This window comes from Staurois parvus, unplaced genomic scaffold (genome assembly GCF_062004578.1).
Source record: "Staurois parvus isolate SC_StPar_1 unplaced genomic scaffold, SC_StPar_1.0 ptg001352l, whole genome shotgun sequence".
NCBI lineage: Eukaryota > Metazoa > Chordata > Amphibia > Anura > Ranidae > Staurois > Staurois parvus.
This window is the reverse complement of record NW_028319148.1, coordinates 198,545-270,633: the sequence shown is the minus strand read 5'-3', so window position 1 is coordinate 270,633 and position 72,089 is coordinate 198,545. Positions and strand designations below refer to the sequence as shown.

The 72,089-nt window shown below is 41.9% G+C and overlaps 1 protein-coding gene and 4 non-coding genes across 5 annotated transcripts; 2 read left to right on the top strand and 3 right to left on the bottom strand.

Annotated features, from left to right (window-relative positions):
• Nucleotides 1-3,552: 3,552 nt before the first annotated feature.
• On the bottom strand, nucleotides 3,553-3,634 carry TRNAS-CGA (transfer RNA serine (anticodon CGA)). The gene has a single exon. It is a non-coding gene; the product is annotated as a tRNA-Ser (tRNA).
• A 9,056-nt stretch (nucleotides 3,635-12,690) lies between these two features.
• Nucleotides 12,691-16,578, bottom strand: LOC149436462 (transcription factor HES-7.1-B-like). Its single transcript, XM_089661600.1, has 2 exons — nucleotides 16,552-16,578; nucleotides 12,691-13,183 (listed from the first exon to the last, which is right to left on the bottom strand). The coding sequence occupies exons 1-2, from the start codon at nucleotides 16,561-16,563 to the stop codon at nucleotides 12,767-12,769; spliced, it is 429 nt and encodes a 142-aa protein (XP_089517726.1). The 5' UTR covers nucleotides 16,564-16,578; the 3' UTR covers nucleotides 12,691-12,766.
• A 15,543-nt stretch (nucleotides 16,579-32,121) lies between these two features.
• Nucleotides 32,122-32,192, top strand: TRNAG-GCC (transfer RNA glycine (anticodon GCC)). Its single transcript has one exon. It is a non-coding gene; the product is annotated as a tRNA-Gly (tRNA).
• Nucleotides 32,193-43,852: 11,660 nt separating this feature from the next.
• On the top strand, nucleotides 43,853-43,934 carry TRNAL-AAG (transfer RNA leucine (anticodon AAG)). Its single transcript has one exon. It is a non-coding gene; the product is annotated as a tRNA-Leu (tRNA).
• A 10,182-nt stretch (nucleotides 43,935-54,116) lies between these two features.
• TRNAS-UGA (transfer RNA serine (anticodon UGA)) lies at nucleotides 54,117-54,198 on the bottom strand. Its single transcript has one exon. It is a non-coding gene; the product is annotated as a tRNA-Ser (tRNA).
• Between the last annotated feature and the right edge of the window lie 17,891 nt (nucleotides 54,199-72,089).

Here is a 72,089-nt window from a genome sequence, read left to right as displayed (position 1 = left end):
TTATTAAGGAGGAGGGGGTGGTCAACTGTGTCGAAGGCCGCAGAGATGTCCAGGAGAAGGAGGACAGAGTAGTCGCCCTTGGCTTTGGCATTTAGTAGGTCGTTAGTGATTTTGAGGAGGGCAGTTTCAGTGGAGTGTAGGGGACGGAAGCCGGACTGTAGAGGGTCAAGGAGGTTATTGTCTATAAGGTGGGAGCTTAGGCGATCGTAGACTATGCGTTCAAGGAGCTTGGAGGTGAGTGGCAGCAGGGAGATGGGTCTGAGGTTGTTGGGGTCCGCGGGATCCAGGGAGGGCTTTTTGAGGATGGGGGTGATATGTGCGTGCTTTAGGGGGGAGGGGAATACGCCAGTAGAGAGGGAGAGATTGAAGATGTGGGTGAGGGAGCGGATGAGGGAGGCGGGGGGTGACCGGAGGAGCTGAGAGGGGATAGGGTCCAGGGGGCAGGTAGTGAGGCGGGCTTCTGAGAGGACTTTGGCGACTTCCTCAGTAGTGACAGGGCTGAGGGAGTGCAGTGCGGGGGGGGTTATGGTGGGCGGGGCATTGGGAGAGGTGGGGGGCAGTGCGGTTGTGAGGGCAGAGGAGGGGGGAGATGAGGGGGTGACGGGGGTGAGGAGGTTAGGTGGGGAGGTAGATTGCAAGTTGACGATGTTCTTACGGATAGCGTCAATCTTGTTGTGGAAATGGGTGGCAATCTCGTGGGCGGTGAGAGAGGTACTGAGTGGAGGAGGGGGGGGAGAGAGCAGGGAGTTGAAGGTGGAGAAGAGTCGGCGGGCGCAGGAGGAGAGGGTGTTTATTAGGTTAACAAAGTAGGCCTGCTTGGCGGCGTGGAGGGAGGAGGTGTAGATAAGAAATGCAGATTTGTAGAGGGAGAAAGCATGAGGGGACCTGATTTTGCGCCACAGTCTCTCCAGTGCGCGACTGCGACGTTTGAGGCGTTTAGTGCTGTCGGTCTGCCAGGGTTGAAGCGGTCTGGGTTTGATGATGCGTGTGGTTAGGGGTGCCAGAGAGTTTAGGGCAGCTGACAGTGAGTCATTGTACAAGGTGGTGGCTATGCCAGGACATGACAGTGAGAGGATGCTGTCGTGTAGGCGGTCGGCGGCAGAGTGGAGGGGGGCCGGGTTCAGGTTGCGGAGGTTGCGGCTGGTGATGGTTTGGCGTTTTTGAGGGGGGGAGTTGGGGGAAGGGGAGATGGAGAAGGTGATGAGGTGGTGGTCGGAGAGAGGGAAGGGGGTGTTAGAGAACTGGTTGAGGGTACAGAGGTGGGAGAAGACAAGGTCCAGGGTGTTCCCTCCGAAGTGGGTGGAGGATTGAGTGTGCTGTGTGAGCGCGAAGGAGGAGGTTAGGTGGAGGAATTGGGAAGTGGCCGGGTTGTTGTCGTTGATGGGGATGTTGAAGTCCCCGAGGATGATGGTCGGTAGCTCAGAGGAGAGGAAGAAGGGGAGCCAGGCGGCGAAGTTGTCCAGGAAGCGGGGTATGGATCCGGGAGACCTGTAGATCACTGCGATCCTTAGGGGGGTGGGTGAGAAGAGTCGGATGCAGTGCGCCTCAAAGGAGGGGAAGGAAAGAGAGGGTGGGTTAGGGAGGACTTGGAAGGTGCTAAGCAGTGCTAGGAGCAAGCCGACACCACCACCTTTGCGATCGCTCAGTCTTGGTGAGTGGGTCCAGATGAGACCTCCATGAGTGAGTGCCGCAGGGGAAGTGGAGTCGGTGGCCTGTACCCAGGTTTCGGTGACTGCTAGGAGGTTGAGGGAGCGGGAGATGAAGAGGTCATGGATGGCGGTAAGCTTATTGCAAACCGAACGGGCATTCAGGAGTGCAACCGAGAGAGGGGGGATAGATATGGGGAGGAGGGGTACATGTATGAGGTTGAGGGGGTCGCGTCGGCTGGCGTGAGCAGGGGGGGCTCTGGGGGGGGGGGTGAGGTGGTGAGGGGCCAGGGTTCGGGGAGATGTCTCCAGCTGATATGAGAAGGAGGAGGGTGAGGAAGGTGGCCTGGGAACGGGAGGTGTAGGAGCGCTTGGGTCTGAAAGAGGTGGCAAGTGGGTCAGCGGGGAAGTGGAGTAGCAGGAGGAGGTGGTGGGTGCCGTAGTGGGGAGAGGGGAGAAGTGAGGGGGCGATATAGAGCTGCTTAGCGGGGGTGGGTGGGTAGAGGAAGGCGGTTTTAGGGATGGAGGAGAGGAGGACGAGGAGGAGGAGCGCAGGCGGCATGTTGGGGTGAGCGGGGTGCAGGAACGGTCGGGGTGGGTGAGGGGGTGCTGGTCAGGGATGGCGAAGCAGTGTCCGAAACGCCGTGGGAGGTGGCTGGTAGTCCCAGGTGGGGTGGAGGGCAGGGGATCCCTGGTGGGATGGTGGCCGTGCTATCCCTGGTGGGGTAGTAGCGATCCCTGGAGGGATAATGGTTAAGGGTCCCTGGTGGTTCGGGTTTCCGGTGGATGGTGGGATCCCTGAGTGTGTCCCTGGTGGCTGGCGGTGGGATGGTGGTTGGGCTCCCTGATGGGTAGTGGGTGCCCCTGGTGGAGTACCTGGTGTCCTGGGTCCTGGAGCGTCGGGGTGGAGGTGGATCCCTCCTATGTTAGGAGGACCGTTGGTGGTGGTGGTAGCTTCCCCGGAGGAGCGAAGGCGTCCCGCTGCGATTCCAGCCACGGCCAGCAGGAAACACTGCGGCTTTGGGTGCCGTGGTAGGCCTCAAGCCGCTTCGGACCGCCGGAGCTCCGCTGGAGAGACGGAGTGTCTGTGGCCCCTTCAGGGTGTTGGTGGGGACATCGTCAGCAGGCTCAGGGGCCCGGATGGCAGCGGATGGGGCGCGGGGGCACCGGAGCTGACGAGCACGTGGCTGCTCCGGGCGAGCTGGTACCCGGTGGTCGGGATGGACCCAGGGTCAGTGAGGGGGGCCCTGGGGAGGCTGGCTGATCGGGGACCGGGAAACAGAGCATCAGCAGCCTGGGCTGATGCCCGGCGATCCGGGTCGGCCACGCCAAAAATCGAGGCCGCGGCTTCGGGTGCCGGGTAGGCCGCAAGTCCCGGAGGTCCGGGAAAAAGGTCCAGTGGCCTTACCTGGCTGACGAGCAGGGACCGAAGGATCGTGGGGCCCCCGTCAGGGTCCGCTGCTGCCCAGATGGCAGCGGATTGGGGCCAGGGGAGCAGGAGCTCGCCGACGCACGTCCTTCTCGCCGGACGTCCCAGATGGGGGTCCCTTGACCCTTGACGTGGGAATTGTGGCTTACGCATGTATTTGCAAATGTGTGCAAACAAAACGCATACTGCTAGACAGCGCCACATTGGTTGTTTCACAAGCTGTCTGGTAAGTGTTGCTGGGAAATCTGTTGTTTGTCTTGTGGGTTGGTACATTAGCCTGGCCAAAGGGGAGAGGGAAAGGGAGATAGAAACACATACTCTAGTGACATGTTTTAAATGTTTTATTTTTTTTTATGTCATGCTTTATAAAATATAAAAAAAATAAAAAATTACTATGACATAAGCTTAGTGCTAGTATTAGTTACATTTTCACCATCCTAGTATTTTTTAATAACCTGATGCTGTTTAAAATTCACTCGCTGTGAGCAGGATTTGAACCTGCGCAGGGAAACCCTATTGGATTTCGAGTCCAACGCCTTAACCACTCGGCCATCACAGCTGTACACACTAAGCCACATTTTTACACTTTCTAAAGCTTACGCTGAGCTAATTATTCCTTCTCCATCCCCCATTTGATAGTTTCCTGAGCAGCCAATCCTAAAGCACCAGTAATGTCACATGATAGGATTCAGAGTGAGTCACAGGTTCTGCCATAACAGTGTGGTGTAGTCATAATGAGCACAGGAAAACTGAACTATATTCTCAACAACAAAATATGTGCTATTTGTTATTTCTTTAGCCTGCTTATCATCCCCAGTCTCCTCTAGTTTGTAAAGCCTAGTACACACAATCGGAAAATCGTACGAAAAAATACCGCTTTCGAAGCGATGGTACGATAATCTGATTGTTAGTACATAGTTTTCGAGAGCCGTTCATCTGAAATTTTCCAAAGGAACAAACATGAAAAGTTTTCTTGTACAATACCAGATTGTACGATTTATGTTTAATCAGTACAGTTTTCATCCTGAAACTACAATACAAAACAGTACAGGCGTACCTCGGTTTGCAAATTTAATGCGTTCTGCAGGACTTTTCGTATTGCGAAAAATTCATAAACTGAAATGCGGTTTCCCGTAGGAATGCATTGAAAAACAATCGGTTCAGGTCAGAAAAAAAGTCAAAAAAAGTCTTTTATCTGTAGAAAACTCTTTAAAAAGTGCACTTTAAAAGCATAAATACTGTACAGGGACATGATTAAAAAAAAAAATTTGTAAATGCATTGAAAACCAATTAAACCATTCTGCAGGTCAGAAAAAAAAAAAAAAAAAGTCTTATCTGTTCAGAACTCTTTATATAGTGCACTTTAAAGGCATAAATACTGTACAGGGACATGATTAAAAAAAAAAAAAATTGTAAATGCATTGAAAACCAATTAATATGTTCCAGAGGACAGAAAAAAGTGAAAAAATAGTCTTTTATCTATTCAAAACTCTTTATAAAGTGCACTTTAAAGGCACTTTAAAGGCATAAATACTGTACAAGGACATGATTAAAAATTAATTCGTAAATGCATTGAAAACCAATTAATTTGTTCCAGAGGTCAGCAAAAAGTGGAAAAAAAAGTATTTTATCTGTTCAAAACTCTTTATAAAGTGCACTTAAAAGGCATAAATACTGTACAGGGACATGATTAAAAAAAAAAATTGCACAAAGAAATGATTAAATGAAAAATTTGTACAAAGAAACGATTAAATGAAAAATTTGTACAAAGAAATGATTAAATATTAATTTGTAAATGCATTGAAAATCAATTAATCCATTCTGGAGGTCAGAAAAAAGTAAAAAAAAGTCTTATCTGTTCAAAACTCTTTATAAAGTGCACTTTAAAGGCATAAATACTGTACAGGGACATGATTTTAAAAAAAAAAAAATTGTAAATGCATAGAAAACCAATGAATCCGTTCCGGAGGTCAGAAAAAAGTAAAAAAAAAAGTCTAATCTGTTCAAAACTCTTTTTTATTATTATTATTATTATTATTATTAATATTATTATACAGGATTTATATAGTGCCAACAGTTTGCTCAGCGCTTTATAAAGTGCACTTTAAAGGCATAAATACTGTACAGGGACATGATTAAAAAAAAAAATTCGTAAATGCATTGAAAACCAATGAATCCGTTCGTATTGTGAAAAAAATTTGTAAACAGAGCCATTATTTTCAATAGATTTTCATTCGTAAACTGAAAATTACATTAACTGAGGCGTTCGTAAACCGCGGTGCGCCTGTACTTCCGAAGTTGTACTCTGTCGTAGAAGAATTTTGGTAAGTTGAGGAACCTCTTCATTTTCGATATGGAGACTAGCATGGAAAAAAAAAAAAAGCTAATTTTTGCGATATTCTCACCGCATGTACGAGGCTTAACTCCTCCATCTCTACCCGTACCTCCCTTCGTAACCTTTTATGTAGCATCTGGAGAAGGAGTAAAGGGGGATATTTACGGAGTTTCACTTGAGTGATAGCTCTGAGTCTGCCAGGGCTACTAAAATCACTCTGAAGATGGTGGGATCAGGCAGCAGTCTCAGGACTTATGGATGTCTACACAAGGGAGGCTTTTACAGGTAGAACTAGGGGTGTATTTACCGCAAGGCAAACAAGGCATTTGCCTAGGGCGGCATTTTTCAGGGGGGGTAGCACTGCCCCTTGGAAGAAGGGATGGAAGAAGGGACACACGTGGCATGGGGACCTGGTGGGTTCCGAGAGAGGCTGTGGGTTTCATGACAGTGTATGCACAACCCAACTCTCGTTCCTGGGGATGTCCGGAGCTGTGAAGGTGAGTGTCTTTCTCTCTCTCGCCATGGCTAGTGTATAGGGGGCAGTGGTAGTGGAAGGCTTGGGTGGAGGGCAGGGGTGTTCTTGGTCAATGTAAGGCTCTTTCTGCAGGGGGCACCAATTCTTGGGTTGCCTATGGCCGCACAAAACCTAAATACACCACTGGGTAGAACACAAATGCGCATGCAACCTAATGAGAAGAATGTGATCTTATAATACGTCTTCTATTCTAGGGCAGGGGCGGACTGACAACGCGTGGGGTCCCCAAGCTATGGGGGATCATGGGGCCCCTGTGTCCTCGTCCACACTCAAACAACACCCAAAAAAGCTTATGAAAGGTACCAGGGGAATCTCATGGGGCCCCCTGCTGACCCCGGGCCCTCAGGCAGTGCCCGAATTCCCAAATGGTCAGTCCGCCCCTGTTCTAGGGCTTCATTCATCACTTGATCTCCGGAAGGTTTTACCCCCTTCATGACCAGGACATTTTTTGCTATTCAGCGGTGTGCTAATTTAACTAGTTGCCGACTGCAGATAGCCGAATGATGGCTGCACTGCGGCCGGCCAGTTCTGAGTGGACGTCGTATGACGTCCTCCCAGAACGTGCTCTCCTGCGCGCCCCCCGGGGCGCGCACCCGGCGATCTCCGTGATCGCTGTGTCCTACAGACACAGCTGATCACGTGACGTGGTAAAAGGCCAATCACAGCGGCCTTTTACCACGTGATCAGCCGTGTCCAATGACACGCTGATCACCGGGAAAATGCAAATGCCGGTTCTAGGCTGCACTTTCCTCACACTGTCAGATCGTGAGGAAAGTACTGCCAAAAACCGGCAGTTGTCAGAGCAGGGATCGGCACCGATCATCAGGGTCACTGATCACCAGTGCCCTGATGATCGGTGCCCAGCAGTGCCACACACAAGTTCCGCCCACCTGTGCCCAGCAATGCACCCACCTGTGCCACCCAGCAGTGTCACCACCTGTGCCCAGAAGTGCCACCTACCTGTGCCCAGTAGTGCCACCCACCTTTGCCCACCCACCTGTGCCCACCAGTGCCACCCACCAGTGCCAATCAGTGCAGCCCAGCAGTGCTGCCAGTCAGTGCCACCAGTCAGTGCCCAGCGGTTGTGCCAGGCAGTGCCCAGCAGTGCCGCCAGTCAGTGCCCAGCAGTGATGTCAGTCAGTGCTACCTATCAGTGCTGTCTATCAGTACCCATTATCAGTGTTGCCTATCAGTGCCACCAATCAGTGCCGCATATCAGTGCCACCTATCCGTGACACCTCATTAGTGCCACCTATCAGTGCCGCCTATCAGTGCCCTTGAGTGCTGCTTATCAGTGCCCATCAGTGCCACCTATCAGTGCCCATCAGTGCCACCTATCAGTGCCCATCAGTGCCACCTATCAGTGCCCATCAGTGCCACCTATCAGTGCCCATCAGTGCTGCCTCATCAACGCACATCAGTGAAGGAGAAAAATTACCTGTTTGAAAAATTTTATAATAGAAACAAAAAAAGTTTTGTTTTTTTTTTCAAAATTTTTTGCACTTTTGTTGCTTATAGCACAAAAAGTAAAGTGCCCAGCAGCGATTACCACCAAAAGAAAGCTCTATTTGTGAGAAAAAAATGATAAAAATTTCATATGGGTACAATCTTGCATGACCGCGCAATTGTCAATCAAATTGCGACAGCGCTGAAAGCTGAAAATTGGCCTGGTAAATAAGGGGGTATAAGTGCCCGGTAGGCAAGTGGTTAACTGGCAATTGCTTGGTCAAGCAATGGTGTACACAAATGAAATTTATAAAAAAACATTTCACAGAAATAGAGCTTTCTTTTTGTATTTTTTGATCACCACTTGTTTTTTTATTTTATATTATATAAAAAAAAATACTTTCTACTTTCTGTTATAAAACATATCCAATCAAAAAAAAATCGATTTTCTTCATAAATTTAGGCCAAAATGTACTCTACGTGTCTTTAGTACAAAAAAAAATCCTAATAAGTGTATATTCATTGGTTTGTGAGAAAGATATAACATCTACAGACTTTGGTATAACTACTGAAATCGATGCAGCTTTGATGCTATACTAGTAATGGCCGTGACCAGCAACTTATTCTGGGACTGTGAGGCCTGGTTCACACCAATGCAAGGGCGGACTGACCATTCAGACACTCGGGCACTGCCCGAGGGCCTGGGGTCAGTAGGTGGCCCCATGAGATGCCCCTGGTACCTTTCATAGGCTTTTTTGGGAGTGGTTTGAGTAAGGGCGAGGACACAGGGGCCCCATGATCCCCTATTGTCCGGGGGCCCCATGACTTGTCAGTCCGCCCCTGCACCAGTGCGTTTTTTAGTGCTTTTTGCAGAAACACACTGCAGTCCATCCAACATGGTGTTCACATCTATGCATTTTTGAATTGCTGCATTTTTGGCAAAGGTCAGGGACTTTTTTTTTATGTTTTTGCTACAATAGAGTTCAATGGAGAAGGTGGTGAAACACATGTACAGGTGTACATCGATTTACGAACGCCTAGATTAACGTAATTTTCGGTTTACGAATGAAAATCCATTGAAAAACAATGCCTCGGAATGCACCTGTAGTGTGGTTTTGCATTTTTATTCTGCCCAGCAACAAAAAAAATTCCCTTTTTAACAAAAAAAAATCTGAAAAAAAATTCAAAGTGCAGTAAAAGTGCAGTACTAATTTTTTAAAAAATAAATTTGCGAAACAAACTGTATGTTGGTGCCGATTTTTAAATGCAATTGCCAGCTTTTTTTTTTCTTCACTATAGCTCACAGAATTAGCTGTCACTTTCCCCGGAGCTAAAGGATACTTTGTTTCTTTTATCTCGGGAAAACAAACTAAAAGAAAACATTGTTTCTTTCAACTCGGGGGAAACAAACTAAAGGGATACTTTGTTTCTTTTAGCTGGGGGGAAAGTGACAGCTGATTTCACTATAGTGAAGAAAAAAAAGCCAGTAATTAAATTTAAAAACTGGCACTGACCTATAGTGACAGTGACTTTTCTTTTTAGTTTTTTTCTGACCTCCAGAACAGATTGATTGTTTTTCAATGCATTCCTATGGGAAACCGTGTTTCGATTTACAAATTTTTTGCAATACAAAACGTCCCAGAGAACACATTAAATTTGTAAACCGAGGTACACCTATAGTGTGGTTTTGCATTTTTATTCTGCCCAGCAACAAAAATATTTCCCTTTTTAATGAAAAAAAATCTGAAAAAAAATTCAAAGTGCAGTAAAAACACAGTGAAAACGTGGCACAAATACACAAAAATACATACGTGGCAAAAAAAAAATACAAAGCACTGAAAAACGGACACAAAGCACAGTGCATTGGTGTGAACCAGGTCTCATAGTGTGGAGGGCAATCTGGTACTAACTGACACTGGCTGAGAGGTACACTAGCTGACTAACTGACTCTGGCATCAATAGTGACCCTAATACAGTGATCAGTGCTAATACTGTACAACATCTGAGGGTCAGCAAAGGGTTAAGTGTGTGCCTAACAATGTGTAATATGTACTGCTTTTACTAATAGTTTTGGCTGTTTTTTCTCCCTGCTTTTCAGGAGGAAGAAACAGCCAGATCTCTGCTCTGTGTGAAGAGCCCTGTGTGTTTTTTAAGCACAGGGCTCTATGCTGTGATTGGACACAGCCGATCAGCAGGTCTCAGCCATAAATCATTAGCCCAGACCTGCTGACAAAAACGCACCACAGCGCAGGTCAGCAGTGGGCACGTGCATACCCACTGGCCCAGAAGCAAACTTGTAACCTTTATTTATGTCGCTTAGACTGCAGCTGCCACCCAGTCACAAAATACATTGCAAGGGAAATAACACCGGAACCCCAACATGATTTGACTATGCAACCTTCTGATTTGGAGTGAGATGCACTACTGTTGCTCCACTAGGCCATTGAGGGACATATTCCTTCTCTGCATCAATACACTATGAGTGAGGACAGTCTAGTTTGAGCACTAATCAGTTTATTTTCTTGGTTTCCTTAGGATTTGGTTAAGCCTTCAAGTTGTGTAGAAGTCATATGACTATATGAAGGTGATTGTCCATGGAGTGTGAGATATTGGTGGTCCAATGATGAAGACGACTCAGGCTGGTCTAATAATAACTGTTGTAAGAGGAAGTTCTTGCTTACATATGACAGCTGCTGTGTTGATGTTCCCTAAAGAGCAGGCCAATATGTTGATGTTCCCTAAAGAGAAGGCCCATGTGTTGGTGTTCCCTAAAGAGCAGACCCATGTGTTGATGTTCCTTAATGAGCATGGCCCATGTGTTGATGTTCCTTAATGAGTATGGCCCATGTGTTGATGTTCCCTAAAGAGCAGGCCCATGTGTTGATGTTCCCTAAAGAGCAGGCCCATGTGTTGATGCTCCCTAAAGAGCAGGCCCATGTGTTGATGTTCCCTAAAGAGCAGGCTCATGTGTTGATGTTCCCTAAGGAGCAGGCCCATGTGTTGATGTTCCCTAAAGAGCAGGCTCATGTGTTGATGTTCCCTAAAGTGCAGGCTCATGTGTTGATGTTCCCTAAAGAGCAGGCTCATGTGTTGATGTTCCCTAAAGAGCAGGCCCATGTGTTGATGTTCCCTAAAGAGCAGGCTCATGTGTTGATGTTCCCTAAAGAGCAGGCCCATGTGTTGATGTTCAATAAAGAGCAGGTCCATGTGTTGATGTTCCCTAATGAGTATGGCCCATGTGTTGATGTTTCAAAAAGAGCAGGCTCATGTGTTGATGTTTCCTAAAGAGCAGGCCCATGTGTTGATGTTCAATAAAGAGCAGGTCCATGTTTTGATGTTCCCTAATGAGTATGGCCCATGTGTTGATGTTTCCTAAAGAGCAGGTCCATGTGTTGATGTTCCATAATGAGTATGGCCCATGTGTTGATGTTCCCTAAAGAGCAGGCCCATGTGTTGATGTTCCCTAAAGAGCAGGCTCATGTGTTGATGTTTCCTAATGAGCAGGCCCATGTGTTGATGTTCCCTAAAGAGCAGGTCCATGTGTTGATGTTCCCTAATGAGTATGGCCCATGTGTTGATGTTTCCTAAAGTGCAGGCCCATGTGTTGATGTTCCCTAAAGAGCAGGCCCATGTGTTGATGTTCCCTAAAGAGCAGGCCCATGTGTTGATGTTTCCTAAAGAGCAAGCCCATGTGTTGATATTCCCTAAAGAGCAGGTCCATGTGTAGATGTTCCCTAATGAGTATGGCCCATGTGTTGATGTTCCCTAAAGAGCAGGCCCATGTGTTGATGTTCCCTACAGTGCAGGCCCATGTGTTGATGTTCCCTAAAGAGCAGGCCCATGTGTTGTTCCCTAAAGAGCAGGCCCATGTGTTGATGTTCCCTAAAGAGCAGGATCATGTGTTGATGTTTCCTAAAGAGCAGGCCCATGTGTTGATGTTCCCTAAAGAGCAGGCCCATGTGTTGATGTTCCCTAAAGAGCAGGCCCATGTGTTGATGTTCCCTAAAGAGCAGGCCCATGTGTTGATGTTCCCTAAAGAGCAGGCCCTACACACACAGAATTTCTTCAGTCTTCCAGACTGAAGATTCGCACCCTCATTCAACCTGGAAGACAGAGGATACCTAGTGGTTGAACAGAAGTACAGTGGGAGACTGAGCTATTCTAGCCACAGTTTTTTTAACCAACTAAGGAACAATGTAAAAAAAAACAGTCTGAAGTTAGGCATTAAGTTTATTTTTTTTTATTAATTAATGAACATAGAAAATTTTGTTATAAATATAGTTAACTACATTTTACAAGTCAGACAATTGCTTCACTTTAAAGTCAAGTGACTAAAGCCAATAGCCTAGGATGGGAAAAATATTGATCCCATGATTGCCAGATTCTGGAATTAATATATGAAGGTTTTTCAGTGCTGCTTCTTCAATTTTTTACAAATTGTGAATGAAGTGAATCATCATTTGAAGCGCCTGTCAACTGGCAACAAAGGCCATTCAAGGAATACAGCACCCAGTACCTAGCTGTGGCAGTTAGTTGGTAAAATAATATTTTGTTTTGAGATACTAATGACGCTGAAACAAGAAACTGCTCAGCAAAATGACTCTCAAAACCGAAAAAACACCAACATGTTTTTTCAAGAATCACAAATAAAGGTGACCAAGAGAAGCAGACCACCTCATCTTAATTTATTAGGGTATCGCAGTAAGGTCCACCCAACAGTTCTCTTAGACCCATGGTCTCCATGAACTCAACTTTTGATCAGAAGATAGTCCAGTTTGAGCACTAATCAGTTTATTTTCTTGGTTTCCTTGGGATTTGGTTATGCAGTCAAGTTGTGTAGAAGTCATATGACTATATGAAGGTGATTGTCCATGGAGTGTGAGATATTGTTGGACCAATGATGAAGACGACTCAGGGTGGTTTAATAATAACTGTTGTAAGAGGAAGTTCTTGCTTACATATGACAGCTGCTGTGTTGATGTTCCATAAAGAGCAGGCCCATGTGTTGATGTTCCCTAAAGAGCAGGCCCATGTGTTGTTGTGCCCTAAAAAGCAGGCCCATGTGTTGATGTGCCCTAAAGAGCAGGCCCATGTGTTGATGTTCCCTAAAGAGCAGACCCTACACACATAGAATTTCTTCAGTCTTCCAGACTGAAAATTCTTACCTTCATTCAACCTGAAAGACAGAGAATACCTAGTGGTGGAACAGAAGTACATTGGGAGACTGAGCTATTATAGCCACAGTTGTTTTTAACCAACTAAGGAGCAATGTAAAAAAAAACAGTCAAGAATCGCAAAGAAAGGTGACCAAGAGAAGCAGACCACCTCATCTTAATTTATTAGACTATCGCAGTAAGGTCCACCTAACAGTTCTCTTAGACCCATGGTCTCCATGAACATGACTTTTGATCAGAAGATAGTCCAGTTTGAGTACTAATCAGTTTATTTTCTTGGTTTCCTTGGGATTTGGTTATGCAGTCAAGTTGTGTAGAAGTCATATGACTACATGAAGGTGATTGTCCATGGAGTGTGAGATATTGGTGGTCCATTGATGAGGACACATCAGGGTGGTTTAACAATAACTGTTGTAAGAGGAAGTTCTTGCTTACATATGACAGCTTCTGGCTGGAGTTTATTAAGTGCAAGGTGGTTTGAAGGCAATGCTGGAAGCCAAACTGGTATTCCTGACTGAAGTTATCTTGTGGCATCTCAGAGGGCTTCATTGTGGACTGGAGAAACTGAACTGTGTATTCCAAGATCTCTGCTTTCTCAATTTTTGGATTCTGTAATTTCTGCCATTAAAAAGGATACATGGATTGACAGTTACAGGGACACTGTTACCCAACATTGTGAAATGTATACAACTTGATAAACCAAAGGTGCGTATGTCAGCATTACATATCTAAAGTCTAAACATTTTTATTGATCTGGACAGAGTGAGGAAGAATTAGAACCCTTGCAAGGTCTTTATTGCTCTATTTATCCTTGCAGGGGAGATTCTGACTATAGCTATATTCCCATGACACACATTCTTGGAAGTATGGCTCATTAATAGAGGGTCCTGTAGTGACTACCAGCTGGGACTGGAAATATCATAGGCAAACGTACATATTTGCCAACACACTACGGATCTCGATATGGTCCAAAAAGGTTTTTATCCCAAAAAGATCACATCACAAAGGAAAGTGCAATGTTTCTGAGCTACTAAGGGGTCCTGCGTGGTTCCGAAACGTTGCACTTTTCTTTGTGATGCAATCTTTTTGGAGTAAAAACCTTTTTGGACCATATCAAGATCCTTGGTGTGCTGGCGAATATGTAAATTTGCTAAGGATATTCATCCATTCTTTTTGTGATGGCATGGGATGGGACAGCCAACGTTACAGTTACTAATAGAACAAGAACAAAGGTAAATTCTTTCAATGGGGTCACCTGTTTCAATGGCAGCTGTCTATGAGAAAATATCCCCTCAATTTGGAGAGATTTCATCTAAGTTCCTGTTGTGTCTTCAGGACTGGAAGTATTAGTGAAGGGTTCCTAATTCATTCAAAACGAAACTCTCTGAATTTTAGATAGCGTGGGACAAAATAGCTTTGATATTTGGTCACAAGACTGGCTGACCTTCAGGCACAGATCTGGCTGCCTTGAAATCCCAGGACCACAGATTATGTGGAGTAAAAGCAAACCTTTCATGCAGTCTGTCACCTTTCAGCAGGATGGTAAGGGGCTTATTCAGAATATATGTGAAATTTGACAGTGCTCCCATTACAAAAAAAAATAAAAAGTGTAACTGAATGTATAGAGGTGATAAAGAAAAATAATTATTATGTGCTTTACTGATGATTATACAACATCATTAAGCGCTTGTATGCTAATGTTAGGTTCTTTATATAATAACAGGTTCACTGGCTACTATGATCCTGCAGAAAGATGTTTGTGGAACAAATTGCTGATCTTTGGAATGTCTTGTTGGAGAACATAGAGAAAGTAAGGCTTCTTGTTCCACATTAAGGTATATGAGAGTCTAGAGGTCAATCAAGTTGACAAAGTGTTCCACAATAACAGAAATTACTGTCTCTTGGAATAAATTATATGCTGCTTGTGAAAATTCTCAAGTGAATGATTACATATACAAAATGTTTGTCTGTTTGTTAGGGAGGGTCTTACAAGGTGGTATCAAAATGATTTGATACTATTTTTGTAACATGCCAGTAGATAGCAGCACAAGCCTGCATGCACAGTCACAGGGAGAACCAACCTTCATAAGTCGGTGTTTCAAAAGACACTGTCCTTTGTACATCGGGAGCTGTGCAAATGGTGCTATTCTAACCATGTGCATTACCGTATCCTCTATTTCATCATGGACAGCAAGTTAGAACAAAGAGCAAAAATGAAATTCTGCGTAAAGTGGGAAAAAAGAGACATTTGACATGATTCCGCAAGTTTATGGCAATGCTACAGTGAGCCTTCCAAGGTGTTTTGAATGGCACGTGTGCTTCAAGAGTGGAAGAACCATGAGAGATCAGGAGGACCTTCAACAAGCTCAACCCCTGAAAATGTCAAAATGGTGAAACCATTTTGCAACTTGTGCTTGATGATCATAGGAGAACAATCCACAACCTTGCAGCCATTGTCGGTATGTCACAGCAGTCCAGGCAATCCTTACATGTGATTCGAACATGTGCCGTGTTACTGATAGGTTTGTCCCCACGCTGCAATGATCTCACTTCTGCACACGCCCTACTCACCAGACTTGGCTTCGGACTTTGCCCTCTTCCCGAAGATGAAGATCCAGCTCAAAGGTTACCGTTTTGACAACATTGCAAAAATTCAGCGTGAATAGCCAAAGGTGCTTGGCACGCTTCGAAAAGAAGACTTCCAGGATACATTCCAGAAGTGACAGGAATGCTGCGAGAGCTGTTTTGCTGTGCAAGGGGGCTATTCTGATGGTGATAGTATGTAACATAGATAAATAAAGTACTTTCTTATAAACAGAGCTATTCTCTAAACATTTTGATACCAACTCGTACACCAAGAGTACTGAGGTACTGGTGAGTAGGGTGTGTGTGAAAGTGAGATCATTGCAGCCTGGGGACAAACCTATCAGTAACACGGCACATGTTCAAATCACATGTGAGGATTGCCTGGACTGTTCCGTGTGACACACCAACAATGGTAGCAAGGTTGTGGATTGTTCTCCTATGATCATCATGCACAAATTGCCGAATGGTTTCACCATTTCGACATTTTCAGGGGTTGAGCTTGTTGAAGGTCCTCCTGATCTCTCATGGTCTTCCAGTGATGTTCTTCCACTCTTGAAGCACGAGTGCCATTCAAAACACCTTGGAAGACTCATTGTAGCATTGCCATAAACTTGCTGAATCATGTCAAATGTCTATTTTTTCCCACAATACACCAAGAGTTATATTTACCACCTCGTACTTGGCAAGTGTACCAAGGATCTGACCTCCTGATCAAACAGGAGGTTTTTATACCCCAATCCTGTGCAGTTGCCATGTAAGACCCTCCCACACAAACATTTGTGCAGGATTGGGGTATCAAAACCTCCTGCTTGATCAAGAGGTCAGATCCTTGTTACACTTTCCATATAACCAATCTCTGCACACATAGATCTCTTTGCTTTAGAACAGGGGTCTCCAAACTTTCTAAACAAAGGGACAGTTTTTCGTCCTTCAGAATTTAGGGGGGCCGGACTGTGGCCAGTGGGAGTGGAAATTTGCCTGGCATCAGTGGCAGTAAACATCACATATGGCAGAAAACATCACATGGTATTAGGTGGAGGAATAGTGCATTGTCATTTGTATCCTTTGGGGAAATGGTGCCCCATAGGTGGTGTCAGTTGACAGAATAGTGTCTTGTATCAGTCGAAGGAATAGTGCCCCCAGGGCCGGATAAAGGCAAGCAAAGGGCCGCATCCGGCCCCTGGGCCCCAGTTTGGAGACCACTACTTTAGAATCTTAGCTCTTATTTTTACTTGTAAGTTTTTCATGCTACATAAACTTTCAAAATCTTCACTGTAAGGTTGTCTGTATTACCAGAGAAAGTAACACCTCATGATTATAAAACGATATCTGGTTTAAAATTGATCTCAGTTTTTTCTAAACTGTGGATATCAGAAATAGTTTTTTCATTAAAATCTCACCTCAATCTTCATCTGCTGAGATAGGAAAATTCTCAGCTTCTCTAGGCTGGTATTAATTCTTTCCCTCCTCTTCTTTTCCACCTGGGGCTTCAAAAGCTGCAATGGAATAGAATGGAATGGAAAAAACAAATGTAATGACCATGACTGACCAAGGGGCGATTGCACTTAAAAATGATGCTGTTTAGTGTACCTTTACTGGTATTGTAGCTTGATAAATGAAAGCCAAGTTGTCCAGTTGGTCTTACTGTCCATAGAACTAGATGCATTTATAATTGATCTAGTTTTTATAGACCTAATAAAGTAAAGGTCACCTCAGCCCACAACATAACATACCCTAAGAACATACAATCCTAATAACTAGGGTTGCACCAATACCGATACCGGTATCAGTATTGGTGTTGACACCGAGTACTTGCACAAGTACTCATGCAAATACTCCCGATACCTTTGCTGTGCTATTTGAGCCCATACAAAGGCTCCTCCGGCTTGGCTTGTGCTGATAGGAGGGGCTGAATGGCTTCTGATTGGTTAGTGCTTTCCATGAGATGGTGCTGACCAATCAGAAGTCATCTAGCCCGTACTGTCAGTGCTGCAAGGTAAGGAGAGAAAGCCAAAGGGGTTTCCCCAGACTGGTAGAGCAGCTTTTTGGTGTCTGATAGCTGGGGATAAGGAATCTGGTACAGTGGGGTGGATAAGGGTCCAGTGGATGGCTGGAACTACTGGAGGCTGGGGGAGAGAGCTGCTGGAGGCTTGTGGGAGAGAACCATGGGAGAGGCAGGAGGTGCCAAAGCTGCAGTCGCTGATGTCCACAGTTGGATCGGGAGCCAGAGCTGGTGGAACCCATAATGCAGGGAGGTTTCCTGCACCGCTCCTGTGTGAACTCAAGCTCAAAGTCACTATGACAAGCCCTGGATTCACACAGGAGCTGTGTGGAAAACCTCATGCAATTAGGCATGAGGGCAGCACAGTGGCTAAATGGTTAGCACTGGCACCACTAGGGTCATTGGTTCAAATCCCAACCATGGCACCACCTGTCTGGAGTTTGTGTGTTCTCCCTGTGCCTGCATGGGTTTCCTCTGGGTACTCCAGCTTTCTCCCACACACCAAAGACATACTGGTTGGATCCTGTCTAAATTGGCTCTAGTATGTGTAGTATGCATTGTGTAAATTGACAGTTCTATATAAGTACCTGTAATAAATAAAAATTGGACAGGAATCACATGCAATTCTTTGCAGTGCAATTTGAGCCTATTCATTTTGTATGGGTTCAAATCGCACCACAAAGGTATTGGTATGTACTTGAGGTACAAAGGTATTGGTACGTACTTGAGGTACAAAGGTATTGGTACGTACTTGAGGTACAAAGGTCTTGGTACGTACTTGAGGTACAAAGGTCATGGTACGTACTTGAGGTACAAAGGTCTCGGTACGTACTTGAGGTACAAAGGTCACGGTACGTACTTGAGGTACAAAGGTCACGGTACGTACTTGAGGTACAAAGGTCACGGTACGTACTTGAGGTACAAAGGTCACGGTACGTACTTGAGGTACAAAGGTCACGGTACGTACTTGAGGTACAAAGGTCACGGTACGTACTTGAGGTACAAAGGTCACGGTACGTACTTGAGGTACAAAGGTCTCGGTAGGTACTTGAGGTACAAAGGTCACGGTACGTACTTGAGGTACAAAGGTCTCGGTACGTACTTGAGGTACAAAGGTCTCGGTACGTACTTGAGGTACAAAGGTCTCGGCGAGTACTTGAGGTACAAAAGTCTCGGTACGTACTTGAGGTACAAAGATCTCGGTACGCACTTGAGGTACAAAGGTCTAGGTGAGTACTTGACTGAAAGTATCAGTATTCATGCTCGCTGGGTAAAAAAAAACAGTATTGGTGCATCTGTACAAAGAACAATGGTCCAAAAGCAGCCTAAATCAATAACCTGGGAACAAATGACCAGGGAAGAAAATATACTAATCAATAGCCTAACAACATTCAACATTAATGGTCAAAAGCCATGTATTGAGTGATTTTTGACTGGCTCCTGATGAACTGGCTGAAATTTGATTAATAGGTGGCCTAATAACACCCTCTGGGTGGAAAATTCTTGGCTGAACAGTGGCTGCACCCAATCAGATAAAATCGCTGTTCAGGAATTCTAAGGATGGATAATTCTGTTCAGCCTGAACAAAAAAATATATCAGTGCAGGGCCAGTTTAAGAAATTTGACAAGAAGAGCAAACACCTTCAGTCCTTCTCCATTCACACAACAGCCACCGCCTTTATTCATTGAGCAAACGTCCCTAAAACAAATGAGCAAATGCTGGTTAATTCATACAGAATGGACGCACATCTAGTTTCACAGGACGAGTAGCAATGCAATTGCTTTTATAAATAACCCCATAGTGGTATTAACCCCTTGCCCCTTGTTTGATTGAGCAGTGCACTCCTGCATATCCAAGCACTGTTTTCTGACAGGCTTCTATGACATATATATTCCCTACACACGGTCACAAAAATGATTTTTTTTTTTTTGCTGTAAAAATACCAAACCAGCCACTCAAAACATTTTCTTCTACAGTCACTAGGGGCAGCACCGCTCAGCAGTTTAGGGTATGCAAAAATGGAACATTTTGGTGCAACTGTTAAATTATTTTGTTCATTTTTTAAATAAAGAGTTAGCATAACTTCCGCATGTTGTAATGCACAATTCATATTTAATATTAGCTGAATATAGTTTTTAATAATAATTCATTCTACTTCTTGTATTCTGAGCACATTGGATGTGTTTCGGACATTGTTGGGTTAGTTTTCAGGTATCATATGAGATCACATGAGCCGACCATAAAAGCGGGACTAAACACAGGAATTGCAGGAAGAAGACAGAAATGAAAAAAAAAAACCATGGAAACAATTGTATCTCTTTTACAGCTTGGGCAGGGGTACCCATGTATAAAGAGGACAGAAATATGTCTTTCTATCTATATATTAACCTGTCCATCCATTTATCTATCTATCTATTATCTATCTATCTATTTATCTATCTATCTATCTATCTATCTATCTATCTATCTGTTCAACCATCTATCTATCTATCTATCTATCTATCTATCTATCTATCTATCTATCTATCTATCTATCTATCTATCTATCTATTCATCTGTCCATCCATCCATTTATCTATTTATCTATCTATCTATCTATCTATCTATCTATCTATCTATCTATCTATCTATCTATCTATCTATTCATCTGTTCAACCATCTATCTATCTATTATCTATCTATCTATCTATCTATCTATCTATCTATCTATCCATCACCATACATGTAAAAAGTTTGGTACATTACTTATTATGTTGGTAAACTAGACCTGGACCCCAAAAACAGTGCCCACCTTAGGCGGACTCTAACACCTGATTAATATTTCAGTCTTTGGCAGAGACATGAGAAATAAAGTAAACTATTACACAGTTTAACCCTCCTCCATCTAGCTGAAATATCAGTTTTGGGTGGACTAATCCTGTAATAAGACAAAAAAAATAGTTTTTCAGAAAAGATGTCAGTCCTAGTTATAGAATAATTTACCTTTCTTGGATTCTCCAGCACTGCCCCCACCATCTTATTCCTCCTCATGCCTGAGATGTGATTAGCTGTGTTGGAATCTCTCATGTGTCAATAATCTTCTAGGTCCTTAAAGACCCCCCTTATATAGTCCTGAGTGCCACCTGTGGTGCTTATTCTCTTTACAATGAGATCAGCCAATAAGAAGAGAGCAGGCACCCACTTTGACCAGTCACAGAAGGCCCACTCCACTCATTTATCTCATTTACTCACTGCTGAGCCCCCAGCTGGCACTCTTTTCACATGCACAACTAACTTATTAATTAGATCTAAAGATATCTTGTCCCGGGGTCTGTATAGCTTGGATAGTGAAGCCTAGACTTTGACATCCAATGGTGGTTGGACAGAATGACAATTGAACAACTGCTCCTGTATCCAGGTTCTTTGGACTGCTTGAGTGTGTCTGGTTGGGAGAAGGCGTTGTAGCCAGATATCCACCTTACCAACCGATCAGCGACTTCTGCCCCTCTCTGCCAATCCCTCCACTGGCTTCCACTAACCCAACGTATAAAATTCAAAATACTAACCACAACATACAAAACCTTGCCTATTTGGCCATCGTTGGTGAAGAGAGAAGGTCCTCTGTATGGGCAAATTTGAAATTTGCTCTAGGCTGTGGGCTTTTCCTCCCTAGTTGGTGTCTTAACAGCCAATCAAATTGCACCAGAATTGTCACATGGGAAGAAGACAAGCGTGTCCCTTGCTCCTCATAAAAAAATCAGAGGAGACAATTAGGCAGATTTTATTCAGAGTTAGGAGAGTCAAAAGTTGAGGTCCTACTGTTGTGGCTGTAATAAAAGGGGCTTTTTCTTTAAAACTACAAAATTGGCAACAGGACTTCAAAGTATGCGCCATGACATGCACATGGGTGACCAAAACTTGGGGTCATTTACGCAAACTTGTCATTTTAAAACATTTTCCTAAAGCCAAACGTCAGGCAATTTTGCAAAGCAGCTCTGGCTGCAATATTGACCTCCACTCCAATACTGACCCATAGTACTTAATTTTTGCCACCAGATGTCCTCCATCTTCCAGGTTGAATCATGCTCAGTAACATTCAATCTTGAAGACTGAGGACATCCTGAGAGTGCAGGGTGTCATGGACCTGCCCCCTGAAAGGGTGTCACCACAGTACCCTGCTTTTTCAGTGTAATGACACAAAGAGGGTTGATGACATTGTCCCATTAGCAGTGCTCTGTGCATCAATGAGAATTGCCCAACAGCAGGAGAGGAGGAAGGAAGACGACCCTTCCCCTGACTTTACTGGTCTGAAGACTTCCAAAAAAGATACATTAAAAAAAGAAAGAAAAAAATGTAAAAAATAAAATTATATATATATATATATATACCAGAAAGATGTTCCACTGGGTAGTGGCAGAAGGCTGAGCCCAAATTGGGTTATAATAAAGTCCATTTGTAGTTTCAATTCTGAGGGTACAAACCTACTTCTGTTTTTATGTTTCTACCATTTTTTTTGTCTTTGCTTTAATATCACTCCAGTGCTACCCCAATCTCCCCTCCCCCATCAGCCTGTTAGATGTACGGACCACTGTGTGAGACAAGGGGTCTCTTTCCAACCAGCCTGACCTGCTCTTACGTCTCTCTAATTGGTAGAAAGAGTGAGAGTCTCTGATTGGACCACAGTAGTTGTGACTGTCTGGAGTCGTCTCACCACTTATTTCAGTTTTATATCATCCAACCAGCCCGACCTGCTCCTACATCCCTCCAATCAGTAGAAAGAGTGAGAATCTCTGATGGGACCACAGTATTTATGACTGCCTGGAGTCGTCTCCCCACTTATTTCAGTTTTATATCAGGAAGACACCAGGAAGATGTTCCACTGGGTTGTGGCAGAAGGCTGAGCCCAAAGTTGGGTTATAATAAAGCCCATTTGTAGTTTAAATTCTGATGGTACAAACCTACTTCTGTTTTTATGTTTCTACTTTTTTTTTTTTTACTTTGCTTTAATATCACTCTAGTGCTGCCCCAATCTCCCCTCCCCCATCACCCTGTTAGCTGTAAGGACCACTGTGTGAGACAAGGGGTCTCTTTCCAACCAGCCCAACCTGTTCCTATGTCCCTCCAATCAGTAGAAAGAGTGAGAGTCCCTGATTGGACCACAGTAGTGGTGACTGTCTGGAGTCGTCTCACCACTTATTTCAGTTTTATATCATTTTATATCATCCAACCAGCCCGACTTGCTCCAATGTCCCTCAAATCAGTAGAACGAGTGAGAGTCTCTGATTGGACCACAGTAGTTGTGACTGCCTGGAGTCATCTCACCACTTATTTCAGTTTTATATCATCCAACTAGCCCAACCTGCTCCTACATCCCTCCAATCAGTAGAAAGAGTGAGAGTCCCTGATTGGACCACACTAGTTGTGACTGCCTGGAGTCGTCTCACCATTTATTTCAGTTTTATACCATTTTATATCATCCAACCAGCCTAACCTGCTGCTACATTTATCCAATCAGTAGAAAGAGTGAGAGTCTCTGATTGGACCACAGTAGTTATGAGTGCCTGGAGTCGTCTCACCACTTATTTCAGTTTTATATCAGGAAGACACCAGGAAGATGTTCCACTGGGTTGTGACAGAAGGCTGAGCCCAAAGTTGGGTTATAATAAAGCCCATTTGTAGTTTCAATTCTGAGGGTACAAACCTACTTCTGTTTTTATGTTTCTACCATTTTTTTTTTTTTGCTTTAATATCACTCCAGTGCTGTCCCAATCTCCCCTCCCCCATCAGCCTGTTAGATGTAAGGACCACTGTGTGAGACAAGGGGTCTCTTTCCAACCAGCCTGACCTGCTCCTACATCCCTCCAATCAGTAGAAAGAGTGAAAGTCTCTGATTGGACCACAGTAGTTGTGACTGCCTGGAGTCGTCTCACCACTTATTTCAATTTTATATCATTTTATATCATCCAACCAGCCCGACGTTCTTCTACATCCCTCCAATCAGTAGAAAGAGTGAAAGTCTCTGATTGGACCACAGTAGTTGTGACTGCCTGGAGTCGTCTCACCACTTATTTCAGTTTTATATCATCCAGCTAGCCCAACCCACTCTTACATCCCTCCAATCAGTAGAAAGAGTGAGAGTCTCTGATTGGACCATACTAGTTGTGACTGCCTGGAGTCGTCTCACCATTTATTTCAGTTTTATACCATTTTATATCATCCAACCAGCCCGACGTTCTCCTACATCCCTCCAATCAGTAGAAAGAGTGAGAGTCTCTGATTGGACCACACTAGTTGTGACTGCCTGGAGTCATCTCACCACTTATTTCAGTTTTATATCAGGAAGACACCAGGAAGATGTTCCACTGGGTCTCCAGTGCTACTCCAATCTCCCCTCCCCCATCAGCCTGTTAGCTGTAAGGACCACTGTGTGAGACAAGGGGTCTCTTTCCAACCAGCCCAACCTGCTCCTATGTCCCTCTAATCTGTAAAAAGAGTGAGAGTCTCTGATTGGACCACAGTAGTTGTGACTGCCTGGAGTCGTCTCACCATTTATTTCAATTTTATATCATATTATATCATCCAACCAGCCCGACCTTCTCCTACATCCCTCCAATCAGTAGAAAGAGTGAAAGTCTCTGACTGGACCACAGTAGTTGTGACTGCCTGGAGTCGTCTCACCACTTATTTCAGTTTTATATCATCTGTAGCAGATTAAGCAGGCTTTTCACAGTGCTTCCGAATGGAAATTCAAGCCCTTGCTACAGGATTCTGTTGTGTGCAGCTTCATAGTGTGACACCAAGGTTCACATTCTCACATTCTCACGGTCTTCTTATCAAAAAATATCAAGGGTTTGCTTCGTGGGAAAGCCCAAGAACTGTATCTCATAGGAGTTTTACGATAAATATTCAAGTGAAAAGTTTCCAGGATGTAGCTGTTCAAACAAACCCACCGCACTCAGACGGAAGACTCGGCACATACAATCAACTAGAAGCTATTGTGTATTTAAAGGGAAGCTCGAGCTGAGCAGCCAAACACACAGGTGGAACTGTGATGTGTGGGAAATGTTTAAATATCTGGGAAAACATTTGAACACTCAGCACCTTCTCCTCCATGCCATAGTGCTAGGTGATTGCATAGAGCCAGGAGGTGACAACACTTTGCCTGGCCAGTAATTCTGCAGCCTCTGTGCCACTGCCCCGCCCCCTGTCACTGTTATGAACTACATTGACTGGTAACCCTTCCTAGTTTACTTTAGGTAGGAGAAACACATGGGGGGGGGGAACATTTTAACTTAAAGCTGAACTCTGACCTTTGATTCAGTCTCCTGGACTGAGTTTCCACTGACTGCAGCTGGTCAGATAGTGCTCACCTTGTTTCCTGGCTGGAGGACATCCAGACATCCAGCATCATCTAGCTCTTTCCACGCCAGCCTGATTGTTCCTGACCCACCTTATTTCATTCAGTGGATTTCGATTCTTCTAATCATGGAGGGTCAGCAACACATGCGGGTGTTACCTAGGGTGGTCTGCAGTCTGTCTAGGAATGCCTAACCTCCAGACTGACATCCACCCCTACATGGAAGAAAAATATATTTGAAATATATTTTAAAAATATTCTTCCCAAATATATTGAGATATATTTGAAAAACCACAATTATGGCCATATTCGATATATTTCAAAATATATTTCAATAAATATATATATATATATATATACTGTATGTTGAAATGCGTTTTTATTACAAAATATATGAAAAATATTTTTAAAAATCCATTTTCAAATATTCTGTACGTCTTTAAAAATATAAATCTACATATTTGGAATGCATTTACAAATATATGTAAAAAATATATGTTAAAATTGCTTTTTTATATTTTAAAAAAATCTGAAGAATATATTTTCAAAAAATATCTTTTAAAAAACATTTTTCATATATATTGTAATATATAAAAACCGCATTGTATATATGTGTATATATATACTTCATGTTAAAATGTGTTTTTTATATATTTATATTATTTTTATATATATATATATATATATATATATATATACACATATATACAATGCGTTTTTTATATATTACAAAATATATGAAAAATGTTTTTTAAAAGATTTTTTTTTAAATATATTCTTCAGATTTTCTTAACATATAAAAAAGCAATTTTAACATATATTTTTTACATATATTTGTAAATGCATTCCAACTATGTAGATTTATATTTTTATAGACATACAGTATATTTGAAAATGGATTTTTAAAAATATTTTTCATATATTTTGTAATAAAAACGCATTTCAACATACAGTATATATATATATTAATTGAAATATATTTTGAAATATATCGAATATGTCCAAAATTGTGGTATTTCAAATATATGTCAATATATTTGGGAAGAATATTTTTTAAATATATTTCAAATATATTTTTCTTCCATATGGGCCCATTGAGGCATTTTGATATTTGCATAAGAGCCAGCCGACTGCTTACATTAGAATGGAGAGGAGTACTGAGGCAGGGTGCTGTGATGTTTTCAATAAGCTATGTAAAGAACCCTGATGGCCCCTCCCACCAGACATGATCTGCCTGCTTTGCATAGAGAAGCACAGTTTATAAAAGTAGCATCTATCATAAACAGTTGGCATCTTTTTTTTATCCTTTATTGCAGGGGTCTCCAAACTTTCTAAACAAAGGGCCAGTTTACTGTCATTCAGACCTAAGGGTGGGGGCAGACTCTTGGGAGTAGAAAGGGTCCTGACTTCCACGGAGCAAACAATAGCACATCTTTGGTATCACTGGGAGGAATAGCACCCCAACATTACTGTCATTGGGCCCCATTGTTGGTGTCATTGGAAGGAATTGTGCCCCATCATTGGTGTCATTGGGTGGAATTGTGACCTGTTATTGGGACTTATTCTGCCTCTTTAACCTCCCTAGCGGTCTGATTATGTCAGTATTTTTGTGCTCAAAGCGGTAAATTTTTTTGCATGGAAATATGTATTTTTTTTATTGTAGGCCTGTAATTTTTAGGAATAACTCACTAAAATCTGTCTGAACAAGAGTCTAGTAAACATCCCGGGTAGGATATGATTTGAAACACGAAATCATAAATTATAATATAATAAATAATCATAAAAAATAATAACATAATAATAATGTAATTCAATAATATAATCAAACCAAAAACACTGAAATGTGAAATATAGCGCCAAGTTCGCACATCACTGAGCAAAGTCGCAGAATCGTTTTCAGTGTCTGATGACGAATTTCCCCCACGAATCATTATCACTCAATTCTGCAAGTGGTTCTGATTTACTATCGCTGTTCTCTAGCCGGTCTAAACCCGCTTTTGACCTAAAGGCACGCTTTTTGGACGCCATGGCCGTTTCTCAGTTTCCAGGCAGAAAGAACAGTAAAAATGCAGGCAGGGCACAGGACAAAGCACTCGGGACAAAATGTATGTGAAATGGTTTGATACAGGAATGTTATACTATGTGATTTTAGTGTATTGAGTGAATGTCACTTTTTGTAATTTTTTTAAATTTTCCGCCGTTCTGTCCCCGTATGTCCCGACGTCGCAGGGAACGGAACCTGGAAGACAGATGCCGGCATCGGCCGGATTACATTACAGGGGACACTGCAGGGGGGACATCGCGGGAGCGCAGGACAAGGTAAGTGATCGAAGGATCGCGGAGCAGCGCCGCATGGTAAGCCTGTGTGTAGCTCTGGGTTACCACTTGTGGTACTGAAACTTTACCCCGAGCTACACTCGGGAATACCTCCTGGGAGGTTAATGGTGTCAGTGGGGGGAATTTTGCCTCATTGTGGGTATTGGTGGAAAAAAATAGTGCGCCAAGCGACGGATAAAAGTAGGCAAAGAGCCACATCTGGCCCCCAGGCCAAAGTTTGGAGACCACTTCTTTATTGCCTTTCAGTGCTACTGATCCTCAGTGGGCTCTTTGAAGCCACTTTCTTGCTGCATGCACTCCAGAGATGGATATATGGCATTTTTTAGAGTGAATTTCCTAATGTTGACACATACTAGGCCATGCTTAAGTAAGATGTATTGAAGCAGCCGTTGTCACCCCGTAACAGGAAGTGCCTGTACATAAAAAACCTGGGATTATTTAATGAAAGCTGAATATTACAAAAGATTGATAATGACTTTTAAACTATTTTCAGCATACAAAAGCCAAAAAAAAACAAAGCAAAAACAATCAGCAAAAACACAAAGCGCACCGCAAAATGCACTGCAGAAACGGATCAAACGCAAACTGCACAGGTGTGAACCTAGCCTTAGTTAGGTTTTCAGGTTTAGCAATGTATATTTGTTCACCTTTGTACCCATTTGTCCATGATATATATATATATATATCTATATATATATTTATAATGTGTATGTATATGTGTATATATATATATATATACATATATACATACATATATATGTATATATATATATATATACATATATATATATATATATATATATATATATATATACACACATACACAATATATATATATATATATATGTATGTATATATATATATATATATATATATATACATACATAGTTATATATAAATAATATAATATATAAATTTAAACTCCAGCCAATGAATAAATAAATAAATAACTAGTTAAGATGGTGTATAGAGCCACATACTGTATAACACATAAAGAATGCACTTAAAGGTCCTCTAATAGTCACACATCACAATAAATTAATTAAAATTAAATCAAATAAATGCACATCAAAATGCGATAACTGTCATACATATCAAATATTTGTCACGCATCAAAAGGTAAAAAAACTAAAATACATTCAATTAAATTAAATAAAATATATGCACATCAAAATAAAACATAATAATTATATAATAAAAGCCACACCCAAAAAAAGAAAATTAATCATTAAAATAAAATAAAATGCACTTCAAAATAAATAATAAAGAAATAATAATGGTCACACATAAAAAAGAAATTAAATAAATAAAATACTTTCAAATAAATAAGCATCAAAATAAAATAAATATGATAAATATATAATAGTCAAAATAAAAAAAAACAAACTCCTGCGACTATTTGTGTGACTATATGTTGTGGTTTTAAGTTATACTACTGGACCTTTACAGTAAAATCTGCTTATCACTTATTCACTAATAATTATTATCATTATCACATTTGTTTTAAAAGCACTCTACCTCAATGGACTATACTAATGTGATAAAACAAAAAAGATATTAAACACTATTTGCAAAGTCAGCTATCTCCCTTCAACGCTTTCTAGAAGTCACATTTGTCGTAATTGTGTTGAAAAGTGGAATTATCCTTAAAGTTCTTATTGGTTAAGTGAATATTGGCTAAAAAATATGACCCCTATAGCACCGTTTTTTTATGGCATATATCATAGACGTTGAACAAAATGTGAGTTGGAGTGTTTTTAGGAAAGGTCATCAAGTGCTTTCCGCCTGAAGTTATTTCCTCTTTTTTTTTAGGGATTTTTAGGTGTAATCTGCTGTCTCTATGGAAGCTTAAGCCCATTTTATGGAGTTTTCTAAAAGCGGGAGAGAGATGAGACCGTAGCGGCATTATATGGAATTAGGGCACCTTGAATATTTAAGCGGTTGGAGGACCAAAAAGAAGAGGGCCGGATTTCAAAGTCTAAAAAGCCCAAAATGAGAAGAGCAGAAAGAGCCACACAGATAAAATGGATTAAGGGGATAAGCCTTGGTTAAATCTCCCTTTTGGATGGGTTGGAGGAGAGGACAATGGATGATAGGACTGACCAACCTCTCACTGCTGTCACTCTCTCTGAATGCAAATATTTTACTAACTGCTTAATCCTATTTATTCCGGACACATAAGCCCCACACAAGGGATGTCACCTTTGATGTCAGACCAAAAGTCCATATGGTTTAGGGATATCTATTATCTATCTATTATCTATCTATCTATCTATCTATCTATCTATCTAATATCTATCTATCTATCTATCTATCTAATATCTATCTATCTATCTATCTATCTATCTATCTATCTCTCTATCTATCTATCTATTATCTATCTATCTATCTATCTATCTATCTATCTATCTATCTATTATCTATCTATCTATCTATCTATCTATCTATCTATCTATTATCTATCTATTATCTATCTATCTATCTATCTATCTATCTATCTATTATCTATCTATCTATCTATCTATCTATCTATCTATCTATCTATCTAACTATCTAACTATCTAACTATTATCTATCTATCTATCTATCTATCTATCTATCTATCTATCTAATATCTATCTATCTATCTATCTATCTATCTATCATCTATCTATCTATCTATCTATCTAACTATCTAACTATTATCTATCTATCTATCTATCTATCTATCTATCTATCTATCTATCTAATATCTATCTATCTATCTATCTATCTATCTATCTATCTATCTATCTATCTAATATCTATCTATCTATCTATCTATCTATCTATCTAATATCTATCTATCTATCTATCTAACTATTATCTATCTATCTATCTATCTATCTAATATCTATCTATCAATCTATCTATCTATCTATCTATCTATCTATCTATCATCTATCTATCTATCTATCTATCTATCTATCTATCTATCTATCTATCATCTATCTATCTATCTATCTATCTATCTATCTAACTATCATCTATCTATCTATCTAACTATCATCTATCTATCTATCTATCTATCTATCTATCTATCTAACTATCATCTATCTACAGTTGCAAGAAAAAGTATGTGAACCCCTTGGGATTACGTGGAGTTTTGCATGAATTGGGCATAAAATGTGCTCTGAACGTCATCTAAGTCACAATAGAAGAACACAGTCTGCTGAACATAATACTACACAAACAGATGTTGCCATGGTTTAATTTCACATAACATGTAAACATTCACAGTGCAGGGAGGAAAAAGTATGTGAACCTTTGGAGTTAATAATTGGTTGACCCTCCTTTGGCAGCAATAACCTCAACCAAACGTTTCCTGTAGTTGCAGATCAGACCTCCACAACGATCTGGAGTCATTTTGGACCACTCCTCTTCACAAAACTGTTTCAGTGTAGCAATATTCTTGGGATGTCTGGTGTGAATCGCTCTCTTAAGGTCATGCCACAGCATTTCAATTGGGTTGAGGTCAGGACTCTGACTGGGCCACTCCAGAAGGCGTATTCTGTGCTGTTGCAGCCATTGTTTTGTTGAATTACTTGTATGCTTTGGGTCATTGTCCTGTTGCATCACCCATCCTCTGCGGAGCTTCAGTTGGTGGACAGATGGTCGTACGTTTTCCTGCAAAATGTCTTGATAAACTCTGGAATTCATTTTCCCATCAATGACAACAATCCGTCCAGGCCCTGAGGCAGCAAAGCAGCCCCAAACCATGATGCTCCCTCCGCCATGTTTCACAGTGGGGATGAGGTTTTGATGTTGGTGTGCTGTGCCTTTTTTTCTCCACACATAGTGTTGTGTGTTCTTCCCAAACAACTCAATCTTGGTTTCATCTGTCCACAGTATATTTTGCCAGTAGTGCTGTGGAACATCCAGGTGCTCTTTTGCAAACTTCAAACGTGCTGCAATCTTCTTTTTGGACAACAATGGCTTCCTCCGTGGTGTCCTCCCATGTACTCCATTCTTCTTTAATGTTTTCCTTATTGTAGATGTGTCAACAAAAATGTTAGCATGTGCCAGAGATTTCTGAAGGTCTTCAGCTGACACTCTGGGATTCTTCTTTACCTCATGCAGCATTCTGCGCTGTGCTTTTGCAGTCATTTTTAAAGGACGACCACGCCTAGGGAGAGTAGCAACAGTCCTAAACTTTCTCCATTTGTAGACAATCTGTCTTACCGTGGACACATGAACATCAAGGCTTTTGGAGATACTTTTGTAACCCTTTCCAGCTTCATGCAAGTCAACAATTCTTGATCGTAGGTCTTCTGAGAGCTCTTTTCTGCGAGGCATGGTTCACATCAGACAGTGCTTCTTGAAACCAGTAAACCCAAAACAGGTGTGTGTTTTTTAAGGGCAGGACAGCTGTCAGCAACACATCCAATATCATCACACTGATTGGAGTCAAGGTTGGCTCACTCCTGGCTCCAATTAGCTCTGGGAGAAGTCATTAAGCTAGGGCCTCACATACTTTTTCCTCCCTGCACTGTGAATGTTTACATGTTATGTGCAATTAAACCATGGCAACATCTAATGTTTGTGTAGTATTATGTTCAGCAGACTGTGTTCTTCTATTGTTGTGACTTAGATGACGTTCAGAGCACATTTTATGCCCAATTCATGCAAAACTCCACGTAATCCCAAGGGGTTCACATACTTTTATTTGCAACTGTATCTATCTATCTATCTATCTATCTATCTATCTATCTATCATCTATCTATCATCTGTCTGTCTGTCTGTCTGTCTGTCTGTCTGTCTGTCTGTCTATCTATCTATCTATCTATCTATCTATCTATCTATCTATCTATCTATCTATCTATCTATCTATCTATCTATCTATCTCCTATCTAGTCAGTAGGTTTATGGCGTTCCAGAATATGATCTTTCAACATTGTAATGGTCCTGCCGATATAGTAATACCCACAGGGACACACCATGTAATCCTGTCTGTTATCAACTCAGCGGTGAGTGCCACACAATTTTTTTATTATATTTTAATGAGCAAGTTCAATTGGTTTACAAGGCGGCAGACTTGTGGCTGATGTCTGTACAGAGTTTTGGACAAATTGCTTCTGCAGAAACATGTAGCGGGACTTTACCTATTTTAGAAGCCGAGAACTATAAGCTCACATTTCCTCAAGGCAAAGTAAATTTAGCACACTTTCTGGTACAATTTATATAGATAAAATGTTAAACATATGTCATGGAGAACACTTCCATTCATCAATTATGAATAGCAATATCATATTTTCCCCAAAACACAGCAGTGGAAGCATTGGTGGTTCAGTGGTAGAATTCTCACCTGCCACGCGGGAGGCCCGGGTTCGATTCCCGGCCAATGCAGCCTGTTTTTATCTTTGCCATCTATGCCCTTTTCATGGTGTACTTCCCTTGTTGTACCCACAAAAGTTACATGATGACCGTGAACAGGCACAGTGTAGCAACAATTGTTACGTAATATTATGAATATATCACATTGAGAAGCTAAAATCAGATTATTGAACAGTACAAAGCACCGAGCCTAAAGACACTGTAAACAAAAGTAGGAAATGCAAACCACAAGACACTGATTAGTGTATGTTGGCTGCTGTGGAATGTTACACAATGCTGAAAACTATTTTGAAACTCAGTGAGGACAACAGAGACATTCTTAGGTCTGAAGAGATCGTAATCACATAGAAGGACAATGGGGGCTTGTAATGGCATGCAATAGAGAACGCTGGTCTGAGTAAAGCTTACTACACAAGATCAGAAAATTGTATGAAAAATACGGCTTTTGAAGCAATCGTACGATATTCTGATCAGTACACAGCTTTCATCCAAAATTAAAGGAAGGGACAAGAAGGAAAATTATTTTTGTATGATACCAGATTGTACGATGTTCATTTAATCAGTACAGTTTTCATATGAAAATGCAATACAAATACATTACATCACTTCCAAATTTTTATTCTGTCATACAAGAACTTTTCATAACTTTAGTAGCCTCTTCACTTTCGAGGGGCATCTCATGGGGCTCCCTACTGACCCCGGGTCCTTGGGCAGTGCCCGAATTTCTAAATGGTCAGTCCGCCCCTGTTCAGGGTATAACATATAACATGTTATGATCAGACCAGCCCCCGTTCCCCCTGCTTTCCGCTTTGAGAGCTAGAGGGGGATCTTCTCCTCAGTGGCGTCCCGAGGCAGGTGCGGGGGGGGGTGCGGCCCGCACTGGGTGACACTGACCACATGGGGTGACACCGGACCCACTCCATGAAAAGGTAAGTTGTAAAGCAAGCTGAAAATCCCTGCAGGATGGATCTGATCCATCCTGCAGGGATAGTCGGCTTTCTTTACAACTTACCTTTTCGTGGAGCGGGTCCGGTGTCACCCCGTATAGGTTGCATGCTGACAATCCCCGCAGGATGGATGGGATTTGCGGATTGGAGAGCCTAATGGATCGGACTCCAATCCATTATGCTCAATCCGCAGATCCGAACCATCCTGCGGGGATCGTCGGCATGCAACCTATACGGGGTGACACCGGACCCGCTCCACGAAAAGGTAAGTTGTAAAGAAAGCCAACAATCCCCGCAGGATGGATCAGATCTGTGAATTGGGGAGCATAATGGATCGGACCCCGATCCATTATGCTCAATCCGCAGATCCGATCCATCCTGCGGGGATCGTCGGAGGGGGTGTCACCAAGTGTTACCGCACAGGGTGACACCAACCCTAGGGACGCCTCTGCTTCTCCCCCCTCGCTAGCTGTCAAAGTGTTTAAAAAGTGGTTTGTGGGGCAGGGGCAGACTGACCATTTGGAAACTTGGGCACTGCCCGAGGGCCCAGGGACAGTAGGGGGCCCATGAGATGCCCCTGGTACCTTTTTCATAGACTTTTTTTGAGTTTGGGCAAGGACACAGGGACCCCATGATCCCCTATTGCTCGGGGGCCCCATGAATTGTCAGTTTGCCCCTGGTGTGGGGTTCCACCCACATGGCCACATCACTCATTCACATTCCTCTGTGAATGAGAGACTACAAGTCCCAGCAGCCTTAGTGGCTCTCAGATTGTAGTCCTCAATAAACTACCAGTAGTTCATTGAATCTTCCTGTCAGTATATCTGCTTACCCATACATCCTGTACATCCCGTATGGCAAGAAGATATTCTGACAGGTCTGCAGGAGACCTGCGTGGCATCAGCAATCTGCTGATCGCTGGTGCAATGCTTTTCTGGCTCCTGCAGACAAGAATAATAAATGCACATTTTTTACCTGCAAAAAAATGTGCATTTATTATTTTTGTCCAATAGGTGAACTTATCTTTTTAAGTAAGTGATTAAATCAGCTGCTGAAAGTGCTTAAAACGGAGTTCCAGCTGAAAAAAAAAAAAGTCAGCAGCTACAAAAACTGTAGCTGCTGACTTTTAAAATACAGCCACTTACCTGTCCCTCGGTCCAGAGGTTTCACCAACCGTCTTCTCTCCCTGGCGCTGGCATCTCTAGTGTGGGCACCCGGCTGTGATAGCTTGCTGCTTCACAGCCGGGTGTTCCCTGTGCATGTGCAAGAAGCGCTGCGCTTTGTGAATGGTCCCGTAGTCTTCTGGGACCTGTCACGTGTCCCAGAAGACTTCGGGGAGGGAGGGGGAGAGGACAACTTTCGCTTTCGATCGCCTAGGTGATCACAGAGGAGTGCATACCAGTCAAATTCGGGTACCCACTCCCCAAAGATGCCAATCCTGAATGAGGAGCGGGGGACAAAGCATTAAAGCGGAACTTTCCCTTTTGGGTGGAGCTCTGCTTTAAAGTGGAACTTCACCCTCTCAGTCAACATTGACTATTTTAAATTTTAAAAATTAGTAAATAGATAGGAACATATATAATATTTTTTGTTTGAAACTTTTTTTTTTTTACATTTCTTCAGTTAATTCCTGGTTTCCATGCCTAGGCAAATGATTTCATACATCCCAGGAGTCTTCAGGAAGGGAGGAGGGGTTTTCTCAGCTAAGCACACTCTCCTGTCTGCATTCCTGAGCTAAGGGCAGATGGATCCCAGGAAGTAAATGGTACATGAATCATCTGCCCTTACTCAAGATGGCCACAGCAAGAAATGCAAGGGGGCAGAGGCGGACTGACCTTTCGAGCACTCGGGCACTGCCCGAGGGCCCAGGGTCAGTAGGGGGCCCCATAAAATGCCTCTGGCACCTTTTTATAGGCTTTTTTTGGGTGTGTTTTGAGTGTGGGCAAGGACACAGAGGCCCCATGATCCCCAATTGCCGGGGGCCCCATGAGTTGTCAGTCCGCCCCTGCACCCCTGCAAGGGGGTGATTTATACAGTGATTTATCAGCAAAATAAAACATGGAGATATGGATGGATGGATGGATGGGTGAGTTTACTTTGAATATGAAAAATTAATTAAACAGCGTTTTTGGTTTGTGGTGCTCAGGTGTCATGACGTTCCGCTCTATTGGGGATAAATGACAGAAATAAATGCATTTTCAAGTGGGTTTTGATCATATAGTACAATTTGGTTGTTAAGGATTGTAAAAAAATATATAAGTAGGTGCAGATAAGTATAACCCAGGACAAATGATAGGGATGGACCTGGTGAGGAAGTACACTTATGATTTATCCTGCCACTTATTTTTTAGTCTTTGCTATTTTTTTTACAATAAAGAGAGTTTATTGCTGTCAGAGCTCTTGGAGTTCATTGGAAATTTATATAATTCATAATTCTCCTTCACATTGACTAACAGTTATGTTGTACAAGGGCCTACCTGGCTAGGTACAAATGGAATGGATTGTTAGGGTAGATCCAGGGGCAGACTGACAATTCATGGGGCCCCCGGGCAATAGGGGATCATGGGGCCCCTGTGTCCTTGCCCAAACTCAAAAAAGCCTATGAAAAAGGTACCAGGGGCATCTCATGGGGCCCCCTGCTGACCCTGGGCCTTCAGGCAGTGCCGAGTTTGCAAATGGTCAGTCCGCCCCTGGGTAGATCTAAAGCTGACCACACAGTCATAGAATCTCATTCAGAGTTTTTCATTTTAAGAAAGTTCATTCCATTTTCTAATAGTTAGTGAGATCAAACTGACATTCGTTTTCGACCATCAAGACCATTTTTCTTGAACCAACAAATTTCTATCAGTATATGTGGCTTTCATTCAGGATTGATTGATTTTTTTAAATTTTCAAGTGCCTGGCCAGTTTAAAGCTAATTTGGCAGACATTGATATCTAGGATGACGTTGATGGCCGGCCATGGACACCTGCAACTCGGCACGCTTCTCCCCAACCTGCGCCAGTCTGTGCTCTCATTACAGGATTAGGCACAAGCCATAGAGGATGAAATGCATCTAAAGATGGGAGGTGGGGAATCCTTAATGAATTATTGGGGGAGGCCTGGCAGGTGGGCCTGTGGCCACAATAGGCATGTGAGGGGGGCTGGACCGGAAAGGTAGGGGGTAATCAGGCATTGCAGTGCCACATGAATGGCCATAGGGAGGAGAAGGTGGACTGAGAGAAGAGAATGGGGACAGAGCAGCAGGGCGGAGAAATGAAATTACCAGTCCGGCCTCTGTAATTATCTAAATACTAGAACTGAATTCATCACCATGGAGCAATCTGCAGGACCCCAGCTGATGAGGAGCTATTTGTACCCACGTGCTATCATAGTTCCCTTCATAACTCTCTCAGACTGTTATTGCTCCCAATATTCTGTATTATCATAACTCCCAACAGACTATTATCACTCCCAATATAGTATCGTAACTCCCAACAGACTATTATCACTCCCAATATAGTATCGTAACTCCCAACAGACTATTATCACTCCCAATATAGTATCGTAACTCCCAACAGACTATTATCACTCCCAATATAATATCGTAACTCCCAACAGACTATTATCACTCCCAATATACTGTAATATCAAACTCCCAACAGACTATTATCACTCCTAATATTGTATCATAACTCCCAAAGGACTATTATCACTCCCAATATACTGTAATATTATAACTCCCAACAGACTATTATTACTCCCAATATACTGTAATATCAAACTCCCAACAGACTATTATCATTCCTAATATAGTATCATAACTCCCAACAGACTATTATCACTCCCAATATACTGTAATATCAAACTCCCAACAGACTATTATCATTCCTAATATAGTATCATAACTCCCAACAGACTATTATTACTCCCAATATACTGTAATATCATAAATCCCAATAGACTATAATCACTTCCACTATTATTATAATTTTCAAGAGTCTATCATCACTCCCAATATAGTATCATAACTCCCAACAGATTATTATCTCTCCCAATATTCTGTAATATCAGAACTCCCAACAGACTATTATCACTCCCACTATTATTATAACTCCCAACAGACTATTATCACTCCCAATATACTGTATTATCATAACTCCCAACAGACTATTATCACTCCAAATATACTGTAATATTATAACTCCCAACAGACTATTATCACTCCCAATATACTGTATTATCATAACTCCCAACAGACTATTATCACTCCAAATATACTGTAATATTATAACTCCCAACAGTCTATTATCACTCCCAATATAGTATCATAACTCCCAACAGTCTTTCATCACTCCCAATATATCATAGTTACATAGTTGGTAAGGTTGAATATAGACACCAGTCCATCCAGTTCAACACATTATTATAACATCCAACAGATAATAATCACTCCCAATATATTTTCAGAACTCCCAACAGATACTTATCACTCTCAATATGTTATCAAAACTCCCAACAAACTTATCACCCCTAATAAGTTATTATAACTCCCAACAAACTATTATCACCCCCAATATATTATAAATAACTCCCAACAGATTATTTTTACTCCCAACATATTATTATAACTCCCAACAGACTATTATCACCCCCAATATTATATAAATATCTCCCAACAGACTATTATTACTCCCAACATATTATTATAACTCCCAACAGACTATTATCACCCCCAATATTATATAAATATCTCCCAACAGACTATTATTACTCCCAACATATTATTATAACACCCAACAGACTATTATTACTCCCTATATATGTTTATAACTTCTACAGACTATTATCACTGCCAATATACTGTTATCATAACTCCCAACAGACTGTTATCACTATACACTGTCATAATTACTAATATATTATAGCAACTCCCAAAATAGTATCACAACTCCCATCAGACTATTATAACTCTTAATAGAATATCATAACTCGTATTGTATTATTATTACCCCCAAAAGACTATTATCACTCCCAAAATATTATTATTTTAACTCCCAACAGACTATTATCATTCCCAGTATATTATCCTAACTCCCAACAGGCTACTATCACTTCCAACAGATCATTATAATACTAACAGACTGTTGTTACTATCAGGAGACTATAATAAGTCCCAAAAGTTCATTATCACTCTCAATATAGAGTATATATTTTGGAGAAGTAGACCTTCTTTCTGATAGAGCAATACATTAATCTTTGGGAGTGTGTCACAACTGACAAGTGCCAGTGAAGTGGGCCATTATTACATGACATATGCGCTTTTTGACCGCTTGATTCTCTGGTCAACATGATGCGGTAAGAGGCTGTGTGTGCAGAGTGATAGAGGAGGATATATTCTCTTGCGGGCACTACTACATCTTTACGCACACCGTCTAGGTGATCCTCTTGGTGCGCTCACTGGATACTCCTTATCCACTTGCCTTCCATAGGATTTACCCCCCATCCTGACCAGACCATTTTTTGCGATACGGCTCTGCGTTAACTGACAATTGGCGGTCATGCAATGCTGTACATAAATTACATTTATATCATTTTTTCACCACAAATAGAGCTTTCTTTCAGTGGTATTTGATCACTTCTGCTGGGTTTTTTTTGCGCTATAAACAAAAAAAATGACCAACAATTTTGAAAAAAAAAACCACTACTTTTGACTTTTTGCTATAAAACATCCAGTAAAAGTTACAAAACTATTTTCTTGATAAATTTAGGCCAAAATGTATTCTGCTACCAAAAAAATGTATTTTTAAATTTTTTATACTTGTAATGGTGGCGATTAGCAACTTATAGCAAGACTGCGGCCGGCATTCTGACACTGGGGGGGAACTGACTAACTGACACCCCCCAGTGACACTAATACAGTGATCAGTGCTAATAAAAAGCACTGATACTGTACCAGAGGTGGATTGACAACTCATGGGGCCCCCGGGCAATAGAAGATCATGGGGCCCTTGTGTCCTTGTCCAAACTCTAAAAAGCCTATGAAAAAGGTACCAGGGGCATCTCATGGGGCCCTCGGGCAGTGAGCGAGTTTCCAAATGGTCAGTCCGCCCCTGTACTGTACTAATGACACGGGGCAGGAAGGGGGTAACATCTGGGGTGATCAAAGGGTTAACTGTGTGCTGTGTGCTGTTTTACTAGGGAGACATGCTGTGCAGAGAGATACAAAGCAGCATGTCCATGCTGACAGATGAGAGATCTGTGTTGTTTATACACAGATCTCTCCCCTGTCAGCTTTGCCGACGATCACCGAGTGCCGAGACCCAGTGACTGACATCCCCAGCTGCCAATAGTGGCGCAGTTAGTGCGGCACGCATACGCACCCCCTACCTGGAAATGCACATCACGTATATATACGAGATTATGCACAGCCATGCCACCCTGTAGCAGTACGTCTGTACCTGTTTCATCGTTATATTGGTGACCTTGATATTAAGACAAACAATATTATATTGACTATCATTTTTTATTGTTATGTTTTCATATTATTTTTGATGATTAGCGCTGCACTTTATTACCAATTGTTTACATATTTGTTGCCTGAAAAATAATCGCTCTACCTGCTTTTTATCACAATTGGTTGCCCAAGCGCAGGCTGATACTGTTTACAGTTTGAAATATGTTATCATAACTCCCAATACTGATTTTACTATTATTTAATTTTATACAGTATTTACAAAATGTACTTGGAAACAAAACAGTTTTAAAAAAACTTACACTTTACAAAAATATTTACATCAAACAGATCTCTTATGTAATATATATATAATATGTATATATATATATATATATATATATATATACAGTGGGGAAAAAAGGTATTTAGTCAGCCACCAATTGTGCAAGTTCTGCCACTTACAAAGATGAGAGAGGCCTGTAATTGGCATCATAGGTAGACCTCAACTATGAGAGACAAAATGAGAAAACAAATCCAGACAATCACATTGGCTGATCTGGAAAGAATTTATTTGCAAATTATGGTGGTAAACAAGTATTTGGTGAATATGAAAAGTTCATGTCAATACTTTGTTATATATCCTTTGTTGGCAATGACAGAGGTCAGACATTTCCTGTAAGTCTTCACAAGGTTGGCACACACTGTTGCTGGTATGTTGGCCCATCCTCCATGCAGATCTCCTCTAGAGCAGTGATGTTTTGGGGCTGTCGCTGGGCAACACGGACTTTCAACTCCCTCCAAAGGTTTTCTATGGGGTTGAGATCTGGAGACTGGCTAGGCCACTCCAGGACCTTGAAATGCTTCTTACGAAGCCACTCCTTCGTTGCCCGGGCGGTATGTTTGGGATGATTGTCATGTTGGAAGACCCAGCCACATTTCATCTTCAATGCCCTTGCTGATGGAAGGAGGTTTGCACTCAAAATCTCATGATACATGGCCCTATTCATTCTGTCCTGTACATGGATCAGTCGTCCTGGTCCTTTGTGGAGAAACAGCCCCAAAGCATGATGTTGCCACCCCCATGCTTCACAGTAGGTATGGTGTTCTTTGGATGCAACTCAGCATTCTCTCTCCTCCAAACACGACGAGTTGTGTTTCTACCAAACAGTTCTATTTTGGTTTCATCTGACCATATGACATTCTCCCAATCCTCTTCTGGATCATCCAAATGCTCTCTAGCAAACTTCAGACGGGCCCGGACATGTACTGGCTTAAGCAAGGGGACACGTCTGGCACTGCAGGATCTGAGTCCCTGGCGGCGTAGTGTGTTACTGATGGTAGCCTTTGTTACGTTGGTCCCAGCTCTCTGCAGGTCATTCACTAAGTCCCCCCGTGTGGTCCTGGGATTTTTGCTCACCGTTCTTGTGATCATTTTGACCCCACGGGGTGAGATCTTGCGTGGAGCCCCAGATCGAGGGAGATTGTCAGTGGTCTTGTATGTCTTCCATTTTCTAATTATTGCTCCCACAGTTGATTTGTTCACACCAAGCTGCTTGCCTATTGCAGATTCAGTCTTCCCAGCCTGGTGCAGGTCTACAATTTTGTTTCTGGTGTCCTTCGACAGCTCTTTGGTCTTCACCATAGTGGAGTTTGGAGTGTGACTGTTTGAGGTTGTGGACAAGTGTCTTTTATACTGATAACAAGTTCAAACAGGTGCCATTGATACAGGTAATGAGTGCAGGACAGAGGAGTCTCTTAAAGAAGAAGGTACAGGTCTGTGAGAGCCAGAAATCTTGCTTGTTTGTAGGTGACCAAATACTTATTTTCCACCATAATTTGCAAATAAATTCTTTCCAAATCAGCCAATGTGATTGTCTGGATTTGTTTTCTCATTTTGTCTCTCATAGTTGAGGTCTACCTATGATGCCAATTACAGGCCTCTCTCATCTTTTTAAGTGGGAGAACTTGCACAATTGGTGGCTGACTAAATACTTTTTTTGCCCCACTGTATAGATATATATATATATATATATATATATATATATATATATATACATTTTATATATATATATATATATATACATTTTATATATATATATATATATATATATATATATATATATATAAAATACATAAGAGATCTGTTTGATGTAATTATTTTTGTAAAGTGTAAGTTTTTTTTGGTTATGTTTCTACGTATAATATGTAATTACTATATATATATATATAATATAAATGTGTCAATAAAAAAGTTACATTCCCATTAAGAAGTGTGCTAACCTTTGCTGGTGGTCCATTTAACCACTTCCATCCCGGGCACTTTTACCCCCTTCCTGCCCAGACCAATTTTCAGCTTTCAGCGCTGTCACACTTTGAATAACAATTGTGCGGTCATGCAACACTGTACCCATACAAAATTTTTATCATTTTTTCACACAACTAGAGCTTTGTTTTGGTGGTATTTAATCACCTCTGGGTTTTTCTTATTTGCTTAATAAATGAAAAAAGACTAAATATTTCGAAAAAAAACCAAGTTTTTCTTTGTTTCTGTTATAATAGTTTGAAAATAAATATTCTTTCTTCATAAATTTAGGCCAGAATGTATACTGCTACATATCTTTGGTGAAAATAACCCAAATTAGTGTATATTATTTTGTTGGTATGAAAGTTAAAGAGTCCACAAACTATGATATATATATATACAGTGTACAGTATATCTGAAACACAATCAATCCTGATGTACAGACTATCTGCCTCATTTCTGGAGGCCCTAAAATGTACGGACAGTAGGGATACTCCCCAAATGACCCCTTTTTGGAAAGTAGACCGTCCAAGGTATTTAGTAAGAGTCATGGCAAGCCTTTTGAAGTTGTAAACATTTGTTATAATTTTTTTGGAAAATGAAGAAATTAAAAAAAAAATGTTTTTCACAATTTTCTTAATTTTTTTTTACTTACCGTTCATAGTGTTGTACAGCATCATCATATAACTGGTGTGGTGGTGATCAGGGACACTGATTGGTGACAGTATGTGAAAAAATCTGAATTTCTTTTTTAATGACATTTTGTTTCTTTTTTTTTTTTTTACAATTTTTTTACATACAGTTACCAGAGCAATACAGTGGTTACCATAGCAACATTGTACTACTCTGGGAAAGTGATCTGAATTTCTTTTTTTACACACTGATTGCTTATAACTTACTATTACAATTATAAGCAACCATTTGTTTCTGAATGAAAACAATTAATAAAGTGCTTTCAATTGTGATTATCTGTGATTAGCCTCAGCTACTCACATGGTACAGATGGGCTGTGATTGTCTCTGTTTGTACCATGTGATCACTGTGACCAATCACAGAGCTTGTCAAGAGAGTACTCAATGAATGGCATGAAACACAGCCATTCACTGTGTACAATTGTCTTGTGATCTGCTGTGTAATTGGGCACAGCGATCACATGGTACCAGAATTGGATCCGTCATTGACCATGTCTGGTGGATACAGCCAGTGACAGATTAGGCTGGAGCGTGGCCTGTGGGGCACACACGAAGCACGATCCTGGGGATGAGGTCCTCCCAGGAAAATAGGGCTCCTGCCCAGCCATCCTATTACAATAGGCTGGATGGGAAGGTGTTAAAGCCAGTTTTTGTTTTTTTTACATAGGGACTGATTAAAGTTTTTGTTTTTAGCTTTGTGTTCCCATTGTGCTGATTTTACTTAACTTCCTTTTCCATCCAGAGACACAACAGAAAGTGATATAAAATCTTTCCTAGGGGAGGGAAAACCCCCTCTTTGGTGACACCTATAAAATGTCCTACTTATTAAGGTCAGCAGAAAAGAAAGAAGATAAGGAAAGAAAAACAGACAAAAAGAAGAAAGAATAAAGCAAAGAAATAAGAAAGGAAAAATGTTCATATTTGCTACAATAAAACAAAAAAAAATTTACCTTAGATTGTACCAGGGGCGGACTGACAACTCATGGGGCCCCCGGGCAATAGGGGATCATGGGGCCCCTGTGTCCTTGCCCAAACTCAAAAAAGCCTATGATAAAGGTACTAGGGGCATCTCATGGGGCCCCCTACTAACCCCGGGCCCTCGGGCAGTACCCGAGTTTCCAAATGGTCAGTCCGCCCCTGGATTGTACTCCCCTTGAGCGTTAGGGACTGATGTGAATGTACAATATATATGTAAAGCGCTGTGTACATTTATGGCGCTATATAAGTACCTGAAATAAATAAATATTAAATACATAAATAATAAATAAATAAAATAAAAAGCTGCACACTCAAGTGGTAGCGTGGCCGAGCGGTCTAAGGCGCTGGATTAAGGCTCCAGTCTCTCTGGAGGCGTGGGTTCGAATCCCACCGCTGCCAAGGATTTTTTTTTATTATTAAAATATCTGCCACTGTAGAAGCCAGCAAATTTGCTTTCAAGGCAAAACAGGTTACCTTCAGATACTAATATGCAGCAGATTCCATTTATGTCTATGAAAATAGCCAGTAAATCATTTCACCGCCAGCTTGCAGGTTTACATGAAAAGTACACATTTCTACACCAAAACCAAAATAAAGCAGTCTTGTGAAAATGTTAAAAATCAATAAACAAAAAAAAAAAGAACACTCCAGCACTCCATGTCAAATACTTGTGCTGTCTGAAAATGCTCTGTACTTTCTCTTTAAAAGTTCAGTTCACAATCTGTACTTTTCATTCTAACCTGTGGGTGGTGCTGCTGCAACTCCACCTCCAGTCACTGCTATTCCTTTGGTTGAATGGTGACAAGGGCCACCAGGAGCAAGGTACAAATGCAAGCCCTGAAAACCACATGGCAGACCCCTGGATTGCTTCATATGTCCTTAACCTCCCTAGCGGTCTGATTATGTCAGTATTTCTGTGCTCAAAGCGGTAAATTTTTTTGCATGGAAATATGTCGGTTTTTTTATTGTAGGCCTGTAATTCTTAGGAATAACTCACTGAAATCTGTCTGAACAAGAGTCTAGTAAACATCCCGGGTATGATAAAACTTGAAACACAAAATCATAAATTATAATATACTAAATAATCATAAAAAATAATAATATAATAACATTAAATGTAATTCAATAATATAATCAAACCAAAAACACTGAAATTTGAAATATAGCGCCAAGTTCGCACATCGCTGAGCAAAGTCGCAGAATCATTTTCAGTGTCTGATGAGGAATTTCCCCCACGAATCGTTATCACTCAATTCTGCAAGTGGTTCTGATTTACTATCGCTGTTCTCTAGCCGGTCTAAAACCGCTTTTGACCTAAAGGGACGCTTTTTGGACGCCATGGACGTTTCTCAGTTTCCAGGCAGAAAGAACAGTAAAAATGCAGGCAGGGCGCCGGACAAAGCACTCGGGACAAAATGTATGTGAAATGGTTTGATACAGGAATGTTATACTATGTGATTTTAGTGTATTTAGTGAATGTCACTTTTTCACATTTTTAAATGTCCCTACGCCGCAGGGAACGGAACCCAGCATCGGCCGGAGGACATTGCCAGGGACACTGCAGGGGGGACATCGCGGGAGCGCATGACAAGGTAAGTGAAGAAGAGATCCCAGAACAACGCTGCAGTGTATTCCCGAGTGTAGCTCAGGGGGGTTACAGCTTGTGGTGCTGAAACTTTACCCCGAGCAGGGGCGAACTGACCATTTGGAAACTCGGGGACTGCCCGAGGGCCCCAGGGTGAGTAGGGGGCCCCATGAGATGCCCCTGGTACCTTTTTCATAGGCTTTTTTGAGTTTGGGCAAGGACACAGGGGCCCCATGATCCCCTATTGCCCGGGGGCCCCATGAGTTGTCAGTCCGCCCCTGACCCCGAGCTACATTTAGGAATACCGCCAGTAAGGTTAAAGCCTGTTGTGTTTTATGTAGGCTACAAGGCAGGATTACAGCACACCGAAAGCACAAGAAAACTAGTCACCCTTAAAATCTACGAAGCTCTTCACTTCAGTTTGTTGCATTAACCCCTTCCAGTCCGGACACTTTCACCCCCTTCCCGTCCAGGCCAATTTTCACCTTTCAGCGCTATCACACTTTGAATGACAATTGCGCGGTTATGCAACACTGTACCCATATGAATTTTTTAGCATTTTTTGAGACTGATAAAACTTTATTTTGGTGGAATTTATTCACCACTGGGATTTTTTTTTTTGCTATATAAATGAAAAAGTCCAAACATTTTGAAAAAAAGTGTTTTTCTTATAAAAGTTTGCAAATAAATAATCTTTCTTCATAAATCTTGGTCAAAATGTATTCAATTATCTTTTTAGTAAAAAAAATAAATCAACCAAATTAGTTTATTACCAAAAATTATAATTTTTCTACCTTTTTGTTTTACATTTTTATTTTTTTATATTATTATATTATTATTTATGTTTTTTTTTTTTTTTTTTACATAGTGACACTGTACTACTTGTGGGGGGTGATGAAGTTTTTTTTTTGCACTGAGTGCTTTTACACCCATAAAGGCTGTAAAAGCAATTCTTCTTCTTCTTCTTCTTCTTCTTCTTCTTATTATTACTATACAGGATTTATATATTATTATTACTATACAGGATTTATATATTATTATTACTATACAGGATTTATATAGCTCCAACAGTTTGCTCAGCGCTTTAGTATATTAAAAATGACTTTGAAATTACATTAACATGTTAAAAAACATATATGATATTTTAGCAATTGGGTTTACATACAATATACTATAAAACTTGGAATTATTATTATTATTGTTGTTATTATTATACAGGATTTATATATTATTATTATTATACAGGATTTATATATTATTATTATTATTATTATTATTATTATTATTATACAGGATTTATAGATTATTATTATTATTATTATTATACAGGATTTATAGATTATTATTATTATTATTATTATACAGGATTTATAGATTATTATTATTATACAGGATTTATATATTATTATCATTCAGGATTTATATAGCACCAACAGTTTGCTCAGCGCTTTACAATATAACGGGAGACAATACAGCAACAATACAGTTCAATACAAGAGGGAAAGGAGGGCCCTGATCCTGGGAGCTTACAATCTAAGAGGGAGGGGCTAGTGGTACAAAAGGTAGTAACTGTGGGGGATGGACTGGTAGGAGGAGTAGAAGATTCCATTATTAGCTGAGGGCAGGATAGGCTTCCCTAAAGAGATAGGTTTTCAGAGATCAGCTAAAGGTGAGCAGAGTAGGCGATAGTCTGATAAATTGGGGTAGAGAGTTCCAGAGGATGAGGGAAGCTCTGGAGAAGTCCTGGAGATGAGCATGGGAGGAGAGGAGGGAGCATTTTTGCAGCCATTGAGAAATACTGTGTGATTGGTCACAGCTTGTCACATGGTACAAGGCTGTTGTGAATAGCCTTGTACCATGTGATCTCTGTGATCACAGAATTCACACGTAGTAAGCAATGATGTCAGAAGGGACATCTTGCTTACTACTCTGCATGTGATCACTGACTGGCCAATCAGTGATCACATGATCGGGACCTCACACAGAGCTCCCGTACAATGATCGGTGTACCGCTGTGTCCGGAGGACACAGCTAGCACCAGATCGCGGTGCTGCGCGCTCCCAGGGAATGCGCACAAGCAGAGAGCAGGGAGGATGTTTATAAACGGCCACCCGACCCTGCACTGCCACCGTCCGGCCGTTTATATACATGGGCCGGATGGGAAGTTGTTAAATTGCGATGCACTGTGCGTTTTTTGCTGCATTCTTTGTGCATTTTGGTAAAAGCATGAGTTACGTTATAGTCAATGGCAATTCATGGAAAGTGCAATACAGGCACACCTTGATTTATGAACACCTCGGTTAACGTAATTTTCGGTTTACGAATGAAAATCCATTGAAAATAATGGTGCGGTTTACACATTTTTTTCGCAATACGAACGTATTACTGTAATTGGTTTTCAATGCATTTACGAATTAAGTTTTAATGATGTCCCTGTACAGTATTTATGCTTTTAAAGTGCACTTTGTAAAGAGTTTTGAACAGATAAAAAACTTTTTTTAAATTTTTTTCTGACCTCCGGAACGGATTAATTGGTTTTCAGTGCATTACTATGGGAAACTGCGTTTCGGTTTACGAATTTTTCGCAATACAAAAAGTCCCGCAGAACGCATTAAATTCGTAAACCGAGGTACACCTGTATATGCTTTAACTTGATTTCTCAAATCACATGTCAGTCAGGCAGGCCCTTGCACTACTGTTTGTGTTAGATCTAAAGTAGGTTGTACAATCAGATTGTAACGTGTGTGATGAGCCTAAGTGGGAGAATAAAAGACTGCATTTCATCTTTCTTTACTGTTGCCATGCACTCTACCAATGATGGGACAGTTTAGCACCCAAGACAAAAAGGTCAAAGTACCCCATCATGAGCTGTGAGCTACTTTAGTTATATTGGACTTATCTCGTATGTTGCAGACCTTGCCCTTTTTTCACAACATGCGTTTGAGCCCTCAAAGCTACCGCCCCTTCCGCCCACAGCTTGGCCCACTGCCAATAATGGGACAAGGTCATTTAGCACCCAACATTTAATGGGCAAAGTACCCTCCCATGGGCACCAAAAATGGGGGAAAGATCTGAGGGATAAACCAAGAGAGACTTCAAGAACTTAAAATGCAACTTCACTCTCTCAATCACCATTGACTATTTTTAATCCTAAGGCTCCATGTACACTTCAGCTGATAAACTCACGTTTAGGAGCTTTTCTGCGTTTTTTTTTTCAGCAGCCCCTGAACGCTCCCTAATGTTTTCTATGTGTCCATGTACACATCACTGTTTACAGTTGTTTACAGGCAGTTGAGTTTACAGTCGTTTTTTTGAATGCACCAAACTTGCATTCAGGAGTAGATTTTATCAGCGTTTCAAACACCATATTTTTTTAACTCTTTCATTTCCAGATGCTGTTCAGAGCCTTTTTTCATCATGAAAAATGCATGCAAACCGTTTTCCCGGTACTCAAATGGACCCGGTACACCATGCTTTGAGGTTTTGCGGGGTCAGTAGGGGGCCCCATGAGATGCCCCTGGTACCTTTTTCATAGGCTTTTTGAGTTTGGGCAAGGACACAGGGGCCCCATGATCCCCTATTGCCCGGGAGCCCCATAAGTTGTCAGTCCGCCCCTGGTCCGGACACTTTCACCCCCTTCCTGCCCAGGCCAATTTTCAACTTTCAGCGCCCGGGGGCCCCATCAGTTGTCAGTCCGCCCCTGGTTGGAGGAAAGAAAATCTCCTCCTCTATGGCCTAAGATTTAGTCCTCGGGCACACAGGACATTTTCCTAACTCTCCTAGAAGACTTGCAGTACCGTTTTGGCAGAAAAAACATCTGACACTTGTAAAAATGTGTAACACTTTTATGCGCATTTACAGGTATCAAGCTCTTGGACAATAATTAATTTAATTGCATAGAATAATATTTTTTTCTGGCCATTCTAATTAACCCCTCGCCTACCGGGCACTCATACCCCCCTCCTGCCTAGGCCAATTTTCAGCTTTCAGCACTGTTGCACTTTGAATGACAATTGAGCGGTCATGCAACACTGTACCCATATGAAATTTGTATCATTTTTTTCACACAAATAAAGCTTTTTTTTGGTGGTGTTTAATCACCTCTGGTGTTTTATTTTTTGCGCTATAAACAAAAAAAGAGCAAAAAATGAAAAAAAAAAAGGTTTTCTTTGTATCTATCATAAAATTTTGCAAACAGGTAATTTTGTTCCTTCACTGATGTGCGTTGATGAGTCTGCACTGATAGGCAGCACTGATGGGCATGGATAGGCAGCATTGATGGGCACTGATGAGGTGGAATAAATAGGCAGCACTGATGGGCACTGATGAGGTGGCACCAGGGGCGGACTGACAACTCATGGGGCCCCCGGGCAATAGGGGATCATGGGGCCCCTGTGTCCTTGCCCAAACTCAAAAAAGCCTATGAAAAAGGTACCAGGGGCGTCTCATGGGGCCCCCTACTGACCCCGGGCCCTCGGGCAGTGCCCCAGTTTCCAAATGGTCAGTCCGCCTCTGGGTGGCACAGATAGGCAGCACTGATGGGCACTGATAGGAAGCACTGAGAGGCAGCACTGATGAGTTGGCACTGATGATGCTGCACTGATAGGCGGCACTGATGGGTAGCACTGATGGGTGGCACTGCAGGGCACAGGTGGGTGTCACTGCTGAGTGTCACAGGTGGGTGGCACTGATGGGCACAGGTGGGTGGCACTGCTGAGTGGCACTGATGGGCACAGGTGGGTGGCACTGCAGGGCATAGGTGGGTGGCACTGATGGGTACAGGTGAGCAGCACTGCTGGGCACAGGTGGGTGGCACAGGTGTGCAGCACTACTGGGGACTGATCATCAGGACACTGATCATCAGTGCTCTGATGATCAGTGTCAATCCCTTCACTGACAATCACTGGTTCTTGGCAGTATTGTCCACATGCTGTGACAGTGTGAGGAAAGTGCAGCCAATAACCGACAACTGCATTTACCCTGTGATCGCTGTGTCATTGGACACAGCTGATCACGTGGTAAAAGGCCGACGTGATTGGCCAATTACCGTACCCCATGATCAGCTGTGTCCATAGCACACAGGAATCACCACCAGGGCCGGGTGCGCGGTGCTGCGAGTGTGTCCTGGAATGACATCCATGGACATCGTCCTAGGCTTACTCAACCACGCTGTAGCCGTCCTTCATCTATAGCATGGTTGGGAACCGGTTAATTAACGCTCAAGCAGTAAACACACCTAGTGTTTAGACACGTTTACAAGCATCAAGCATTTTTTCTGCCAAACTCTGCTGCTCCTGGATGCACTAGCAGTGGGGTTTGTCCTGCCTCTAAACGCCCCTGCTACTAAATGCTGCTAAAAAGTGTTTGTGTGCATGGACCAGGGGCGGACTGACCATTTGGAAACTCAGGCACTGCCCGAGGGCCCGGGGTCAGTAGGGGACCCCATGGGATGCCCCTGGTACCTTTTTCATAGGCTTTTTTGGGTTTGGGCAAGGACACAGGGGCCCCATGATCCCCTATTGCCTGGGGGCCCCATGAGTTTTCAGTCCGACCCTGGCGTGGACACATACACTAACATGCAGGGGAGTTTATAGGCAGAAAAAAACCGCCTGACTCCCTTAGAAGCAGCTGCAAAAACGCCCTGTGTGCATGTGCCTTATGGAGAGCAGTATTTTTAGTAAAAAGCTAAGATCAGGTCTCAGGGACATGACCTCAGACTAGCAGAAGGAAAGTTCAAAACTAACTTTAGAAATGATTTTACTGAAAGAGTCGTTGATGCTTGGAAAAGACTTCCAGAGGTAGGGAGTCGGTCAACAGTAAGTGAATTTTAACATGTTTGGAACAAATATAGATCTATACTCAAAAAGGTAAAAAAGAGGGCAGACTCAGTGGACCACTTGGTCTTAGTCCTTCAATAAAGTCTTCTTCTGAACACTTTACATATTAGAACCTTGGTCAGGTTTGTGTGTGGCTTTGTATCCAGGTGAACCCCACTCTCCTCTTTCATGACAGGGGTGTTAGTGGGAAACACAATTAGGGAAAATCTTCCCAATGGAGTCTCATGGAACAATAACAACCCAACAGGCATTTTAACCCTTTCCCACTCTTTTCATAGCAGCCACAGGTGGCCACACGTTTAAGTTTCTGAGTCACTAAGTTAGTCACCCAGAAAAACTTTGAAGTAGCGTTCATCTCCATGCTAGTTCCAGGCTAGTAACACAACAATTTAAAATCATTGGACCACCATGAAAACCCAGCATGTAGCTTTCTGAAGGAGAAGAGCGTTTATCTATTTACCTCCATTACTAAACCCTAACAAGATACCATCTAGTTTTCTATAGTTTTGTTTATCATAAACAATTTCATATTTTCTTTTATATTTTTTTGTATCTCAGGGTGGCAAAGGGGGATGGCAAAGTCTCTAAAAAAATTAAATGCCCTTTTTACTTACCTAAACCTGCAGTCCTTCCACTTCTACTATTAGGGTCTTTCTTCTGGTGTCCACATCATTGCCTACATGAGGTAGACATGTCATGTTGACTGCCCAGCTTTGGAGCTCTTTCAGAAATCAGAAGAGGACTGTCGATAGCGTGAGTGGACCATCGGAGGTTGGCATGCATACATCTTCAAGGGTTGATTGCTGGTCTTAGAAATGGCGAAGGACCAAGATGGCGGGCTTAGATGAGTTTATCTTGCCATACAAGTTCAGAAAAAAACATGCAGGATGGGTTAGAGGGGGTGGGATGAAGGTCATATTTTGCCTGGAGTTGGGCTTTAAAGTGAGTTAATTGAAAATAGACCTTCTTTGGTGGGATAGGTCCTGAAATGATAGTACATTTGAGTTTTCTCTAAAGCCATGGTTGTCAACGTACAAGGTATTGGGGACCACAGCTGTGGCCCTTGAGATTACCAAGCGTGTGAACATAATGAGAGAGGAATGTTAGTAATTGCAGATATTCTAGAGGAAATGATGGTCAGGGTTTGAAGTCACGATGTAGATGGAGAATGAAGATATACACCAGAATAAAGTGAGTAACTGAGGACATGTTATAGAAGGCTGTCAGAGATCCTTACCATTCCTTTTTTATTCATCTATGCTCCCACTCTTCATTACAGACTGCTGATGTCCGAGGGCAGCTCAGCAAATACCAAAGGGTCACAGGTTGGGCCCTAGTGCTTTAAAGCAGTGGTCTCCAAACTGCAGCCCTGGGGCCCTTTGCTTGTCTTTATCTGGCCCTTGGGGCCGCTATTCCTCCCACTTATGTGAGACACTATTCTGTCAACTGACACCAACAATGGGGCACTATTCCCCTCCCCTAATACCAAATGTGCCAATGTTTACTCTCACTGATGCCATGAAAATTTCCACTCCTGATGGCCACAGTCCAACCCCCGCAAATCTGAAAGATAATAAAGTGGCCCTTGGAAATCCCTACTCTAAATCTCTGACGAGGAACTGTATTTGTACTGTATGCAAACATTTTCCTTTAAATGCAGCTAATTATTTTTCCATCATCAACCCTCAAGCCAGGGTGGGGCTGTCTGATGTGTCTAGGTCAATGTTTCTCAACCTTTTTTCAGTCAAGGCACCCTTTAAAATTATGGACAGTCTGCAGGCACTCTTTAAAATCTAAAAACACTCCAGACTGTCTATAATTTTAAAAGGGCACTCATTCTAAAATGTGAAAAACTATTCTAATACTTTTATATAACGCAGCCACATCCACACATGTAGAACACCCAACATTAGAGGGGAATTTATACTTCCAAAGCAAATATACTTTTGCACACTGGTACTGACTAGTATTCCAGTGTTTCTCTTTTCCCTCAGGTTTTTTTCCATCACTGAGCTAATGTGACCCCAGCACTGATGGAGAGGGGCAGGGGAGGATCAAACTAGGATGCTGTGCAGGCAGCTGACATCCTCCTTATCAACTGATCATGTCATTGGTTGTCAGGACGCTGGCGGCTAGAAGGTCGTAATGGTGCGCAATGAAAACCTGTGACTTTGTGTAACTAAGACAGGCTTGTTCAACCCGCTGGCTTGTATACATGTTTTGGGCAATATTTAGACATTTTGCCAAGGCACCCCTGAAGAAACCTCAAGGCACTCCAGGGTGCCTGGGCAACCTGGTTGAGAAAGGCTAGTCTAGGTCACTGTCTTGGTGTCTTGTGAGAATTCCCTTGTGAGCATTCCCATGCAGTGGTGTATTTAGGTTTTGTGCTGCCCTAGGCAACACAAAAATCGGTGCCCCCCCCCCCACAGAGAGAGCCTGACATTGAGCAACAACACCCCTGCCTCCCACCCAAGAAAGCCTTCCACTACCACTGCCCTCCATACACCAGCCACCATCCCCCAAAGCGAGAGAGTGAAGGACACTCATCTTCACAGCTCTGGACATTCCTGAGAACGAGAGTCGGGCTGTGCATACACCCAGGGGCGGACTGACCATTTGGAAACTCGGGCACTAGGCGATCGTAAGCGGGAAGTTGTCCTCCCCACCTCCCTCCCCGTAGTCTTCCGGGACACGTCCCAGAAGCAGGGGCGGACTGACCATTTGGAAACTCGGGCACTGCCCGAGGGCCTGGGGTCAGTAGGGGGTCCCATGAGATGCCCCTGGTACCTTTTTTATAGGCTTTTTTGAGTTTGGGCAAGGACACAGGGGCCCCATGATCCCCTATTGCCCGGGGGCCCTATGAATTGTCAGTCCGCCCCTGCATACACCGTCATGAAACCAGCCTCTCTCAGAACCCACCATGCCACGTGTGTCCCATCTTCTGTCCCTTCTTCTGAGGGGCAGTGTTGCCCCCCCTGAAAAATGCCGCCCTAGGCAAATGCCTTGTTTGCCTTGTGGTAAATACACCCCTGTTCCCAGGTATATGCTATTTGTAAAAAAAAGTGAAAAGTATTATAGATTTATATAAGTTTGAATATTATATTAAAAGGTATAAAACACAAGATTGTATTTATAGTAAAACTCAGCATAAAAGGTAACCGCTGTGAGCAGGATTTGAACCTGCGCGGGGAGACCCCATTGGATTTCAAGTCCAACGCCTTAACCACTCGGCCATCACAGCCTTGTGAGCATGACAGCTGTAGGTATGATTATACATCAATCAAATTCTTATCTTGCGTAGAGTAACTTTTTCATTGTAAGGTCAATAATGAAATAAATTCAGCCTGAAAAACAAAGCATACTATATACTTACCTTTCTGACACCCTGCAGGATTAAACTCCTCTGAGTTGCTGGTCATAGCCATTGAATGTGTACAAAGCTCTCAGACGTGTAAATACCTGCTCCTCTCGCTGGCTCATAAGTCACTACAGGAGGAACAAGCCAACTAGAGGAGCAACAGTGTGGCAGCTGATGCAAGTGTTTCAGTTATGGCAATTCTGATCCAATCTCTTTTCAGAAGATCAAGCTTTTTTGTAACTTTTACGCCTCATGCACACCAGGCTTTTTTACAGCCGCTTTTTTTGGCTTCTAACGTGTTTTTTTTCTGCAGCCTGTTATCTTACGTGTCCATGCACACATAGGCTTTAACAGGGGCGGACTGACCATTTGAAAAAAACTCGGGCACCGCCTGAGGGCTCGGGGTCAGTAGGGGGTCCCATGAGATGCCCCTGGTACCTTTTTCATAGGCTTTTTTGAGTTTGGGCAAGGACACAAGGGCCCCATGATCCTCTATTGCCCGGGGGCCCCATGAGTTGTCAGTCCATCCCTGGGCTTTAACCACTTCATGTCCGGACACTTTCACCCCCTTCCTGTCCAGGCCAATTTTCAGCTTTCAGCGCTATCACACTTTGAATGACAATTGCGCGGTCATGCAACACTGTACCCATATGAATTTTTTAGCATTTTTTTTAGACAGATAAAGCTTTATTTTGGTGGTATTTATTCACGACTGGGATTTTTATTTTTTTTGCTATGTAAATGAAAAGGTCCAAAAATTTTGAAAATAAAGTTTTTCTTATAAAATTTTGCAAATAAAGAATATTTCATCATAAATCTTGGCCAAAATTGATTCCATTATCTTTTTAGTAAAAACAAAATAACCCAAATTAGTTTATAACCATAAATTATAATTTTTAAACATTTTGTTTTACATTTTTATTTTTTTTTATATTATTTTTTTTTTTTTTTTTCACATACTGTCACCCTAGCAGTACAGTGTCACCATGGTGACACTGTACTACTTGTGGGGGGTGATGAAGATTTTTATTTTTTTTTTACACTGATTGCTTTTGCACCCGTAAAGGCTATAAAATCAATCATTTCTCTTTCTCTCTGTCTGCATTCTTGCAGCCATTGAGAAATAATGTGTGAGCTGTGATTGGTCACAGCTTGTCACATGGTACAAGGCAGTTGTGAATAGCCCTGTACCATGTGACCTCTGTGATCATTCACAGATTTCACACGTAGTTTAGACTCCTCAATAGGGTTCATGTATATACTTTCTCTTTATGAGTACTTCACTATTTGTTTTTTTGACCGTTCTTATTAAGTCCTAATGGCGCTGGCACTTGTGGTACCTCCAGGCCACAACAAGATGGCGACCGCGGCTTTATAATATACCTTTTTTTCCTATAATATATCCTTTTGGTACTTTCAAATATTCCTTGAGGCGTTTGTATTGCTTTATTGACTTCAGTGTCTTTATCCCCCTTTTTTGGGTGTTTTTCCTGTACATCGGGACTCCGGTCCTTTCAGTTAGTGTTTTGGTGTTCGCTGGTCTTCTTAAAAATAGCTTCCGATTGCGCACGCTCTCGGGGCTATATAATAGCTTGCATCACGTTAGTTGTAGGCACATCCCCTTGATAACGTGCATGTGCATGAAATGCATCAGAGAGGAACCTGCTGTACTGACGTCATGACGCCGCATCCTCACGAAGGTCTGGCGGCCATTTTTACTATTCATGATACCAGTTCTTTGTGACCCACGTGGATGATTCTTTAATAAATAATACTACACTATAAGTGCTCCTGTTGTGGCTTGTTTTTGCGAACTCTTTTCCCCAAGGTGGATTGTAATATTCCTGCTGGCTCTGTTTATGGTGGAGAGTTTTTCCTGAGCCATCCTGTAATGCAGTGAGAGGCCAGTGGTGGTGCCGGAGTCATCCCTGGAAAGCTGTCAGAGGCCAGTGGTGTTTTCCTTGTCTCCATTCCATGATTTTCCTGATGGAAGTTTTCCATACCTGTGGAGGAGCTGGATACTGTATATTTCTATGCGCATTTAATATGCGCTTCTGGTGAGTGCATTCATATAGCAGTTTTCAAGCACAGAGTCACTTTCACCCGCTCATCACAGAGATTTTTGGGACATTTTGACATTCATCCGAATTATCTCATCAATTTTATTTACATTGCACTGTTCACCTATGTCACTTTATATTTATTTGTTCATTTATTTATATTTATCTTCTCACTTTTAGGCGATCTCTGAAAACCTCTCTCTTCAGGGAAGCCTATCCTGCCCTCAGCTAACAATGGAATCTTCTACTCCTCCTACCAGTCCATCCCCCACAGTTATTACCTTTTGTACCACTAGCCCCTCCCTCCTAGATTGTAAGCTCCCAGAATCAGGGCCTCCTAACCCTCTTGTATTGAACTGTATTGATGCTGTATTGTCTCCCGTTATATTGTAAAGTGCTAAGCAAACTGTTGGCGCCATAAATCCTGTATAATAATATATAAATCCTGTATAATAATAATAATAATATATAAATCCTGTATAATAATAATATATAAAACCTGTATAATAATAATAATATATAAATCCTGTATAATAATAATAATAATAATATATAAATCCTGTATAATAATAATAATAATATATAAAACCTGTATAATAATAATAATATATAAATCCTGTATAGTAATAATATATAAATCCTTAAATAAATAAATAGTGCAGCGCTACATCCTAAATAAACATATAAATATATAAAATAATCAAATCAATAAATGTCTGTGCAACAGTGCAAAAGTGTAATTCGTGTGTTCCACCAGGAAACAACAAAAGTGACCACATGACACATATATAAAATTAATAAATTATTAACCACATCAGTATATATCATAAACATGTGCAAACTTGCAAATAAGGTGTAAGATTGCAGCCATTATTGGATATACACAGTGTGAACACTGGATGGCACCTGCATGAAGATTGTGTATGAAATACACTATATATATATATATGGACATGTTTACACAGAGTGTTGGTTTTTAGATTATTTGTGCTTTATAGGTTATTAAGTCACTTGGTCACTTTGAATATTCCCGTATAGGGTGCACATTGATTGCACTTTATTAAGCAATATTTGTCACTTTGTCACTTTTATGTTTTGGTGCAATACACGTGTTACACTTTATTTGCAAGTTTGCACATGTTTATGATATATACTGATGTGGTTAATAATTTATTAATTTTATATATGTGTCATGTGGTCACTTTTGTTGTTTCCTGGTGGAACACACGAATTACACTTTTGCACTGTTGCACAGACATTTATTGATTTGATTATTTTATATATTTATATGTTTATTTAGGATGTAGCGCTGCACTATTTATTTATTTATTGATCTAACTTACACTGGTAGGAGGTTAAGTGTTGGATCAGCAGATATAGACTTTAGCTCTGAAGAAGGGGGTTTGTCTCCCAAAACGCGTCAGTTATCCCTAATTAGGTCACAGCATTGTATTGGACTGTCATTGCAGACTACCTATTTTGCTTTTATTCTCCTTTGCTTTGTGAGTATATATTTATTTGTTTTCTCAATAAATACATGGTGTACCACGGTAATGCACAATGAGAGTGCGCCCTTGTTTGCTTTTTTTCACCAGAATAGGTCCCAAGACAGAGCCCTGGGGTACCCCACAAATCCAGACCATTTGGAATATTCTAATCAAAAACAAAATAGGACATCAACAAAAATAAAATGAAATAAAGCAGCTACTGTGCAATTGTGATACCAGTTGTAGATCACAGAATAACAGAAAAGCAGCGCAAAATTTAAAATAAATAAATAAAAATCATATAAGAAAGTCCATAACAGTCCATATGTGGCCAAATCTTCTATTTCCAAAAAGCTTAGCCACATGTGGATGTGCAAATACAAACTCTTGTAGTTAGAAGGTTACTGTTCATCTGTCTAACAACACTGGTTTCTGTTAGCCACGAGGGCACACTCCTTTCTAACCATAATGTCTTGTCCATTATGCCCCCCCTCAGGGGCGGACTGACAACTCATGGGGCCCCCGGGCAATAGGGGATCATGGGGCCCCTGTGTCCTTGCCCAAACTCAAAAAAGCCTATGAAAAAGGTACCAGGGGCATCTCATGGAGCCCCCTACTGACCCCGGGCCCTCAGGCAGTGCCCGAGTTTCCAAATGGTCAGTCCGCCCCTGCCCCCCCTTCTCCATCGTACAGACTGAGGCAAACAATGCATTTAAAATACATGCCTACTATTTACTATTAATTTTTTTTTTCCCACGACCTCCCACTGCTACGATTAAAGCCTTCATAGGGCAGAAACGCGGGAGCATAGAGGAGATCTTGTTTTTTTTTTATCTTGGATTAAAATAAAGTATTGCATGTGTCTCGGAAGTGGGTTCCAACTTTACTCATTACATTGAAGAATTCCATGTGTGTGCTCAATCAGACTTCTGTCTGGACAGTACCCAGAGGACAGTGAGCATGTGGCTCCAACGTCTGGTACCAGACCAAGCCACATGCCTTTCAACATTGGTGACTTTGGCAAGAACCTTACATGGGGGTGTCAAAGCCATTCCCAATTATTTTTTCTGTGATCTCACTCAGGATCCTGGTGTTGTGTTTACACTACAGCAGCCAGGAATTTGGATGGGCAAATGGCCACATTCGTTTGGCAGGTGCATGAATGGCACATAGGCTGGGGTCACTTCCCTTCAACTCACATCTGAACTGAACCCAAATCTCACTGTAGTGGTGAAAACAATGGGCTGTACAGTAGGCCACCAGGGGAGCATGTGACAGGGTGACAACGCAGGCACACAGTTTGGAGGCAGTTGCCAACTCATAGTAGAAAGTGCCTGAACAAGGAGTTTAACAAGATTACCCAGGATAATTTACTGAAAACTATAGATTACAGAATACTTTGACCTGTTAAAAATTGTAAAAAATTTTAGTGGTTGGGGTTAAATTAAATTAATCAAATAAACAGTGCAATACCCAACAAATGATACATAAAAAGAAAAATACTAGTATAAAAATTTTAAAAGTGTCCAAAATAAATGTGTCCAACAAACAAAAAAATATAATAAATTTCACATAATATCCAAATAAAATTTGATCAATTCAGTCCAATGCTTTGGACGGCTGGTGAGGGGCATAAGCTGGCTATTCCTTATGCTAAGTATACGGCACTTTAACTAAGGTGGAGCGTTTTGTTTGGAGAAAGGAAGTTGAAGAATCTTCTTAGTCTGGTGTGGTGGAATGGAGGTCTGGAGGCGTTAAGAGGGGGTGTAGGATCCCTAAAAGTCCTAAAAGGCTTACTATTCGCCAATATCTGGTGAGTGCGATTAATGTTGGTTCCTCACTGGTGGATGGTGGAAGCACTTATTACAGAAGGATAATCACATTATAAATGTATTCGTTTTTGGTGAAGCACTTTGAAGTTGAAGAAAAAGGCTAAAGTTTCATAATGTTATATATATATTTTGATGATTTTTGATATTTTGATGGACACATTAATTTTGGACACTTTAACCACTTCCCGACCGGCCGTTGCATATAAACGGCCGGACGGTGGCACTGCAGGGTCGGGTGGCCGTTTATAAGTGGCCTCCCCGCACCCTGCTTGTGCGCGCTCCCTGGGAGCGCGCAGCACCGCGATCCGGTGCCCGCTGTGTCCTCCGGACACAGTGAAACACCGATCGTCGGACGGGACCTCTGTACGAGGTCCCGATCATGTGATCACTGATTGGCCAATCAGTGATCACATGCAAAGTAGTAAGCAAGATGTCACTTGTGACATCATTGCTTACTACGTGTGAAATCTGTGAATGATCACAGAGGTCACATGGTACAAGGCTATTCACAAAAGCCTTGTACCATGTGACAAGCTGTGACCAATCACAGCTCACTCAGTACTTCTCAATGAGTGCAAGAATGCACACAAAGAGAAAGAGAAATGATTGCTTTTACATCCTATATGGGTGTAAAAGCAATCAGTGTAAAAAAAAATCTTCATCACCCCCCACAAATAGTACAGTGTCACCATGGTGACACTGTACTGCTAGGGTGACAGTATGTAAAAAAAAAAATAAGAATAAAAAATAATAATATAAAAAAATAAAATAAAAATGTTAAAAAAAATGTTTAAAAAATATAATTTTTGGTTATAAACTAATTTGGATTTTTTTTTTTTTACTAAAAAGATAACGGAATAAATTTTGGCTAAGATTTATGATGAAATATTATTTATTTGCAAAATTTTATAAAAAAAACACTTTTTTTCAAAATTTTTGGACATTTCATTTACATCGCAAAAAAATACAAATCCCAGTGGTGAATAAATACCACCAAAATAAAGCTTTATCTGTCTCAAAAAAATGGTAAAAAATTCATTTGGGTACAGTGTTGCATGACCGCGCAATTGTGATTCAAAGTGTGATAACGCTGAAAGCTGAAAATTGCCCTGGTCAGGAAGGGGGTAAAAGTGTCCGGACTGGAAGTGGTTAAATCACATTATGAGTTTTTCATTCTATTTGGATATTATGTAAAATTTATTGTGTTTTTTTTGTTTGTTGGACACATTTATTTTGGACACTTTTAACATTTTTATACTATTATTTTTCTTTTTATGTATCATTTGTTGGGTATTGCTCTGTTTATTTGATTAATTTGATGATTTAGTGTTTACACTAGTGCACAGCAGCATCTTATATTTTAGTGGGAGGGGTTTGTTCTGTGGCGCAGGAGTATATATTTATAAATCTTTTTGAGTAGTTAAATTAAAGCCTAGTACAATTGGGCCGAATGTCGGGCGGCATCGACTGGTTCAATAGAAACTGTCCAACACTGTATGTACAGCAGGCGGTCCGTTCGGTCGGCTTCTGTCGAAAAGGCATTATTAAAAAAGGTCTGCCGATCGGCTCCCGATCAGCACTCTCAGCAAATGGCTGGAAGTGCTGACCAGAGTGTTCTGGTGGGGGGGGGGGAGGGGCTGTCAGAACACAATAGCACAGCAAGAAAGATCGCTGTACTAACATCAGATAGTTAGTACAGCGGCTGCTCCTAAGTAGTGATGGGCCAAACACCCCCCTGTTTGGTTCACACCCCCCTATTCGGTTTGCGGTCAAACATGTGAACCTAAAGTTCGACCGCGAACTTCGAACAGAGCGGACAATTCACTAAGCGGTATCTTACCGCATCTGAGTATGCGGTAAGATACCGCAAAGCTACTAAATACATTCTTTAATGTTTCAGCTGTCAGCCTGAAAATTTAATTTTTTTAACAAAATGTGTGGGGTCCCCCCCATCCCTACCAAACCATTTGAGTCTGGCATGGATTTTGAGTGGAACCCCCACACCAAAATTCTTTTTAAAAATGCCGTGGGGGTCCCCCAATAAAAAATACCAGACCTTTATCCGAGCATGGTCAGGAAAGGGGGGGCCGAGCACCCCCCCTCCTGAATCATACCAAGCCACATGCTCTGAATATGTGGGAGTGATTTGGGGCAGGGGTGCTCCCCCCAAAGCACCTTGTCCCCATGTTGTTGGGGACAAGTGCCTCTTCCCCACAACTGTGACCGGTGGTTGTGGGGGTCTGTGGGTCGGGGGCTTATCGGAATCTGGAAGCCCCCTTTAACAAGGGGGCCCACAGATCCTGCCCCCCCATGTGAATGAGTATGGGGTACATGATACTGCTACCTATTCACAAAAAAAAGTGTAGTGTAAAACATGACAGTAGACAGTCTTTGACAAGTCCTTTATTAAAAACAAAAATGTAAAAAATGTCTCCCAAAGTAGATCAAACATCAACCACGATGCGCGCAGCCAACGCCAACCCGAAAAAAGAAAACAAATGCTCCCTCTAGACGCTGGCTCCCGGCCATCTGACAGCTGCGCCCCAATGACAGTTCCTAAATAGTGTCATGATATCACAAGGGGGTCACCCCCACCCCCTTTTGACGTCATCATGCGCTGTGATTGACCAAAGCATTGCACTTGACCTGTGGTCAGGTACATTGCTTTGTCCAATCACAATGCACTGTCAGGGCACAGTGCATTGTGTGGCATGGTGGGTGAACCCATCGAATGCCCCTACAGTTCATGTGTTTGCCGAACACATAGCCCAACACTACTCCTGAGCTGTCAGTTTTTTTTTTTGTTCGTCCCACTGGATTGCACGAAAAACAACTAGCAGTGTGTACCAGGCTTTGCTTTCTGCAGGGTTCTGTGGAAGCATCTCTGTTAACCACTTGCCGCCCAGCCACTGTAGAAATACGGCGGCAGGGCGGCACTGGCAGGCAAAACCACGTTTTAAAAATGTGTGTTTTGTAAACCAATAGGTGGCGTGCGTGAGGCCCTATCTGTCCCGCCGATCACCGCCGCGGATGTCAGTCGCCGGGTCACAGCCGGTCCTTAGCGGCTGTTTCCCGGCGATCGGCGGTAAACGGTGACAGAGAGCACAGCTGCAGTAGCTGTGCTGTCTGTCACTTCCTTGTCAGCTCGAAGATGAGCTGATCGAGAAAGAACAGTTTCTCTCTCTCGATCAGCGGTGTCCTGTGCATCACACACCCCCGCCCCCTAGTAAAACACTCCCCTCACTCCTATAACCCTTCCCTGCAAAATAAAGTTAACTCCTTCCTCCCCATTGCCATTAGTACAGTGTCAGTATTTTTTTTTTTTGCACTGATCACTGTATTAGTGTTTTTGGGGATGTCAGTGACCCCAAGTCAGTACCCCCCAATGTCAGAATGTCCGCTGCAGTCCTGCCATAAGTCACTGATCACCGCCATTATTAGTATAAAAAAAAACCTAAAAATCCCAGTATCTTTCCCGCCATTTGTAAACGCTATAACTTTCATGTAAACCAATTAATTTACACGTATTGGGTTTTTTTTATAGCAAAGACATGTCGCAGAATGTATTTTGGCAGAAATTTATGACTAAATTTGATTTTTGCATTTATTTTTTACTGGACATGTTTTATAGCAAAAAGTCCAAAACATTGTTTTTTTTCCCTCAAAATTGTCAGCCTTTTTTTATAGCGCAAAAAATAAAAACTGCACAGGCAATCAAATACCACCAAAAGAAAGCTCAATTTGTGGGGAAAAAAAGGATGTAAATTTCATTTATGTACCATATTGCATGACCGCGCAATTGTCCGTTAAACTAGCGCAGCGCTGTATAGCAAAAAAATGGCGTAAATTGCAGTATCTATACCATAGTTTGTAGACACTATAACTTTCACACAAAGCAATCAATATACACTCATTGGCATTTTTTTTACCAAAAACATGGAGCAGAATACATTTTGGCCTAAATTTATAACCAACTTTGAGTTTACTATATATTTTTTTATAGCTGAAAGTAAAAAATATTGTTTTTCTTCAAAATTATTGGCTTTTTTTTGTTTATAGCGTGAAAAATAAAAAGCACACAGGTGATCAAATACCACCGAAAGAAAGCTCTATTTGTGTGAAAAAAAGGACGTAAATTTTGTTTGGGTGCTGCATTGCATGACCGCGCAATTATCAGTTGAATTAGTGCAGTGCCGAGTAGCAAAAAGAGGCCTGGTCATTAAGGGGGGTAAATCCTCTGGAGCTCAAGTGGTTAAACTATTGTTTAAAATTGTAAAAACATGAAAACCCAGCTAGCAGAAGATGTGCAACCAATGGTATCTGAGGCCTAAAATGGTATCAGTGTGATAATGTTATTTCATGACACCTCAACAAGTGCTGGGCATGGGTGTAGGCATGGATTCCTCTTCTCCTCCTCCACTTATCACCTCTTCATTTCCTGATAAGTGTGTCCCAGTGTCAGTCTTCACACATCCCCTCCAGGCTGCATCTAACTGGTTGAAAACTACCATATACTATATCTCCCTCTCATGCCATACAAAGCTGTCCAGATTCTACAGTACACAATCATAACAAAAAGACAGAGTTAAAAAAAAAAAGTATGGTTAGGTTGTGTGGAAAGCTAAAATAATTCTGGGGTGCATAACTAAAGGCATCCCCAGCACAAGAAAGGAGGTCCATTTCCTCTGTATAGATCTTTACACATCATTAGATGGGTCACCAGCACGAGAAAGGAGGTCCTGATTCCTCTGTATAGATCTTTACATATCATTAGATGGGTCACCAGCACGAGAAAGGAGGTCCTGATTCCTCTGTATAGATCTTTACATATCATTTGATGGGTCACCAGCACGAGAAAGGAGGTCCTGATTCCTCTGTATAGATCTTTACATATCATTAGATGGGTCACCAGCACGAGAAAGGAGGTCCTGATTCCTCTGTATAGATCTTTACATATCATTTGATGGGTCACCAGCACGAGAAAGGAGGTCCTGATTCCTCTGTATAGATCTTTACATATCATTTGATGGGTCACCAGCACGAGAAAGGAGGTCCTGATTCCTCTGTATAGATCTTTACATATCATTAGATGGGTCACCAGCACGAGAAAGGAGGTCCTGATTCCTCTGTATAGATCTTTACATATCATTTGATGGGTCACCAGCACGAGAAAGGAGGTCCTGATTCCTCTGTATAGATCTTTACATATCATTTGATGGGTCACCAGCACGAGAAAGGAGGTCCTGATTCCTCTGTATAGATCTTTACATATCATTAGATGGGTCACCAGCACGAGAAAGGAGGTCCTGATTCCTCTGTATAGATCTTTACATATCATTAGATGGGTCACCAGCACGAGAAAGGTGGTCCTGATTCCTCTGTATAGATCTTTACATATCATTTGATGGGTCACCAGCACGAGAAAGGAGGTCCTGATTCCTCTGTATAGATCTTTACATATCATTTGATGGGTCACCAGCAGGAGAAAGGAGGTCCTGATTCCTCTGTATAGATCTTTACATATCATTAGATGGGTCACCAGCACGAGAAAGGAGGTCCTGATTCCTCTGTATAGATCTGTACATATCATTAGATGGGTCACCAGCAGGAGGTCCTGATTCCCTATATAGATCTTTAAACTAGCCATAGATAGATTGAAACTCGAATGAACTGAATTACTCCTAGTGCCAGGTGTTTGCTTTTCTCCATGCTTATGTACTACTTACAAGCTGTCCCAGGTCCAAAATTAATAATGAGCAGAAATAAGTTTGATCCTCCACAACAGTCCCAATTGCCCTTGGGATAATTACTTGCCCACCTCTGCTCCACATAGATCTTCAGTTATCACTATAGTGATCCTCAGCAGATGGCAAGAGGTCCTGATTCCTCCATTTAGATCATTAGTTATCAATAGAGGGATCTCCATCAAGAGGAAGGAGGTCCTGATTCCTCTATATAGATCTTTTATCACTAGAGGGCTTCCCAGCAGGAGGAAGGAGGTCCTTATTCCTCTATATAGATTTTTTTTATCACTAGAGGGATCACCAGCGGAATGAACACTTCATCTCCAACTCCATTTTCCATCTCCCTCTCACCCTATACGAAGCTGTCCAGAGTCTAAAATACACCAACAAAAAGATAGGGTTCAAAACAATGTGGCTAGGTAGTGTGCGAAGATAATAGAATTCTGGGGTGCATAAGTAGAGGGATCCCCAGCAGGAGGAAGGAGGCCCTGATTCCTCTTTATAGATCTCTAGTCATCACTAGATAAATCACCAGCAGGAGAAAGGAGGTCCTGATTCCTCTACATAGATCTTTATTTAGATTTCATTTAGAATGTTGTGTCCAGTTCCAGAGATCTCACTTACATTAAGAAGACAGAATGAGCACAGAGACAGGCAACAAAAATATCAGAAGACATCAGGAACTGAAAATCTACAATTCTGAGGGCAGAAGGGAAAACGGGGACAGGACAGAAACCTTTAAATGTATGAAGGGTGTAAATAAGGTGTATGTAAACTTTCAGTATGAAGCTAAGATCAGTAACACGGGTAATGAGTCAGTCAACAGTAAGTGAAATGAAACATGCTTGGATGAAAAAAAAATTGAAAAAGTGCAGAAATAAAAAAAAAAACGTGTGGGGTTCTTCCTAAATACACTGTACATATTAGACCAGCAATGGGCAAACTACGGCCCGCGGGCCGTATATGGCCCGGCGGACCTTTTAATCCGGCCCGCGGAGCTAGGCTCCTCTCACAGTCCGCCCTGAATGAAAATCTGTCTCCTATGAGGATCTGTCCCCCTCGACGTATCTGCGCATGTGCCGGAGATCGCGGATCGGCTGCTAATGCCTGAAACTGGCACATGCGCAGATACGTCGAGGGGGACAGATCCTCATAGGAGACAGATTTTCATGCTACACCGGAACGGCGAGAGGAACGCGCGGAGCAAAGGTAAGTGAATTGACACAGGGGGGACTTGGGGACTTAATATGGGGGATGAATTACTATATGGGGGATGAATTACTATGGGGGATGAATTACTATATGGGGGATGTATTACTATGGGGAATGAATTACTATATGGGGGATGAATTACTATATGGGGGATGAATTACTATGGGGGATGAATTACTATATGGGGGATGAATTACTATGGGGGATGAATTACTATATGGGGGATGTATTACTATGGGGAATGAATTACTATGGGGGATGAATTACTATAGGGGATGAATTACTATATGGGGGATGAATTACTATAGGGGGGATGAATTACTATATGGGGGATGAATTACTATATGGGGGATGAATTACTATGGGGGATGAATGAATTACTATATGGGGGATGAATTACTATATGGGGGATGAATTACTATGGGGGATGAATTACTATGGGGGGTGAATTACTATGGGGGATGAATTACTATATGGGGGATGAATTACTATGGGGGATGAATTACTATATGGGGGATGAATTACTATACGGGGGATTAATTACTATGGGGGATGAATTACTATGGGGGGTGAATTACTATGGGGGATGAATTACTATGGGGGATGAATTACTATATGGGGGATGAATTAATATGGGGGATGAATTACTATGGGGGATGAATTACTATATGGGGGATGAATTACTATGGGGGATGAATTACTATATGGGGGATGAATTACTATATGGGGGATGAATTACTATGGGGGATGAATTACTATATGGGGGATGAATTACTATGGGGGATGAATTACTATATGGGGGATGAATTACTATGGGGGATGAATTACTATATGGGGGATGAATTACTATGGGGAATGAATTACTATGGGGGGTGAATTACTATGGGGGATGAATTACTATGGGGGATGAATTACTATATGGGGGATGAATTACTATGGGGGATGAATTACTATATGGGGGATGAATTACTATGGGGGATGAATTACTATATGGGGGATTAATTACTATGCTTACTATGGGGGAATATTACTATACTTACTATGGATGACACATACACATTATTCATCTACTCTTGGTCTGGCCCCCGGGTCCAATATATGAACCCATTGTGGCCCTCAAGTCAAAAAGTTTGCCCACCCCTGTATTAGACCCTTTCCTTGACGAGGGTCTGGTATGGATGTCAAGGTGGATCTCATGCAAAAAAAAGAAGAGCTTGGTATGAATTTTAAGGTGGACCGCACACAAAATAAAGCATGCAGCCTGGCAGGCCAGGAATTCAGGGGTCAAAGAGAGGCTGACAAAGCACCTTGTCTGCATGTTGAAAAGGGTAAAGGCCTCTTCCTCACAACCCTGGTTCAATACTTGGACCCAGATACCACCACCCCATGTGAATCCATCATCAGTCATGTCCAGGGGCGGACTGACCATTAGAGCACTCGGGCACTGCCCGAGGGCCCAGGGTCAGTAGGGGGCCCCATGAAATGCCCCTGGTACCTTTTATAGACTTTTTTTTGGGTGTGCTTTGAGTATGGTCAAGGACACAGGGGCCCCATGATCTATTATTGCCCTAGGGCCCCATGAGTTGTCAGTCCTCCCCTGGTTATGTTATCTAATGTTCCAAACCCATGTCAATCACAGTGAGTGATGCCTGTTGAAAGAAAGCAATGCCACTGACTGACTGACTGACATGTCCAATCCCATCACTAAGAGAGGTAGAGAAGGCACCACTGAGTGCAGACTATGATACACTTTATTAAAACGTTGCTGTGAATATACTCACATTTGGGAAGTTATATACAGGCACATCTGAAGTCTATAAGAATCATTCGTGACCTGTATGGATCAGCCTCGGGTGGAGGATGTCCAAATTCTGGGTGCAGAGCCGGCTGTGAGGTGGAACAGGACCAGGTTGCCGCTGTGGCGCCTTCTCTACCTCTCTTTCCACGTGTTATATTGGAGACTTGTTTTTGCTCTACCCTGAAGGCTAGCCTTGAAGTGTCTACTGTTCTGGAGCCCTCGAGGATTCTCTGCTGGACTCAGCAGTGCTGTTCTCCTCTGTCCCCCCCTCCTTTTTCTCCAACAGTGGAATTATGGGCATAGCAGGAGACATTCATTTGTGCCAACTCATCTTCATGTACCATCACTGACCGGCACAGAAGGACATCTCCTGGGCCCCGCAGCTAAAAGTAAAAACGGTTGGGTTTCCTTGGTGGAGTCATTGACCAAATGTGGCTACGGCCATATTTGGTCAATGTTATTGTGCAAATATGACCAAGTGGCCACAATTTTTTAGTGACCCCTTTGTTTTCATGGGCGGTAATTCCCAGCCAGTACATGAATGAAGCTAGGTGACATCACTGGATACTAAGGACAGGGTGTCTAACACTTTCTTTGCAACCAATGAGAGCAAAGAAGCTGTCATTTATAGTAGTAGTATTTCTACCAGTTCTATACACTGCAATCAGGTCCTACTGAATGGGTAAAAAGTCCAGCATTGGAATGAACGTCTTTCAGGATGTGACAATAACCATTGGTCTAAGATTATCAACTATTTATTTGTCACTCAATGAACTCCAAACATTTTATTCTTCTATTGGATCATTTTATATATTCATACAAGGTGGTCATAGTTACTTTTATTCAACTAGGCCAGCTGCTGTTGCTAAGGTCTCTAATTGAAAATACTACTTACCTAACTAAAGTGCCAGTCTAGTGACTTCAATACTTTCTGATCCAAGAAGTAGAGGATGGGGGCTGCTCTGTGCAAAACTACTGCTCAGAGCAGGTAAGTATGACGTTTGTTGTTTTTTTTTTAATTGCCTTTAATGTCGCTTTAAGCACCAGGAGTGTCTGGAATCCTACTCACTAGACCATATGGAAAACTATAATGTACCTAAGAGTTGAGAAGGTTTCAACACTCTAATAAGATATACTCTTGACAAAATATTAATACTGATTTATAAAAGCAGAAGAGAATTATCTACCTCTATGTTGCTCCATAACCATCCATGAGACCTCAACATCCATTCCCCCACCTCAGAACTAAAGACAACTGATCCTACTGACAACAGCCTGGAGGAGATAATTGGGTCCTCTGGGGATTTGGTAATTGAAGGATCAGTTTGTTCTTGTGCTAGGATCTTGGCACCATGTGGCTTTGGCACTAGACCTGCAGACTGCTGCTGGATGTTGCACTTTGCATGCAGAATAGGGGTGTGAGAGTTCAGTAAGGGAATTATATCAGATTACTTTTTTAGGTCTAACATATCAGTTATGTTTTTTAGGGAAGGAATTAAAGTGGAAAATTTCCCTCTCCTCCAGCTGATGAAGAATATGTCGCTCATTTTTCTAGGTGATGATTTACCAAAGCTGGCCATCCAGGTAAAGTTTCATAAAATTTCTTAGATTCCCCTCATCCACACTGAATAACATGAATGGATGAATCTCCTTCTGCTCGGCTATTGTATTTTTTGATGCTTTCTCATTTGAACTTTGTTGAACCAGGTGATGTTGGCAGGGCCAGCCAAGGCTCAGATTTCAGCTGATTTACAGTAGTGTGATGGAAATTGAGCCATGTGTGGCCAGCAACTTGGGTGGATTAAATGTTTAAGCACTTCTCCAAGTTAGGCCTTAAAGGACAGGTTAAGGGTCTGTTGTTTTAGAGGCAGGTGATAAGTACAAATTTCAGGGGTTAGGTTAAATGTCAAAAATGGGGGACATTAAGTGTTGAGGGTCAAGTGTTTGGTGCTGAAGGAGAAAGTTGATAGGTGCTTATCTTAAGCCAAACTAAGGTTCGCAAAATTTACCTATACTTCAACAGTCCGAGGTCACTTGTCAGCAGGGATGGACTGACCATTGGAGACTCGGGCACTGCCCAAGGACCCGGGGTCAGTAGGGGGCCCCATGAGATGCCCCTGGTTCCTTTTTCATAGGCTTTTTTGAGTTTGGGCAAGGACACAGGGGCCCCATGATCCCCTATTGCCTGGGGGCCCCGTGAGTTGTCAGTCCGCCCCTGGTGTGGAGCGAGCCTACAGGTGCGCCCACAGGAAAAGGTTTCCTACGGGGGGAACATAGAGAAGAAGAGGATCCTAGACTGCCCAAGGACCCGGGGTCAGTAGGGGGCCCCATGAGATGCCCCTGGTTCCTTTTTCATAGGCTTTTTTGAGTTTGGGCAAGGACACAGGGGCCCCATGATCCCCTATTGCCTGGGGGCCCCATGAGTTGTCAGTCCGTACCCGGCTTGTCAGCTTCTTATCCTTAGCTTCTTACAGGAGCCAGTCTTCAGCTCTCTTGATTGGACTAGAAACAGCTACTGCAGTGATCTCCACTTGCTTCTGGGCCCAGTGCCAAGCAACTGGCCTTCTGCATTCTGAATACAGGAGGTTAGCCGTTCAGCACCTACACCATTCAGAGAATGTTTTTCAGGCCAGCTTCTAAGCACTTGACTAGGGAAGCAAGTGGAGATCGCTGGAGTAGTGGTGTCTACTTCAGTCATTTCCAGCTTCCAGAAGCAAGCCTGACCAATGTAACTATGTATAAAATATCCATACCTGGAATTCATCTTTAAAATTCCTAGCGGTAATCTCGAGTGTAATTTACAGTACCAAAAGCGGTAACCCCGAGCCACACTTGGGATTACACTGTAGTGTTGTCCTGCGATCCCCCGATCCTTACCTTGTCCTGTGTTTCTGCAATGTTCTCCAGCTGTGTCCTCCAGCCATGTCTTCCAGCTGATGCCGGCATCCATCTTCCCGGTCCCCTTCCCTGGGAGCGTCAGAATACATGAGGGCGGAACCAGCGGGAGATTCAAAAAAGTAAAAACATGACATACACACAATACATGGATATCCATTAGGATTACATTACTGTATCAAAGCATTTCACCTAAATTTTGTCCCTGATGTTTTGTCCTGTGCCCTGCCTGCACTTTTACCGTTTTTCTGCCTGGAAATTTGAAAACATCCATAGCGTCCAAAAAGCGTCCCTTTAGGTCAAAAGCGGTTTTAGACCGGCTAGAGAACAGCGATAGTAAATCAGAACCACATGCAGAATTGAGTGATAATGATTCGTGGGGGAAATTCCTCATCAGACACTGAAAACGATTCTGCGACTTTGCTCAGTGATGTGCGAACTTGGCGCTCTATTTCAAATATCAGTGTTTTTGGTTTGATTAACTTATTGAATTAAATTTATTATTATATTATTATTATTTTTTATAATTATTAATTATATATATCATTTATGATTTCGTGTTTCAAAGTTTATCATACCCGGGATGTTAACAAAATTCTTGTTTGGACAGATTTCAGTGAGTTATTCCTAAGAATTACAGGCCTACAATATAAAACAACATATTTCCATGCAAAACAATGTACCGCTTTGGCATTCAAAAATATTGACACAATTAGACCGCCAGAAAGGTTAAATGTGAAGGGACA